The sequence below is a fragment of the Pongo abelii genome, chromosome 6 (assembly GCF_028885655.2).
Source record: "Pongo abelii isolate AG06213 chromosome 6, NHGRI_mPonAbe1-v2.0_pri, whole genome shotgun sequence".
Lineage (NCBI taxonomy): Eukaryota > Metazoa > Chordata > Mammalia > Primates > Hominidae > Pongo > Pongo abelii.
The window spans coordinates 148080112-148152200 of NC_071991.2; the positions used below are offsets into that span (position 1 = coordinate 148080112).

Consider the following 72089-nt stretch of genomic DNA (forward strand, 5'->3'; position numbering starts at 1 on the left):
CACACATGCACACACACACACACACACACACACACTACAGTTTCTTTTTCCACTCTTTGATTAATGGGCATTTGGATTGGTTCCATGATTTTGCTACTGTGAATTGTGCTACTATAAACACGCATGTGCAAGTATCTTTTTTGAATAATTACTTCTTTTCCTCTGGGTAGATATCCAGTAGTGAGATTCCTGGATCAAATGGTAGTTCTACTTTTATTTCTTTAAGGAATCTCCACACTGTTTTCCATGGTGGCTGTATTAAGTTCACATTCCCGCCAGCAGTGTAGGAGTGTTCCCTGTTCACTGCATCCACGCCAACATCTACTGTTTTTTGATTGTTGGATTATGGCCATTCTTGCAGGAGTAAGGTGGTATTGCATAGTGGTTTTGATTTGCATTTCCCTGATCATTACTGATGTTGAGAATTTTTTCATATGTTCATTGGCCATTTGTATATCTTCTTTTGAGAATTGTCTGTTCATGTCCTTAGCCCACTTTTAGATGGGATTTTTTTTTCTTACTGATTTGTTTGAGTTTGTTGTAAATTCTTAATATTAGTCCTTTGTCAGTTGTGTAGATTTTCTCCCACTCTGTGGGTTGTCTATTTACTCTGCTTACTGTTCCTTTTGCCATGTAAAAGCTCTTTAGTTTAATTAGCTCCCAGTTATTTATCTTTGTTTTTATTGCATTTGCTTTTGGTCATGAAATCCTTGCCTAAGCCAATGTCTAGAAGGGCTTTTCCAATGTTATCTTCTAGAATTTTTGTAGTTTCAGATCTTAGGCTTAAGTTCTTACTCCATCTTGAGTTGATTTTTCTATAAGGTGAGAGATGAGGATCCAGTTTCATTCTCCTACACGTGGCTGCCAATTACCCCAGCAACATTTGTTGAAAAAGGTGTCCTTTCCCCCACTTTATGTTTTTGTTTGCTTTGTCAAAGATCAGTTGACTATAAGTATTTGGGTTTATTTCTGGATTCTCTATTCTGTTCCATTGGTCTATGTGCCTATCAAACAGTATCACACTGTTTTATGGTTTGAAATTAGGTAGCGTGATGCATTCAGCTTTGTTCTTTTTGCTTAGTCATGCTTTGGCTATGTGGGCTCCTTTTTGGTTCCTTATGAAGTTTAGAATTGTTTTTTCTAATCCTGTGAAGAATGATGGTGGTATTTTGATGGGGATTGCACTGACTTTGTAGATGGCTTTTGGCAGTATGGTCATTTTCACAACAGTGATTCTACCCATCCATGAGCATGGGATGTGTTTCCATTAGTGTCCTCTATGATTTCTTTCAGAAGTGTTTTGCAGTCTTCCTTGTAGAGGTGTTTCAGCTCCTTAGTTAGGTATTTCCTAAGTATTTTATTTTATTTTATTTTATTTATTTTTTGCAGCTATTGTAAAAAAGATTGAGTTCTTGATTTGATTCTCTGCTTTGTTGCTGTTGGTGTATAGAAGAGCTACTGATTTGTGTACATTAATTTTATATCCAGAATCTTTGCTGAATTCTTTTATCAGTTCTAGGAGATTTCTGGAGGAGTACTTAGGGTATTCAAGGTAAACAATCACATCATCAGCAAACAGTGACAATTTGACTTTCTCTTTACCGATTGGGTGCCCTTTATTTCTTTCTCTTGTCTGATCGCTCTGGCTAGGACTTCTAGTACTATGTTGAAGAGGAGCGGTGAGAGTGGGCATCTTTGTCTGGTTCTAGTTCTCAGGGAGAATGCTTTCAGCTTTTCCCTATTCAGTATTATGTTGGCTATGAGTTTGTCATAGATGGCTTTTATTACATTAAGGTATGGCCTTTTTATGCTGACTTTGCTGAGAGTTTTAATCATAAAAGGATGCTGGATTTTGTCAAATGCTTTTTCCACATCTATTGAGATGATCATGTGATTTTTGTTTTTAATTCTGTTTATGTGGTATAACTCATTTATTGACTTGCATATGTTAAACCATCCCTGCATCCCTGGTATGAAACCTCCTCGATCGTATCTTTTTGATATGTTGGATTCAGTTAGCTAGTATTTTGTTAAGGATTTTAGCATCAATGTTCATCAAGGATATCAGTCTATAGTTTTCTTTTTTGATTATGTCCTTTCCTGGTTTTGGTATTACTGTGATGCTGGCTTCATAAAATGAATTAGGGAGGGTTCCTTCTTCCTCTATCTTGTGGAACAGTGTCAAAAGGATTGGTACCAATTCTTCTTTGAATGTGTGGTAGAATTCTGCTGTAAATCTGTCTGGTCTCGGACTTTTTTTTTATTGTGTGTTTGGGAGAGGAGGGTCTCCCTTTCCCACTTCTGCAGTTGGGGCACTCACAGTATTTGGGGTATCCCCCAGGTCCTGCAGGAGCAGTCTGCTTCCTTTGGAGGGTCCTCTCAGGGTTGCTGGTTTGTTCTTGCAGTTGATCTGCAGCTAAAATTCACAATGTGAGCTTCCACAAGCTGCTCTGTCCAGAACTGCAATCTGGTCCTGCCTCCCACCTGCTATGATGATCTAATTGTCTCCCACTTAGGAAAGTTTTAAAATGATTTTTCTAGGCCAGGCGCATTGGCTCATGCCTGTAATCCCACCACTTTGGGAGGCTGAGGCGAGTGGATCACGAGGTCAGGAGTTTGAGACCAGCCTGGCCAACATAGTGAAACCCCGTCTCTACTAAAAATACAAAAAAATTAGCTGGACACCATGGCAGGTGCCTGTAATCCCAGCTACTTGGGAGGTTGAAGCAGGAGAATCACTTGAACCTGGGAGTGGGAGGTTGCAGTGAGCCGAGATCATGCCACTGCACTCCAGCCCAGGTGCCAATGTGAGACTCCATCTCAAAAAAAAAAAAAAAAGATTTTTTCTGTCTCTCTCTCATCTTTGGCTTTTCAGTATGGGATAGAGGGAAAAGTCCACAGAGAAATGCAGAGCCCTCCCCATGGACTCTCCAATCCAAGGCTCGCTCCCAGCTCACCTTCTGAGAAAAGTGTGGATCATTTCCCTTGCCCTCCCCTGACCTATTTATCACATGATGTCAATGAAAATTTACAATCATGGCTTCAGAGTAACCAAGGACAGGCTGTAGAGTGCATGGTTAAGAGTGAGTGTGGTAGAGTCACACTTCAACTCAAATATTTTTATCATTCTAAAATCAAATCTTCATAACAGTCAATTCAAAGAAGTCCAGCTTCTGTTCTCATTTCTGCTCCCTCATTCCCTCCCTCTGTACACAGGTAACCATTTTTCTTCTTTGTTACTCTTTCTTGCTTTCTTCTTTTATTTCCTCCTTTCTTCCACCTCTCTTTTTCTCTTTTTCTTCTTTCCCTTCCTTCTTTCTTTCCTTGCTTGTTTTCAAAGTATTTATCTTTCTATTGTCATCCTTACATTTATGTATCTATATGAAGATATATAACATATAAATATAATAAATATATATGCAAAAGTGTATCTTGTGCCCCTTACTAGACAAATGATAGTATCCCTTACATTATTTTATTCAACTTGTAATTGAATAAAATACTTAGAAATATATCCTGGAGATGATTTTACAACTCTGTATAGAGATAGTCTTCACTACTTTTTACAACGAAGAAGTACTTCATTGCCTGGATGTATCTAAGTTCATCCTATCAGTCTCTTATTCATGGTAATTTGGATCAGTTTTTGTCTTTGCTTTTTTAAATAGCACTCTTCCAAGAAGACTTTTGCATAGTTCTTTCTATAGTTTTGCCAGTGTATTTTTGGGCACATTCTTAAATTTGATAATGTGTGTCAAAGGGTAAATCCTTCTTTATTTACCCCCATAGGGCTGAACTCTTTTGCTTTCCCTTCAGCAGTGTCTGACAGTTTCTGTCTTCCCTATACTTTTGCCAAGAAAGTAGGCTGTCAAACTTCAGGAGTTTTGCCAAATCTATACATGAGAAACATTCTCTGGAATCTACCCTTTTTCCAAGGACTCTTGGTTCTGGTTATTGGGTAATAAACAAAGATTTGGGCACTTGATGTGCTCATTGCTAGAAGGTGTCACTTTTTCTAAGCTCGCCTTAGCAGACAGAGCTGGGAAAGCTACGCGTGCGTATTTACCTATGCAAATCCACATACTTATGTTGATTTCTGCATCTGTCTATCGACATCCTTTTAAAAAGCAGTAAGTTCTATTCTTATTTGTAACTTGTTTGTGCAACATTATTTGCAATATACATACTACTTTGTTCAATCCTATTGTTACTGACAGAGTTGTCCAGGTTCTTGAAGTGTTGAACAAAGAATTGAACAAAATGCACAAAGTAACAAAAGAATGAAGCAATGAAAGACAAAGCAAGGAAGTAATGAAAGCACAGATTTGTTGAAGACAGTTTACAGGGTGGGAGTGAGCTCCAGCAACCAGCTCAAGAATCTCCTCGTTACAATGCTCCCCAGGTTTTTATATAGCCAAAATAACTTGGTAACACCTCTAGGTGCCATTTATTTATTTATGACTGAGTCTTGCTCTATCGCCAAGGCTGGAGTGCAGTGGTGCAATCTCGGCTCCCTGCAACCTCTGCCTCCCAAGTTCAAGTGATGCTCCTGCCTCAGCCTCCTGAGTAGCTGGGATTACAGGCCGCATACCACAACACCCACCTGGGTGCCCTTTAGAGGTCTCCAAATGGTTACACCTTGTGAAGGATTGGCCTGTGACCAGTCAGAGGATAAAGTAGGAACTTAAATCCTGTTATCACAGGAGCAAGGATGTGGCCTTTATGCTGCCTAATCTTGCCTAGAACTGTCAGCACCTGCTGTTTTTTTGCTTATGCCTTAACCCTTGGTTACCTTAATTCCGTATTCTCCTGTCTCATTTCCTGCTGAGAGACATGATCCCCATAAATCTTTATGGGAGGCAGAGGGGCTGAAGATCAGTTTTCTGTAGCTGCTTCCTGCTGGTCATGGGCACTGTCCCTGCCTATTGAGAATCCTAGCTCTTTATCCCTAGGTAGTTAGGTCGGTGTCCGTGGGTTGCAATGAACCTTGTACTTGGTCGTAAAAGGTGCAGCTAGCTTGATCCAGTTGTGACAGTTGAGTATTTTTGGCTTGATTTTGGATTTTGTTCCAAAACTGACTGAAACCCTTGCACAAGTATCTGTAAGTGAGGGAGCAAAAATCAATTAACATTTTACACCAGGGAAAATTGGTAGGTATTTACTTATCTTTTGGCTTTCTTTTAAACAGGTACTTCAGGTCTTCCACAGGTTCACAGGTATAGTGGCTGCAGGGAGCCTCCAGTTCCAGGTCCAGAGCTTCAGATATTGCAGACTTAACCCTGGAAAGATGTATCCAACAATCTAATCCCAGTGCTTTGACCATGGAAGGCGTGGCCAACACAACTGAAAACAGTCCTTTCTATTTGGCTTGTAATTGTTGAGCAGGTGACCCTTCCTTCCATGTTTTAACAAGTACCTTATCTGCTGGCCTGACCTTGGTTTGCTGGTTAGTTCCTGGTACAGGGAACCTTTGAGTTCCAAACTTTTGTAAAGCCTGCTGAACTTGTCCCAGGCTAACTAAGTATTTTACTAAACTGGCTGCTTCTGGATCAATCATTAGATCATTAGTTTAAAATGGCCTCCCATATAACATTTCATATGGGCTCATATTAATTTTTGCTCTTGGGGAATTACACATTCTTAAGAGGGATACGGGCAGTAAGCTGATCCAAGTTTCTGTTGTTTCCTGATGTAGCTTAGCTAATGCCCATTTTAGAGTTTGATTAGCCTTTTCTACTTTCTTGGAGGATTAAGGCCTCCATGCTGAATGTAAATAGTATTTGATTCCAAGAGCCTTAGTTATATGAGAGTTATTTGGGAGTTATAAATAACCCTTGAGTTATTTGGGAGACAAAAGAAGGCTGTGATCACTTTGGAGGCTTTGGGGTAACCCAAACTGGGGGAATATTTCCTTGAAGAGAAACTTTATAACCTCATTAGCCTTCTCTGTTCTGGTAGGGTAAGCTTCAACACAGCTAGTAAAAGTGTCTATTCATACTAACAAAAACTTGTATCCTTTACAACCTGGCATGTGGGTAAAGTCCAGTTGCCAGTCTTCCCCTGGGTAAGTTCTCCTTCTCTGGACTGGTCCTATTAGAGGAGGCATTTTGTTTCCTAGGTTGTTGAATGCACACAGTGAACAGGTTTGTCAGATCTGCTTAACCACTGAAGCTAAGTTAGGCCCAGTGAAGAATCTGTTTACCAGACCAGAGTGGCATCTCTTCCCATATGGAAAAAGTCATGAAGATTTTTATAATTCTCCATTGGGCTGTTTGAGAGAGATACACTTTTGATCCCATATACTACAGGATCCTTGTTTTTGTCCCCTTTGCTCCTTTATTAACTGTTTTTCCTGTGATGTGTATTCAGGTTCTATTGAGGAATCATAGAAAGGAAGCAGTGCTAGGATTTGTTGAGATTGCACCCTGAACTGCTGCTTTGGCTTCCCTATCTGCCTTTTTGTTTCCTTATGCTATAGGGGTTAAGTCCTTTTGATGCCTCCTACAATGGATTATAACTATGATGCAGGATTTTTGCTCCTTAGCTCAGCTAGGTCTTGGTCCTTGTCTCACATCCAGGAAGAATTAGGCACACAGATACCAGAGAGTGGCTGGAGTAGAATTTATTAAGCAAAAGGAAAACTCCCAACAAAGAGAGTGGTCCTGAAAGCAGGTTGCCACTGCGCCCTTCACAGTTGAATACTCAGGCTTAAGGTGCAAATTCCTGGCAGCTCCATCCCATCCTTCCAGTGCACATGTGGGCCCTTAGACTGAGTCACTCCAAATTGATTTATTTCCCTTACTGCATGTGTATTAATGAATGGGATTTTCCACTGCAGGTGTGTTTAGGCAAGCCCGCTGTGCAAGTTTCCTCAAATGTACAAAACATCTGATGTAAGCACTTGTGGGGCAGGTTGGAGGTTCTCTGGGGACCTTTCCCTTACTGTCTGCCTAAAGCAAGCTGGCTAATTCCTTTCAGCTATGGCCTCCGGCAAGTATATTGCTTCCAGTAGTTGAAGAATTTCAGACCCATGCTTTATGGAGAAATGCTTATCAGTTAGTAGTCCTGTTTCTTTCCAAATTTTGGCATGAGCATGAACCTGAGAACTGCATATTTAGAATCTATATAGATGTTAAGCTTTTTCCCTTTTCCCAATATCAGGTCTCAGGTAAGAGCAATAATTTCAGGTTTTTGTGCTGACGTACCCAGGGCAGAGGCTGAGCCTCAAAAACAGTGTTATAATTTGGATTCTCTTTTAGGGCACTAACTCCCAGGGCAATGTTAGTGTTGGAATTCCAGGCATACTGTGAAAGGAGCCAGGGGTGTTAGAATGAGTGCCTCAGCTTAAAAGGGACACATTTGCATGATAGTAACAACTTGACAAAAGAAAAAGAAAAGTTTATAAAATAAATTAGTTGTTGAGTATGGATATACAATACCTGGTATGTTTCTGAAAATATTAGTCTTGCTTACAATAGGACTATATTTATGGAAAAATTTAAAGGAATTAAATATTTAATGGACACAGTTTGGGATACAGCATGAAAGTATTTCTTCTGATGGGAACAATAGTGCCATTAATTTCCTTGATGCCTGAAATTCTATAAACTTATTCATTATAGACGTTGTGAACTATCCTCGTCTCATTTCAAATGAAACACAAATTTCCTCTACCTCATTTCAAATTTTAGGGAGAAGTTTACGAAGTAGCAAAAGAAATGAAGGTAATTTATCCACATAACTATTTTGGGGAAATAGAGGGTGTGACTAGATTAGAGAAGGCATGGAATGGAGTAGGGTCATTGGTCTATTTACCAACGTCACTGACTTTGACCTCTTAGGAGTTGTAACTGCAGCTTTTTACCTTTAGTCTTCCTTGTTAAAGGTCAGGGAAGAGTGGCCTTCAGGCTTCCTTGGTAAAGGAAAGGGGAGGTGAGAAGGGAGCATCAGTGTGAGATTCCCAGGGTACCGCCTACCTACGCGCCTCCCCACTCCCCCAATATGGATCCCGCTGCCTGGATTCCTCCTACTACTCTCCCTCAGCCCTTGATTCTGTCACATTTATTTTGGGTCCTTAGTTGCAAGACTGCCTTATTTTATCCATTATTTATGACCTGTGCATCGTCTTATCCCTCCAACGACACTGAGCTTGTCTCTTCTCAACAGTGTTCTCAGCACTGTACACATGGAATGGGCACCATGATGAACTGTGCAGCTGAGCTGAAATGAGATCAAATGGGAAGGGCAGTGAGGGAGGGATCGACAGTTTCCTGTTTGTGAGAAAGCAAGGCTGCTGTTGTGCTGACTGCCACAGCAAGCAACATGCTCTGGAGGTCCCTTTTTATGTCGGACTCCATGGCCTCAGTTTCCTTTGTGAGTTTATCCTCATTGACAAAGGCAGGCGGTGTAAGGTAAGAGGTGCTGGACTGGAGCATGGACCCTCCTCCCTGGGCTGCCCCACAGTCTAGCCAAGACCCATTCCTGGACACATGGTCACCTGGGCCAGCTCTGTTACAGCCCAGTGTCCATCCATTTCCCATCACACCCTCTACATCCAGGTTTTCTGACTGAAGCCTCAGACCCTCAGGGCCAGGCTCCCTCCTCCTTCCAGAGCCACCTCATTTATGGAAAAGCTGCCTCAGGTGACTGAGATGACACCAACTCTGCCTCCATCCCCTTTCCCTTTGGGAACCAAGATACCTAAAGAGAGCTTGTGAACTCTGGGCCTTTGGGTGTGGGAGACAAGGCACCAACATCATGAATAAAAGCACAGAAGAGACAATGAAAGTTGAATGGGACATTCTAGACAATTATCTCAGGGGCTGTTTCTGGTTATAGGCTAACAGGTGGGGGTTCTCACGAGAAAGCCCCTGGATGGATTCCACAATGTCCTAATCCTTGAACAGGGGGTCTTCTCTTTTCCCTAAAAATATCTGTATGTGGGCCGGGCGCAGTGGCTCAAGCCTGTAATACCAGCACTTTGGGAGGCCAAGGCGGGCGGATCACGAGGTCAGGAGATGGAGACCATCCTGGCTAACACGGTGAAACCCCGTCTCTACTAAAAATACAAAAAAATTAGCCGGGCGTGGTGGCAGGCGCCTGTAGTCCCAGCTACTCGGGAGGCTGAGGCAGGAGAATGGCATGAACCCAGGAGGCGGAGCTTGCAGTGAGCCGAGATTGCACCACGGCACTCCAGCCTGCGCGACAGAGTGAGACTCCGTCTCAAAAAAAAAAAAAAAGGAAAAGGAAAAGAAAAAAAACTGTATGTTACAATTTTTTTGAATTTAAATTGCTTCTCTGGGGTTTGGAATCCACAAATTGCCATGTTGCAGATGTGACGATAATAATTATCAACAGTGTCATCATCATCTTTATCCTTTTCTGAATTCTCTCTATGAAGCAATTTAGCATCATCAAAGTTCTCTTATCTCTATTGTTTCAGCATGTCCTCTAACATCCCTATGATATCGTCTAAATAGATATTAAAATCTACTTTTAAAATATTCAAAAACTGAGCATCACAGGATGCATTGAAGCCATACGGTTAGTTATGAAGCCAGTACGTTCTTAAAAAATCCATTCTAAATAATATTTGCAATGAGGTATACTAAGGCCAATAACACAAAACAAGATTGACAAGCTAAACCCTTGCACTAAAACCAGCTGGATAATTATTTTGAAAATTCTTAAGTGATAGTTTTCCCAACAATAAATCTTAGAAGAATAGACTGGAGGCATTCTAAATAAGATAATTTCCATGGAAAATAACCTGGAGGTTTTAGTTGAGCCAAAATCAATAAGAACCAATGGCACAAAAAACCTTTCACCAAAAAAAGCCCCTTTAACTCACGCTTTCTTAACAGAAGCCCTGGATCCAACAGGAAATAATATTCCCAACTCTCTGTAAGTTTACCAGAAACATAGATCAATTCCAGGGACTAGACTATAGGAAATATTGGCAATTTGGAGTGTTCAGTGGAGTGTAGCAAAGAATATGAAGGGAGTTTGTAAAATAATTATATATTATTATACATTATATAGAAAATAGTGAATGAACTAAATAAAAGCTTCAGAAAAAAGCTGCTTGGCAGTTATACAGATCTGAAGAAATTTGCTATCAGTTGATATGCAAAGCAGAAAACAGACAAATGGGTACATGTTTCAGAAATTTCTTCACCATGAAGGGAAATCTAAACAAGATATCCGAAGATGAAAGTGGGTAATGACAGCAAGAGAAGACTAGTGTTTGAAAAGGGAACTTAGAAAGCTTGATGACTTTAGCCATAAAGCTTGACGATTTCAACCATGAGTAAAACAGAGGTTAAAGTTCAGGCAGGAGAGTGATGTGAGGAGAGCTAATGTACCTTCCCATTTTACTAGTTTGGAATTCTGACTTTTGGTCTCACAGTAGGTTATCGGCAAGATCGGGACCACATAAAAACTTCCATGTGGTTTTTGAGAGCAAATGTTTTAATCTTCCCCCTTCACCCTCAGAAGTATCTCCTCCAGGAATCTTCTTCAGTTTCAAACTCTTAGGATTTAGGATTTCAAACTCTTAGGATTTAGGGTTTTATTAATTAAGACTCTGTAAAACCTGTGGTTTAGCACACATGAAACTATTTACTAACACCTGAAGCATGGACATGGGAGGTGATATGAGTATGAGGGAGAGAGAAACAGGCTAGAGAAACGGGCTTGAGAAAGTGCATGCACATGAGCAGGTCAGGGTTGAATCTCCAGGCAGCAGAGACAGTACAGCTATCTCTCCCACCCTCTCCCCAAGGAGACCTCACAAAGGCATTATCCCTCCCAGCCAGTCTTGATATATACGGTGGAGGGTTGAGTAGTGAGCTGTCGAATGGGAAAATCGTGCAGTACAGCCTCACCTGACGGTAAGATTTTAAGGATGTGTGTAGGCCTCTGTGAATTCAGTTTTCAGATCTTCCTGTGGCATTTCTCCATTTTTGCTCATGTGTTTAGCATTTGCCCAGTTTTGCACTGTGTCATTTCATGAAGATCAAATGGGATGCGAAAAGGACAATAAAATTATTTAAATGATTAAATAATAGAAAGAATAATGCAAAGACATGCTGAAGAAACAGTTATTTTCCAAACATCCAGTAATCTTTCAGCAACTTGACTGGCAGATTTCACTCCAAATACCTCACATGAGCAGCTGATGGGACACATTTACCAACTGTGCTCACCTTTAGCAACCTTGCCCAAAATCTAAATTCAGTCTGTTCTAGTCCACACCTGAAGCCCATTTTCTCCTCTCCTTTATTTGTGCAATGAATGGTATTAAGGTGTTCCTTGTGCCCCAGCTAAGGATTTATTATTTTCTCTTAGGCTGGTCTCCAGCTCCTTGTGGGCCAGTCCCTGGGTCCCCATGATGGCTCATGAGCTCCAATAAAGAATCACTGGGGACAGGTCTTGTATTAATTCCAAACATTCTTTCCATTAGACTGAGAGTTTGCTTGAGGTCAGAGATTCATGACTATCTTGTGGACATGTGATTTACAGAGCCCAGCAGAGTAAACACAAAAAATTATTAAGTAAGTGAATTCTGTTACATACTCTTTACACAGAAAAATCATTTTCCCTAGCAGAATCACACATGAAAAATTGAGTAAATAGAATTTATTACATATCCTTTACACACACAAAAGTACCCTATCTTTTTCACAGTGTAAATAGGTCTGTGCAGAGGAATTTTTTTTGCTTGTTAAAACTTCATTTCAACATAACTTTGCTTACAGAAATACACTCCTATTGGTTAATAGAATGCAATTTAAGTTTAACTTATCCTACACAATTTGGATCAAAAACTTGGTACATGGTTTAAGATTTTTAAAAAGGATTTGCAATCTGGTTTATTTTTTTCTATTACAAATGTATAAAAGATCCTTAATAAAATGCTGCTAAACAAGGCAGCAAGAACCTTGAGAAATTTACCTTTGGTTTGCTTCAGAAAAATAACACTTATTGCACTGCAAAACTTTATAAAATTGGTGCAACAAAACATTGTTGTATGCCAGAGACATTGTTTCAATGCCAGTTTAGAAAGTTCAATAACTAATGGGTATGGAAGGGACTGGGAGAGAACCTATGTACACATGTGAAACTGTAAAAGCTATCTGATTTAGTTAGTATTGCATGTAGATTGTAAATTCACACAAACCAAAATTCAGATACTTTCTAGAAGCAGAACTTCCATTCAACCCAGAAATCATTACTTAGTACATACCCAGAGGCATATAAATCATTCTACCATAAAGACACAGGCACACATATGTTTATTGCAGCACTATTTACAATAGCAAAGACTTGGAACCAACCCAAATGCCCATCAGTAATAGACTGGATAAAGAAAATGTGGCACATATACACCACGGAATACCATGCAGCCATAACAAGGAACAAGTTCATGTCCTTTGCAGGAACATGGATGGAGCTGGAGGCCATTATCATCATCAAACTAACACAGGAACAGAAAACTAAACACCGCATGTTCTCATTTATAAATGGGAGCTGAACAATGAGAACACATGGACACAAGGAGGAGAACAACACACACTGGGGCCTGTTGGTTGGGCAGGGGGAGAGAGAACACCAGGATAAATAGCTAATGCATGCTGGGCTTAATACCTAGGTGATGGGTTGATAGGTGCAGCAAACCACCATGGCACACATTTACCTATGTGACAAACCTGCATGTCCTGTACATGTATCCTGAAACTTAAAATAAAATAAAAAGAATGTAGGTTATTATTACTTCCAAATAGGCAGTAAATCTAAAACTAAAACTGTCAGCAGTTTAGGTTTTCAGAACTCAGTTGTCAGATTCCTGCATGGCAGGTTAGGCCAGAGGCACCTGCTTCGACTAAGTGGTCATCTTGCCTACTCCTGAGGAAGTCAGAAATGGTCATTGTTGGGTCTGTCTGAATAAGGCCGTGTGTAGGTCTGTAGACTCAGAGAATAACTCTTCTGTCACCCTTGGGTCAGCACCAGCCTGAGGAGGGTCTACAGAGGGGCCTGAGCACAGTTCCGCAAGGTGTCCGTGGAGAGACTCCTCTTCATCCCAGTCTGGCCTTCCAGCCATCCAGAGCACATCCCATGTGTAGGGAGGAGACATGGGCCCCAATTCTAACTCTGTCCTGCGTGGAAACCACACTGTATGTGAAGGCTGAGACAATAGATGGAGGAGGTGAGACAGGAAATGGCTGTTGCAGCCACAGGAAGTAGTGTTGCCGCATACACAGGTAAATTTACAATAAACAGACTTGCTATCATATCTTGAGAAGGTTCTGGGAAATGGGCTCACATCAGTTGTAGACCACGGACTTCCTGGGGACATGCTGAGAGGCACATGAACAAAAACCTATACACTGTGTAATAAAGAGGTACAAACTTCTACAAATGGTGGGTAACACTGGTTTAAGAAAAATGCTACATTGCCAAAGCAAAGGAAGAACTGAAACTAGGAGGAGACATTGTCTAAACCTAAGTGCAAAGTGCTTGGGGTGGAGGTGATCCTGACTCTTGGAGCCTTTTCTTCCTGTCCTGACCCTCCTGGGCACACTTTGCTCCCCCATGATATTGAGGAATAGGTCAGAAACCAGGGGCTTTCAAGGGAACAGTATGGTTTGTGGCAAGGTGAGATAGGGATTGGAACATGAAGAAAGGGGGGCTGAGCGCCCATGTCTTTCAGCACAACCTGCCTCCTTGGTTATTTTGCACCAAGAGGGGGACAAAGCTGACATGCTGGCCCCTCAGTCTCTGCAAGTCAACACTGTGTGGAACCTCAGGGGTTAGACCCCAGAACTTCAGGGCTTTTACGAACACAGCTCCCTGGACAGGGCACTCTATTCCACACCTCCCAGGGTTGGCATTGTCACTCTCTTGGTCTGGTCACCAGGTATGGTCTCCATTAGGGATCACAGGTCCTTAGAACCAGCCCTGTGCAGTTCAGCTCTGTTCCCACAGCTCTCTGAGAACTGAGTCTGTGTTGGTGGGTCATTTGGCCAGCCTGTGCTAATGGGTGAGTAGAGTTTCGTGCTCACTGGGTAAGGTCAGAAATATCAGAGAACTTTGGATGCTGATGTGGGAAGAGAACTTAGCTCATCTCCCACGATTCTCACTTTAATCATAAAACAAGCATCATGCCCCCAACCTTCATCTCCTGACCCCCAGGCTGCTGCTCTTTCCACGAGGTGGTGAACTTGTCAGTGGGAGGCACAGGTGCTAGGGTGCTAATGGCAAAGTCCATGCTGATGGGCTCCAGTGGAAAACCAGGGCTTCCATGCTAGGGAGGAGCCCTACTGATGCAAACACAGTCCTGATGGGTGCTACTGTGCCACTCAGAGAAGGAAAGAATGAATGTGTCAATGCACCGCAGCAGAGACAATGCTGGGGTAGGCAGGGGGAGAAAGTCCCTACGTAATTTAATGCAGTACAACAAGGGCTTTTGGAGTTGATACCCTTCCCTTTGTTAATATCAATACAATTTTCTTAGTAGAAATTCCAGTTTCTGTCACAGTATGAGAATGTCTCATTGTCATGAGTCATGCTCACAGGCAAAGGGGCTTTGCAACCATCTCTGATCGCTCTAGCCTGGCAGTCTGCATATGCCCTGAAATGTTCTCCACCATTCAGAGACAGAAATCATTGCCTATTCTCCAGATTAAATGAACTCCTAAAGCATTTTTTCCCATAGAGATGCTAAACTCAGAAAGGATAAGACCTAAAAGTTGGAGAAGCTGGGAGGGGGCTGGGCCCCAGCATGGTGTGTGCACATGCGCTCTCCGGGTGGAGGCAGAGCAGGCTCTGAGAGCAGACAGGCAGGGTCTGGAGTGGCCTTTTCAGGAAAGCCAGTGTCTCTGCTCTACTTTCTGACCTTCAGGACCCACTGATTCTGGGTTCAGTGTGGGACTGAGGGATGGGTGTCCCATGAGGTTGGATATTCCCTAAGGTAATGGGGCTGGGAGCTGGGATCAGGATTAACAGGACACCATGCAAGAAAGAGAGAGGAAAGAGGGAAGAGCAGTGAGACAGAAAGAGGCACAAACTGACAGTGGGAGAGTGAAGTACAGGGTTTAGGGAGCAAAGGAGAGGCAGGAAAAGGGGAAGAACAGGGAGACTTTCTGTAGCTAGAAGGGACTTCTCTCTTCACTTCTCGAATGAGTCTGCACCCAGCAGATCAAGATTATGTAGCTCAGACCTACCATGTGTGTTGCTCAAGAAGCCATGATCACCTAGGTTACAGTTCACACTTCTTGGCCTGAAATTGACAGCTTTTGTATCAGGCTGCAAACTTTCTTCACAGCCCCCTTGCTTCTATTCTGCTACCTTATGAGACTCACAGCAAGGGGCTTGGGGTAGACAGACTCCATCTCTGATTCTACTTTCATTCTCTGAGTAACACTGGTTGAGTTACTCATCTTTCTGAGCCTTATTTTTACTTCTTTAGACATGGACATGATAATTTCTACTTCCTACTGTTGCTGTAAGCATTAAATGAGAAGATATAAAACCCAGTGCTGAGCCAGAATGAATTAAGTAAGCGGTAGCTGTATCTGCTCTATAAGGGGTACTCATTTACTTTTTCTTACCCAGGCAATGCTTGTTTTTACCTTAAAGCCATTCACACTATTTCCTTCCACCTGTCTATTTGTCTGTCCCCAAAGTTCTCCACATTTCCAAATCCTCCCTTCCTTTAGTGCAAAATTCCTACATGAAAACCTCCACAACTTGAGATTTTTGATCCTCTGCTGTCTGTCAATCAATGCCTCTTGGACTCCATTTCTCCATGTGTGCTGGTTTCATTTCCTCAGCAACATGGGAAGACATCTGTAGAGATGGAGCCAGGTTGGTTTCTTCTTCTCTTTCCCCTTACTCCATCCTCTGCCACATGACAGACACATCAGAGATTTTAAACCTTACTTGGAGTTCATGTAAATGGCCCAGTCATTCTGATGGTCCCCAGGGGTGCTAGTTTATAGCATTAGCTCCTTTTCAGACTTACTGTGTATTAGACCAGTGGTTCTCAAAATATGGGCCATGGATCAGCAGCATCAGTATGAACTGGAAACTTGTTAGGAAGTATGGGCTCCATCCTTAACTCACGGAATCAGAAACTCTGGTGGCGGAGTCCAGCAATCTAAGTTTCAGTAAACCCCCCAAGTGAGTCTGATGCCTGCTAAAGTTTGAGAACCACTGAGCTAAAGCTTTGTCTGTTAAAGGACTCTCGCCTATGATTAAATCAGCTGAAATGGAGATCATAAGAGAGTTTTTAAAAGCACATCTGAAATGTAAAAGTTTTAGGTGAGAAAAGTCAACATAAGACCCTCTCATGTAAGATCATCCTAGAAGAAACAAAATGGAGAGGTGCTGTGGGCCATCAGGAAACAGCCTAAATGTCCCTGAAAGTTGAGATGCCTCAGAAATAAACCTCCAACTTTTATTTGTAGCTGGGCACAGGCCCCAATTCCACTAGTCATGGCAGTGGCCCAACTTCAACAGTGCAAATGATATAGCAATGTCCAAGAGCAGTGGTTCTCAAAGTGAGGTCCCCAGACCAGTGGCATCATGGGAATTGTCAGAAATGCTATTTTCAGGCTCCATTCAAAACCTACTAATTCAGAAATTCCAGGGATGTTGCCTAGCCATTTGTATTTTAATAAACTCTTTAGGTGATTCTGATGCAGGCTAAGGCTTGAAAACCTCTGTGCTAGCCACTGAGAATTCATCCTTTACATGCACTTTTCCATTTAATTCAGACTGGATAGTTTAAATTGTTCCCATCTTAAGATGAAGGAAATTAGGCTCAAGTTTGAGTAAGGACACTTAGCTAGTCAGTGGCCCAGTAGAAACTGGAACTCAGTTCTGTCTAATTCCAGAACCCCAGTGAGAATATGGAGGACGTATTTTGGGTATATGTGATCACTGATGGACTGAGTAGTTAAAAATGTATGTGGGAGAACTGCAAAGCAGGATGAAGAAGGAAAGTTAGAGAAAGGCAAATAGAGCAGTCTCTGCTATTTTAATGGATGATATTCAAGCCCAGGATCTGTAGCAAGTTAAACCTATAGAGGTCATCTCTTTTACAAGATGTGGCCAAGATAACAGGCAACAGACCACATCAAAGAAACTTTCCAGTGGATCCCCAGCATTTAAGGACTTGATTTTTTGTTTGTTTGTTTGTTTTGAGGCAGAGTCTTGCTCTGTCACCCAGGCTGGAGTGCAATGGCGTGGTCTCAGCTCACTGCAACCTCTGCCTCCCAGATTCAAGCAATTCTCTTGCCTCAGCCTCGCAAGTAGCTGGGATTACAGGCACCCACCGCCATGCCCAGCTAATTTTTTGTATTTTTAGTAGAGACAGGGTTTCACCATGTTGGCCAGGCTGGTCTCAAACTCCTGACCTCATGATCCACCCACCTCAGCCTCCCAAAGTGCTAGGATTACAGGTGTGAGCCACAGTGCCCAGCCAAGGGCTTGAATTGTTAACTCTTTACTTGAGCTATTAATATTTGATTTGTATTCAGCTCCTTTGACTTCCTTCTCAGTATCTCCCTATGTATTATTTTCCCCTTACCTAGCCACTGTCCTGATGGAAAACCTTTACCTCTGAGAGAGGAATGACAGCTCCAGACCAATGGGGTGCATGTTTTACAGAGGGGAATTTCAGCCCTTTCAGATCACACAGGGTAAGACAGTTATCTACCCTCTCTGAGGACACAGCTTGCCGCTATAGCAGCCCTGGGTCTTGTGGTTTTCTTTCACACACTGAAGTTATTTTTCACACTTGACAAAACACCTAGAAACCAAATGCCTCTCAACACTCAAGGAGATGAAACTCAGGAAGGACAGCCAGTGAAAATGAAAAGATATTATGGGAGAGTTTTTGGAGAGGAAATGGGGTAGGGACTGACAGGGTTATGAGCAAAGGAAACAGAATGGGCTGGTGACCCCAGTGGGTTCACCTCAAAGTTTACAGCCAGGGTTCCTCTATGCTCTCTTTGACTCACTTGTTCTGTTTCCATGCACTCAGAGGGTGGGGTTGGTGGGAGGCAGAGCAAGTGGAGGAGGACCACAATTAAAGCGACCAAAATTCAGATTATGTAAAGCCTGATGAGGGAGAAGGTTTTGAATTCATAATTCACACAGCCCACAATTACACATATCTGACTGTGACATACCCAGATTCAAGCCTGGAGTGTTTTTCCATTTTCCATAATAAAACATTCAGGATCCAAACTTAATTATGAGTTTCTGTAAAAAATCATCTGCTAAAATCTCCAGCCTCATTTCTACACAATGTGACTTCCCACCTTGAGGATCTAGCCATCCTTGGCTTTCTTTGGTTAACTGAGAGCTCCATGTCTTCACTTACCTTGGAATATGCTTTATCTTCTTCCTGGAAATACTTCTAATCTCTTTCCCTAACTTCTACTCACTATTCAATTTCAGCTCAAACAATGCTGATTTTTCTAAGAAGTCTTTTCCCACTACTCCTACTATTAGTTTAGCAGATCCTCTATACACTCTTAAAACATCCTAGTGTTCTCCTTAATAACATTCATTATCCTACAGTTTTTGTTAACTGTCGTGTTTTCCTGAGAAAGGAGGTAGTGACAGGGAAAAGGTGGTGACAGTAAAAATAGAAGAGGGAGGCTTTTATAGGATGGGCACAGACGAAAATAAAATATTTGATTGGTTACAGTTATACTGTTACCTTATTTGGTCTACCCTGGTGTAAAGTCCATAGTTATGTTTGCTGGCTACTTCTAATTAGTTGAGCTTAAGTTCTGCTTTTATTTAATATTAAACATTTACAAGAAATAGCTCAAGTTAAGTCTTGCTTATCTTTGCAAATCAAGCAAGGTTGAGGTCATTTGTAAGGCCTAACTGCTTTTGTCTGCTCAGGGATTCTCCGGGTCTGGTCTCCATTTTAATTTACTTTAACAAAAAGAGATGAGACCCTGAAACCAGGTCCAGCTAGAACTAGCACAATTGAAGAGAGAACTGCTCTGTCTTAGATATGGATAAGATTACTTAGGAATATCAAGGCAAAAATCCTGAATTAGCTATTAACAAATAGAATCAAGCAATACCTTGTATGATTAAGATTTGTCTAAGTATGCAAAGAATTCAATATTAGGAAATATTTTTATATAATTTAATGTATTACAAAGCTATGGGGCAACATAATCTGATCACCTCCTTAGCTGTTGAAAGGTAATTTGGTAAAATTAAATGTCTAATAATTGGTTCTTTTTCCCCATAATAAAATTTTCCATCTCAACCTCAAAGTCTGCATCTAGTTTAATGGTAAACATTGAGATATTGCCACAAAAGTTAAGAACAAGCTAAGGAAGCCTACTATCATTGTGATTACTTATTTAACATTCTCTTAGATACTAGCCACAATAAATTAACAGTGAAAGAAATTAGAAGTTGTTTTATAAAAAATTCAAAAAAAGAAGGTAAATTATCATTTTTGGCCCCATAAAGAACTTTTACAAATCAATATCAAAATTATTCCCATCAGAATTGAAACATGGGCAATAAATATGTAAGACAGATATCAATAAAAAATATAGTTCTTTCTTTAATAAATAGACATATGACAAATGACTCAATCATATTCCCATTGAGTAACATATATGAAAATCACACTAACATCATCGTTTACCTATCAGTTTGGCAAAGATAAAATTATGAGCAATCAATATAGGAAACTAATAAAATGCTGGTGAAACTAATTTGATTAACATTTTTATTGTAAGCAATTCAGTAATATCTTTCAAAATTACAAATGCATGTACCAATTGTATAGCAATTCTCCTTGTAGGAACCCACTCAGGTGATTTGATTATCTGTTGCTGCATAAGAAACTACTCCAAAACTCAGTGGCCTAAAACAACGTGTTTTTGTGTGTTAAGAATTTGGGCAGAGCACGCTGGGTACAACTTGACTTCACTCCTCGCAGACTGGGCCTCATTTGGAGTGGCTCAAATGGCTCTAGATGGGGTGGGGGACAGATCAATGAGGGCCACATGTGAAGCCTCTGATTGTCAACTGTGTCCCTAGCTTCTTCTCCATGTTGTGCCTGCTGAGCCTAGAATGTCCCAAATGGCTTCCATCCTCCTTCACAAAGGTAACAGACTCTTCTACTGGTGGTTTTACTTTTCCAGGTTCATCATAGAATTGTAAAGTCAGCAGAACTTAAAGGTACTATTGGTCAGCTTTATTCACTGTTTGACTCATAATAGCCAGGAAAACAGATTGTGTGTGAGAAGCAGGCTCTCAGATGCTCAGAGATCTTTATAGAGCCCTGACTCACCCACAACTCTTTGCCTTCATGGCCTGCTGAGTCTTTTACAATGCCACCCCATTACATCTCACAGTAGAGGAATCCCTTGCTCCAAATGTCATACATCCCAAAAAAAGTTACATAGCAAAATTCCACAATAGGGGCTCTATATTTCATCATTTAAAGGGGAAAAGCTGCAATACATTTCTAGCCCATCCAAAAACCCCAACAATTTCCTCCAGATATCACTAAAACACTTTTAAACAATCAAAGCAATATAATAACAATCACCAATGATTTCTGCAAAATGTAAGGCCATTAAGTGCCAATCAGCTAATTGTTTAGCTGATTATTTGCCAGTTATTTAACACTACACTTATGTCTGTCTCCAGTAAGCAATGATATAAATGCAAACATTCTCTTCTACTACACTTCTACAAGCATTCAGAAAAATTGATTAAATATAAAAATGGGTTCATATAGATAACAAATTCAAATTTCACTCACAAATTTAAAAAAGGTTTATTTACTAATTAGAATTGCCTAAATAAGGTTTAGAGGAGAGGAGAGGGAGACCAGAATCCTCACGGTGGCTGTTCAGTGGGGTGAGTGTGTGGGATGAGCTGATAAAGGAGGAGGTGGAATTGTTCACTCCTGGGGTTTGTCCATATCCAGTTCCAAGGGACTGGGAACTGTCTTTACGACACTTGACCCTCCAGAAGGAAATGATTGTGGCCTGTTGCCTGAAATCATAGTCAAAGCAATGTGATGGGAAAAACTCAAAATGGCCATGTCTTTGTGTTTCCTCTGCTTGAAAGCATAGGGACCCCTGGGTAACAATGTAACACTGTGCTTGAGATTGCATCATCTAGTGGAATGCTTCTGGTGATGTCTTTTGTATGATTTTAAAGTTTCTTTTATTATTATTATTATACTTTAAGTTCTGGGATACACGTGCACAGTGTGCAGGGTTGTCACATAGGTATACATGTGCCATGCTGATTTGCTGCACCCATCAACCCGTCATCTACATTAGGTATTTCTCCGAATGCTATCCCTCCCCTAGCCCCCCACCCTCCAACAGGCCCCAGTGTGTGATGTTCCCCTCCCTGTGTCCATGTGTTCTCTTTGTTCAGCTCCCACTTATGAGTGAGAACATGCGGCGTTTGGTTTTCTCTTCCTGTGTCAGTTTGCTGAGAATGATTATTTCCAGCTTCATCCACGTCCCTGTAAAGAGCATGAACTCATCCTTTTTATGGCTATATAGTATTCCATGGTGTATATGTGCCGCATTTTCTTTATCCAGTCTATTATTGATGGGCATTTGTGTTGGTTCCAAGTCTTTGCTATTGTGAACAATGCTGCAATAAACATGTGTGTGCATGTGTCTTTATAGTAGAATGATTTATAATCCTTTGGGTATATACCCAGTAATGGAATTGCTGGGTCAAATGGTATTTCTGATTCTAGATCCTTGAGGAATCGCTACACTGTCTTCCACAATGATTGAACTAATTTACACTTGCACCAACAGTGTAAAAGTATTCCTATTTCTCTACATCCTCTCCAGCATCTGTTGTTTCCTGACTTTTTAATGATCACCATTCTAACTAGCGTGAGATGGTATCTCATTGTGGCTTTGATTTGCATTTCTCTAATGACCAGTGATGATGAGCTTTTTTCATAAGTTTGTTGGCCGCATAAATGTCTTGTTTTTAGAAGTGTCTGTTCATATCCTTCGCCCACTTTTTGATGGGGTTGTTTTTTTCTTGTAAATTTGTTTAAGTTCTTTGTAGATTATGGATATTAGCCCTTTCTCAGATAGATAGATTGCAAAAATTTTTAAATTCAAAAATGTAGTCAATTAATCTTTAAGATTATTCTGCAAGATTGACTCCTTCTTGCAACTCTGAGCATCTGTTTGAATTGAATTCTCTGGCAGTAAGTCCTTTGCCATGTAAGGCTCATAGTTCTTCACATTCTTCACTGTACATGTCACCAATTCAGACCTCTTCAAAAAGATCCAAGAAGGGTTTTTCTGTTGGTGATGTTGGTGTTGGTGTTGTTGTTGTGTTGTTTTGCAGTCATCACTTCATGAAACTTTGGAAATTAGCAATAAATTGTCCCTTTGTCATAGAAGAAACTTTCACTTAATAATGTGGAGAAAATGATTCCAACAATTAAAATACAATTTAGTTTTCCTTGAAGAGGTCCTTCACATCCCTTGTAAGTTGGATTCCTAGGTATTTTATTCTCTTTGAAGCAATTCTGAATGGGAGTTCACTCATGATTTGGCTCTCTGTTTGTCTGTTATTGGTGTATAAGAATGCTTGTGATTTTTGCACATTGATTTTGTATCCTGAGACTTTGTTGAAGTTGCTTATCAGCTTAAGGAGGTTTTGGGCTGAGACGATGGGGTTTTCTAGATATACAATCACGTCATCTGCAAACAGGGACAATTTGACTTCCTCTTTTCCTAATTGAATACCCTCTATTTCCTTCTCCTGCCTAATTGCCCTGGCCAGAACTTCCAACACTATGTTGAATAGGAGTGGTGAGAGAGGGCATCCCTGTCTTGTGCCAGTTTTCAAATGGAATGCTTCCAGTTTTTACCCATTCAGTATGATATTGGCTGTGGGTTTGTCATAGATAGCTCTTATTATTTTGAGATATGTCCCATCAATACCTAATTTATTGAGAGTTTTTAGCATGAAGGTTGTTGAAATTTGTCAAAGACCTTTTCTGCATCTATTGAGATAATCATGTCGTTTTTGTCTTTGGTTCTGTTTATATGCTGGATTACATTTATTGATTTGCATATATTGAACCAGCCTTGCATCCCAGGGATGAAGCCCACTTGATCACGATGGATAAGCTTTTTGATGTGCTGCTGGATTCGGTTTGCCAGTATTTTACTGAGGATTTTTGCATCAATGTTCATCATGGATATTGGTCTAAAATTCTCTTTTTTGGTTGTGTCTCTGCCCGGCTTTGGTATCAGGATGATGCTGGCTACAAACCACTGCTCAATGAAATAAAAGAGTATACAAACAAATGGAAGAACATTCCATGCTCATGGGTAGGAAGAATCAATATCATGAAAATAGCCATACTGCCCAAGGTAATTTATAGATTCAATGCCATCCCCATCAAGCTACCAATGACCTTCTTCACAGAATTGGAAAAAACTACTTTAAAGTTCATATGGAACCAAAAAAGAGCCCGCATTGCCAAGTCAATCCTAAGCCAAAAGAACAAAGCTGGAGGCATCACGCTACCTGACTTCAAACTATACTACAAGGCTACAGTAACCAAAACAGCATGGTACTGGTACCAAAACAGAGATATAGATCAATGGAACAGAACAGAGCCCTCAGAAATAACACTGCATATCTACAACTATCTGATCTTTGACAAACCTGAGAAAAGCAATGGGGAAAGGATTCCCTATTTAATAAATGGTGCTGGGAAAACTGGCTAGCCATATGTAGAAAGCTGAAACTCGATCCCTTCCTGACACCTTATACAAAAATTAATTCAAGATGGATTAAAGACTTAAACGTTAGACCTAAACCCATAAAAACCCTAGAAGAAAACCTAGGCATTACCATTCAGGACATAGGCATGGGCAAGGACTTCATGTCTAAAACACCAAAAGCAATGGCAACAAAAGCCACAATTCACAAATGGGATCTAATTAAACTAAAGAGCTTCTGCACAGCAAAAGAAACCACCATCAGAGTGAACAGGCAACCTAAAAAATGGGAGAAAATTTTCGCAACCTACTCATCTGACAAAGGGCTAATATCCAGAATCTACAATGAACTCAAACAAATTTACAAGAAAAAAACAAACAACCCCATTAAAAAGTGGGTGAAGGATATGAAGAGACACTTCTCAAAAGAAGACATTTATGCGACCAAAAAGCACATGAAAAAATGCTCACCATCACTGGCCATCAGAGAAATGCAGATCAAAACCACAATGAGATACCATCTCACACCAGTTAGAATGGCAATCATTAAAAAGTCAGGAAACAACAGGTGCTGGAGAGGATGTGGAGAAATAGGAACACTTTTACACTGTTGGTGGGACTGTAAACTAGTTCAACCATTGTGGAAGTCAGTGTGGTGACTCCTCAGGGATCTAGAACTAGAAATACCATTTGACCCAGCCATCCCATTACTGGGTATATATTATAAAACATGCTGCTATAAAGACACACACACACATATGTTTATTGCAGCACTATTCACAATAGCAAAGACTTGGAACCAACCCAAATGTCCAACAATGATAGACTGGATTAAGAAAATGTGGCACATATACACCATGGAATACTATGCAGTCATAAAAAATGATGAGTTCATGTCCTTTGTAGGGACATGGAAGAAGCTGGAAACCATCATTCTCAGTAAACTATCACAAGAACAAAAAACCAAACACCGCATGTTCTCATTCATAGGTGAGAATTGAACAATGAGAACACATGGACACAGGAAGGGGAACATCACACTCTGGGGACTGTTGTGGGGTGGGGAGAGGGGGAGGGATAGCTTTAGGAGATATACCTAATGCTAAATGACGAGTTAATGGGTGCAGCACACCAGCATGGCACATGTATACATATGTAACTAACCTGTACATTGTGCACAGGTACCCTAAAACTTAAAATATAATAATAATAATAATAATAAAGAATAAGTAAAAGGCGCTTTTCACATGTCAAAAAAAAAAAACCAATTTAGACAACGTGGGAACAAGACAGGATCTTGTCAGGAAACAACTGAGATATGACTGCAGTTTACTTCGCTTTCACCCTACAGACTCAAGGGCAATATCCATGTTTTATTGGTGTACACAACCAGATTTGCTTCAGTGGAGTTTCAATTCAAATAATGAATTTTGGGTGAAATCAATTGAAAGTTATTTATGGCAAATATTTAAATTTTGGGAGTTTAAATGGTGAGGGAGAGCTTGAAGTTAAACATCTCCTGAATTCTTAATTATTCCAAAATATAATGATGAATTGAAAACTGCCTAGTAAGTCAGGAAGCTAAACAAGCCTAAAAGAAGTCACCGCAATTTTTTTTTTTTTTGAGAAATTTTCCTTGACTAAATTTTCTTTTTTTTTTTTTTAATTATTGTTATTGTACTTTAAGTTTTAGGGTACATGTACACAATGTGCAGGTTTGTTACATATGTATACATATGCCATGTTGGTGTGCTGCACCCATTAACTCATCATTTAGCATTAGGTATCTCACCTAATGCCATCCCTGCCCCTCCCCCAACCCCACATCAGTCTCCAGTGTGTGATGTTCCCCTTCCTGTGTCCATGTGTTCTCATTGTTCAATTCCCACCTATGAATGAGAACATGCGGTGTTTGGTTTTTTGTCCTTGTGATAGTTTGCTGAGAATGATGGTTTCCAGCTTCTTCCATGTCCCTACAAAAGGACATGAACTCATCATTTTTTATGACTGCATAGTATTCCATGGTGTATATGTGCCACATTTTCTTAATCCAGTCTATCATTGTTGGACATTTGGGTTGGTTCCAAGTCTTTGCTATTGTGAATAGTGCTGCAATAAACATATGTGTGTGTGTGTCTTTATAGCAGCATGTTTTATAATATATACCCAGTAATGGGATGGCTGGGTCAAATGGTATTTCTAGTTCTAGATCCCTGAGGAGTCACCACACTGACTTCCACAATGGTTGAACTAGTTTACAGTCCCACCAACAGTGTAAAAGTGTTCCTATTTCTCCACATCCTCTCCAGCACCTGTTGTTTCCTGACTTTTTAATGATTGCCATTCTAACTGGTGTGAGATGGTATCTCATTGTGGTTTTGATCTGCATTTCTCTGATGGCCAGTGATGATGAGCATTTTTTCATGTGTTTTTTGGCTGCATAAATGTTTTCTTTTGAGAAGTGTCTGTTCATTTCCTTTGCCCACTTTTTGATGGGGTTGTTTCTTTTTTTCTTGTAAATTTGTTTGAGTTCATTGTGGATTCTGGATATTAGCCCTTTGTCAGATGAGTAGGTTGCAAAAATTTTCTCCCATTCTGTAGGTTGTCTGTTCACTCTGACGGTAGTTTCTTTTGCTGTGAAGAAGCTCTTTAGTTTAATTAGATCCCATTTGTGAATTGTGGCTTTTGTTGCCATTGCTTTTGGCGTTTTAGACATGAAGTCCTTGCCCATGCCTATGTCCTGAATGGTATTGCCTAGGTTTTCTTCTAGGGTTTTTATGGTTTTAGATCTAACGTTTAAGTCTTTAATCCATCTTGAATTAATTTTTTTTATAAGGTGTAAGGAAGGGATCCAGTTTCAGCTTTCTACATATGGCTAGCCAGTTTTCCCAGCACCATTTATTAAATAGGGAATCCTTTCCCCATTGCCTGTTGGCCACCATAGCTTCAAGTCAACACTGCAAGGTCTACTGGGTATTGGAGCATGTGCTAAACACCTTTGGTCTTTCTTCTATTTGTGTTTTCACTTGGTAATGAGGTTCTCACGGGCACCACTTTTGGTTCCACTGGCTGTTTATCCCTTCCTTCCTGGGTTTCCTATTTTGCAAATGGTGCCATAATCTGTCCAGTTGTTCAAGCCAAAAGCCTTGACTCTTTCTTCCAATAAATAACAAAAGAGTTGTGTATTATAAAGGCTTCATATCTCTCTGGAGCATCCACTTTTTTTTCCCTTATCTCTACTCGAGTTATGGTCACCATCATTTCTGGACTGGATTGTTGCAACTGTTTCTTTGGATTGAACCTGTTTTGAGGCTTGCTTCTCTCAAATTACCTTTCACACTGCAACCATAATGCTATATATTTATAAGACAAATATAACTGTGAGATGATGTCAGTGGGAATAGCAGAATAATGCCCTCCAAAAATCTCCACAAAAATAGAGAACACTGTCAAAAAATAGTCAGAATCAACTTTTTTTTTTTTCAGAACTCTGGGTATCAACCCAATGCTTGAAGCAATATAGAGAGTGTTCATTCAAGAAAAATAGTAAGAATAGTGAGTTCTGTCATGTTTCAACTTGCCCCTTTCTCATTACCCCCAACTCTGTGGTAACCTTGAAAACCAAAAAACTAAAATCACTATGAAAACTAGCAACCTGGAAGCCACTGAAGGGAGCTGAATGGAGTTAGAGCCCCTTAAAAGTCCCATTTCTAGAAAAATGTCATTATTTGACCTGTCTAGTGGTGCCCTGGGAGATCTCACTTGCAGCTAAGGAATGGAAAACCAAATAGTGTATTTTCTCATTTCTCAGTGGGAGCTAAGCTATGAGGACGCAAAGGCATGAGAATGATATAATGGACTGAGGAACTGGGAGGGGGGAAGATTGGGAGGGGGATGAGGGATAAAAGACGACACATTGGGTCTAGTGTATTCTGCTTGGGTGATGGGTGCACTAAAATCTCAGAGATCACCACTAGATAACTAATCCATGTAACCAAAAACCACATGTACCCCAAAAACTATTGAAATAAAAATAAAAATTAAAAAAGGAACAAGGTAATGAAAAAGAATAAATATAGTACTAATTTAAAAGAAAGAAAAATCCTGAAATCCTCCCCACTGTTTCTAAGAATCCTCTTTTTCCTCAGCCTTTTCTCTACCTCCTCAGTCCTACAGAATTATGTACTGTTTCTTTGTTGGTGCAAGACTCCAAAAGCCTAAAATGTGGTGTTTTCACTGTTACTTTAAAAAAAAACAACCACCCTGGTATTCACACACATAATTATTCCTGTTTGACTTTTTCTTTACTGTTGTTTCAGTTTCAGGAACTTTTACTGGAGATTCTGCAGAGAACATGCAGAGTCAGCATGCAGCCTTCCTTCCTGATTTTGATCACTCTTCCTTTTGCTCCTTCCTCTTTTAAAAAAGTGTAAGATGCTTTTATTTGTGTCTTTGAGAGACTGTTCTTTAGTGGAGAATAATATCTCTGTTTTAGTCTGTCAAGCTTTGGTTAAAAAAACTCATTCCTACCCACTTCCACATTATATTGAAAGGTAGAAAAAGTCAATTTAAGAAACATTTTAAAACCCCACATATTCAGAATATTGGATACGTTATAAATGATCCTCAAGTATGGGCATAAGAATGTTTAGAGTACCCCATCAGATTTAACAAAAAGATATATTTATACTGGTTTCTGGCATTCAATTTATGTTCTTTAAATATCTCAAAGACTCATTTCTAAATCTTCTAGCTCCTGGAGAAGGGCTGTCTCTTTTTGAATTTTCTCCAGCTGCTTTTTTTCCTAGCTGTTTGCCGGTTGCTGCTTGTTATTTCAGTTGTTTGATTGTTTTTCAGTTTCTTAGGTTCTCATGTTTTCCCTGCTATCTCAAAATCTCTTCATGTTGGCAGAGAGAAGGTATTTTGGGGGTGTGTTTCCTGTTTTGCAGCGACTGGCCTCATGCTTCCTTTGTTCTTAGGGGATGTTTTGGGAAATGGCTTATTATTTGCCCTTGTAGTTTCATATTCTCTGCGGCCCCTCCTCATGCAGCTTAAGACCAATGACTTGTTCATTTCTTCTAACTGGAGTTCTAAAAGTCATTGCAATATTGGCTCCTCACAGGGTACTTAGAACTGCTTGATAAGTTATTGATTTTATTGGAAATACTATGTCCAGAATTTTTTGCTAAGGATTTCTGCATTTGATGGCATGATATTCTTGTGCAGGACAGAGCTAGTATAATGGAAAATCTCACACCCATTATTAACACATAACCTGGGGGCACATGTAGTAGTTGTTGCAAGACAGGTTCAGTATACAAGTATCAGTCATGTATTACACCATATTAATAGAATGAAGGACAAAAATTACATGATCATCTCACTGGATGCAGAAAAACACTGTACAGCTCTTTATCTGGGCACCAAGCAAAGTATGTAAAATTTGAAGCCATAGGTTTGGAAATAAGTTTGTGGTTTTTAACACCCCACAATTTGTCCCCTTGATTTCCAAACCCATACAGTGGTAATATGTATGAAGGCTACAGCAGACTGTATTACAAGAGCCAGTTCCAAAGTCAAGTTTACAATCACACAGCAAGTAGAGAATTGCTGCTTTGACAAGAGTTTTCCTAGAGGGCCCAACTCATTATAAATGGGATCACTCTTCAGTATTTACATTATAGCATTTTATTTGTTGCAATATAGAAACATGTTTGTTATTGACAGTAGGAAACCATGGTTTTGTCGACATCTGCACTACCTATTACCAACTCACCGGTAGCTTTTAGATTGTATTTTAGTTCTCACTGCTAATGTTACTTTGCCTCAAACCAGGAAACAGGCACCATCTTGGAAGCAAGGAGTAAGCCTTTACCAGGCACAGAATCTATTGTGGGATACTATTTGTAGAATAATATATCCAGTGAAAATATATTTCAAAACGAAGGTAAGATAAAGACATTAAGATTGAAAGAGAAGGAATTGCTGTGAATACAGTCACACTTCAAGATAAGAAAATTTTCCTTCCTTCCTTCTTTCTCTTCTTTCTCTTCTTTCCTCTTTCTTTTTTTCACATTTATTCCCCTTTTATTAACTGATTTAAAAGGCAACTTTACAAAACAATATGTATATTATTGTATTGTAGAATGTATAACATAGAGAAATGTAATGTTTACTAAAAAAAGCACAGAGAAGGTGATGGGAATATAGCTATATTGGAGTAAGAAAATGACAAGAGCGGGGAGGAGCCAATGGCTGAATAGGAACAGCTCCAGTCTACAGCTCCCAGCATGAGCGATGCAGAAGCCGGGTGATTTCTGCATTTCTAACTGAGGTACCAGGTTCATCTCACTGGGGAGTGCTGGACAGTGGGTGCAGGACAGTGGATACAGTGCACCATGCATGAGCCAAAGCAGGGTGAGGCATCACCTCACCAGGCAAGTGCAAGGGGTCAGGGAATTCCCTTTCCTAGTCAAAGAAAGGGGTGACATACGGCACCTGGAAAATTGGGTCACTCCCACCCTAATACTGAGCTTTTCCAATGGGCTTAACAATCGGCACACAAGGAGATTATATCCCGTGCCTGGCTCGGAGAGTCCTACACCCATGGAGCCTCGCTCATTGCTAGCACAGCAGTCTGAGATCAAACTGCAAGGCAGCAGCGAGGCTGGGGGAGGGGCACCTGCCATTGCCGAGGCTTGAGAAGGTAAACAAAGCAGCTGGGAAGCTCAAACTCAGTGGAGCCCACCACAGCTCAAGGAGGCCTGCCTGCCTCTGTAGGCTCCACCTCTGGGGGCAGGGCACAGACAAACAAAAGGCAGCAGTAACCTCTGCAGACTTAAATGTCCCTGTCTCACAGCTTTGAAGAGAGTAGTGGTTCTCCCAGCTCGCAGCTTGAGATCTGAGAATGGGCAGACTGCCTCCTCAAGTGGGTCCCTGACCCCTGAGTAGCCTAACTGGGAGGCACACCCCAGGAGGGGCAGACTGACACCTCACATGGCCAGGTACTCCTCTGAGACAAAACTTCCAGAAGAACGATCAGGAAGCAGCATTTGCAGTTCACCAATATCCACTGTTCTGCAGCCACTGCTGCTGATACCCAGGCAAACAGGGTCTGGAGTAGACCTCCAGTAAAATCCAACAGCCCTGCAGCTGAGGGTCCTGACTGTTAGAAGGAAAACTAATAAACAGAAAGGACAACCACACCAAAAACCCATCTGTATGTCACCATCATCAAAGACCAAAGGTAGATAAAACTAGAAAGATGGGGAAAAAACAGAACAGAAAAACTGGAAACTCTAAAAATCAGAGAGCCTCTCCTCCTCCAAAGGAACGCAGCTCCTCACCAGCAATGGAACAAAGCTGGATGGAGAATGACTTTGACGAGTTGAGAGAAGAAGGCTTCAGATGATGAAACTACTCCAAGCTAAAGGAGGAAGTTCCAACCCATGGCAAAGAAGTTAAAAACCTTGAAAAAAAATTAGATGAATGGCTAACTAGAATAACCAATGCAGAGAAGTCCTTAAAGGAGCTGACAGAGCTGAAAACCAAGGCACAAGAACTACGTGATGAATGCACAAGCCTCAGTAGCCTATTCAATAAACTGGAAGAAAGGGTTTCAGTGGTGGAAGACGAAATGAATGAAATGAAGCAAGAAGAGAAGTTTAGAGAAAAAAGAATAAAAAGAAATGAACAAAACCTCCAAGAAATATGGGACTGTGAAAAGAACAAATCTACATCTGAATGGTGTACCTGAAAGTGACGGGAGAATGGAACCAAGTTGGAAAACACTCTGCAGGATATTATCCAGGAGAACTTCCCCAGTCTAGCAAGGCAGGCCAACATTCAAATTGAGGAAATACAGAGAATGCCACAAAGATACCCCTCGAGAAGAGCAACTCCAAGACACATAATTGTCAGATTCACCAAAGTTGAAATGAAGGAAAAAATGTTAAGGGCAGCCAGAGAGAAAGGTCGGGTTACCCACAAAGGGAAGCCCATGAGACTAACAGCTGATCTCTTGGCAGAAACTCTACAAGCCAGAAGAGAGTGGGGGCCAATATTCAACATTCTTAAAGAAAAGAATTTTCAACCCAGAATTTCATATCCAGCCAAACTAAGCTTCATATGTGAAGGAGAAATAAAATACTTTACAGACAAGCAAATGCTGATAGATTTTGTCACCACCAGGCCTGCCCTAAAAGAGCTCCTGAAGGAAGCACTAAACATGGAAAGGAACAACCAGTACCAGCCACTGCAAAAACATGCCAAATTGTAAAGACCATCAAGGCTAGGAAGAAACTGCATCAACTAATGATCAAAATAACCAGCTAACATCATAATGACAGGATCAAATTCACACATAACAATATTAACCTTAAATGTAAATGGGCTAAATGCTCCAATTAAAAGACACAGACTGGCAAAATGAATAAAGAGTCAAGACCCATCAGTGTGCTGTATTCAGGAAACCCATCTCACGTGCAGAGACACACATAGGCTCCAAATAAAGGGATGGAGGAAGATCTACCAAGCAAATGCAAAACAAAAAAAGGCAGGGGTTGCAATCCTAGTCTCTGATAAAACAGACTTTAAACCAACAAAGATCAAAAGAGACAAAGAAGGTTATTACGTAATGGTAAAGGGATCAATTCAACAAGAAGAGCTAACTATCCTAAATATATATGCACCCAATACAGGAGCACCCAGATTCATAAAGCAAGTCCTTAGTGACCTGAAAAGAGACTTAGACTCCCACATATTAATAATGGGAGACTTTAACACCCCACTGTCAACATTAGACAGATCAACGAGACAGAAAGTTAAAAAGGATACCCAGGAATTGAACTCAGCTCTGCACCAAGTGGACCTAATAGACATCTACAGAACTCTCCACCCCAAATCAACAGAATATACATTCTTTTCAGCACCACACCATACCTATTCCAAAATTGACCACATGGTCGGAAGTAAAGCACTCCTCAGCAAATGTAAAAGAACAGAAATTATAACAAACTGTCTCTCAGACCACAGTGCAATCAAACTAGAACTCAGGATTAAGAAACTCACTCAAAACCGCTCAACTACATGGAAACTGAACAACCTACTCCTGAATGACTACTGGGTACATAATGAAATGAAGGCAGAAATAAAGATGCTCTTTGAAACCAGTGAGAACAAAGACACAACATACCAGAATCTCTGGGACACATTCAAAGCAGTGTGCAGAGGGAAATTTATAGCACTAAATGCCCACAAGAGAAAGCAGGAAAGATCTAAAACTGACACCCTAACATCACAATTAAAAGAACTAGAAAAGCAAGAGCAGACGAATTCAAAAGCTAGCAGAAGGCAAGAAATAACTAAGATCAGAGCAGAACTGAAGGAAATAGAGACACAAAAAATCCTTCAAAAAAATCAATGAATCCAGGAGCTGGTTTTTTGAAAAGATCAACAAAATTGATAGACCGCTAGCAAGACTAATACAGAGGAAAAGAGAGAAGAATCAAATAGATGCAATAAAAAATGATAAAGGGGATATCACCACTGATCCCACAGAAATAAAAACTATCATCAGAGAATACTACAAACACCTCTATGCAAATAAACTAGAAAATCTAGAAGAAATGGATAAATTCCTCAACACATACACCATCCCCAGACTAAACCAGGAAGAAGTTGAATCTCTGAATAGACCAATAACAGGCTCTGAAATTGAGGCAATATTTAATAGCTTACCAACCAAAAAAAGTCCAGGACCAGATGGATTCACAACCGAATTCTACCAGAGGTACAAGGAGGAACTGGTACCATTCCTTCTGAAACTATTCCAATCAATAGAAAAAGAGGGAATCCTCCCTAACTCATCTTTTGAGGCCAGCATCATCCTGATACCAAAGCCGGGCAGAGACACAACAAAAAAAGGGAATTTTAGACCAATATCCTTGATGAACATTGATGCAAAAATCCTCAATAAAATACTGGCAAGCCGAATCCAGCAGCACATCAAAAAGCTTATCCACCATGATCAAGTGGGCTTCATCCCTGGGATGCAAGGCTGGTTCAACATACGCAAATCAATAAACGTAATCCAGCATATAAACAGAACCAAAGACAAAAACCACATGATTATCTCAATAGATGCAGAAAAGGCCTTTGACAAATTTCAACAGCCCTTCATGCTAAAAACTCTCAATAAATTAGGTATTGATGGGATGTATCTCAAAATAATAAAAGCTATCTATGACAAACCCACAGCCAATATCATACTGAATGGACAAAAACTGGAAGCATTCCCTTTGAAAACTGGCACAAGGCAGGGATGCCCTCTCTCACCACTCCTATTCAACATAGTGTTGGAAGTTCTGGCCAGGGCAATTAGGCAGGAGAAGGAAATAAAGGGTATTCAATTAGGAAAAGAGGACACTAAATTGTCCCTGTTTGCAGATGACATGACTGCATATCTAGAAAACCCCATCGTCTGAGCCCAAAATCTCCTTAAGCTGATAAGCAACTTCAGCAAAGTCTCAGGATACAAAATCAATGTGCAAAAATCACAAGCATTCTTATACACCAATAACAGACAAACAGAGAGCCAAATCATGAGTAAACTCCCATTCAGAATTGCTTCAAAGAGAATAAAATACCTAGGAATCCAACTTACAAGGGATGTGAAAGACCTCTTCAAGGAGAACTACAAACCACTGCTCAATGAAATAAAAGAAGATACAAACAAATGGAAGAATATTCCACGCTCATGGGTAGGAAGAATCAATATCATGAAAATGGCCATACTGCCCAAGGTAATTTATAGATTCAATGCCATCCCTATCATGACTTTCTTCACAGAATTGGAAAAAACTACTTTAAAGTTCATGTGGAACCAAAAAAGAGCCCGCATTGCCAAGTCAATCCTAAGCCAAAAGAACAAAGCTGGAGGCATCACGCTACCTGACTTCAAACTATACTACAAGGCTACAGTAACCAAAACAGCATGGTACTGGTACCAAAAGAGAGATATAGACCAGTGGAATAGAACAGAGCCCTCAGAAATAATGCCGCATATCTACAACTATCTGATCTTTGACCAACCTGACAAAAACAGGCAATGGGGAAAGTCACCGTGATTGTTAAATTCACAGTTAACAAGCCTCCCCACCCCATGTTTTGGAATTTTGGGATGTTAAATCCACTTGTTCCTTTTGTTTTGCAATTTCTCATTATATCTTTACCTGTGCATCCCTCTCCTTTGACAAACACAATGTTTTGTATCATTTTATTAAGAATGATATACTCTATAACTGCACTGTTCAAAACGGTAACCACTAACCACATGTGGCCATTTAATTATATGATTTAAAATTAAAATGTAAAATTCAGTTTCTCCATCACATTGGCCACCTTGCAACTGCTCAACAGCCACATGTGCTAGTGGCTGCCATATTGGACAGGGCAGACTGTAAACATTTCCATCACAGAATACTCTGTTGAACAGTACTGCATTATAAATAAACACTTTACAAGAAACCACAGAACAACTGTCAAATACATCTCAATATGACTGCAGGAAATCTGTGGTCTATTCTTTTGGCTTGACCCATTTTCCAAAATTGCCTTGGAACCATGGAAATAAAATGAATTTTAAAATGTCATAGTACTCTAAAACATGCACCTCTACTCAGCCACTGCCCTCTCCTTCCTCACCTCCTCCCAACATCTATCTTACTCCTCATTTAAGGCTGTAGTCACATCACTTACGAGAATCATGGGACGTAGGGGAAATGTTCCATGTATGCTCATGTTCAGAAGGGACAGGAGTGAGAAGGCTTGAACAAGAAATTTCATCAGGGAGATATTTAAAACTGTGCTTGGAAGTCTGTACAGATGATCTAAAAGATGAAGCAGGAGAAGCAATATTTGCATCTCCAAACCTAGAGGAACAGTGCAAAAACAGAAGTACCTATCTCCAGTTGCTGGGAGTGAGGCCAGTTGTTAGCTCTCAGCTGTTGAGCCGTCAGACCTGTCCAGAAATTAGCTTGTGCTGAAGAAAGATGCCCTACGTAAGTCAAGTGTCTTCTCCTGGGGAAGTTTGCATCCGATGGGGATTATAAAGTCCTGCTTACTCTCCTTCATTCTGAAAGTCCAGCCAAACTTTAGAACTCCCTGTAGAGTCTATATTTGTTGTGACTACATCTCAGTCTCACTTCTCCCTGCCTAATCCTGGGTTCTTCCCTTCCCCCTCCAGCACTTTTCCTGAGAAGATTCCCTAATAAACTTCCTTCATCCATTTTATCTTCATCTCAACAGTCTGCATTCCTTGGAACCCAAACTTTTGAACATGTACATGTACATATCACTTATGTTAGGAAACACAGTGATGTAATTTGCAATATTAGTACATCAAAAGGAAAAAGACATGGAATTATATCAGTCAACATTAAAATAAATTTTTCTAAATTTATACCTCAGATAAAAGACTTTAATAAAATAGGACTAAGCAAAGTATAGCCACACTGATTTTAAAATAAACTAATTAATTGCCAATAACCAACATCAATATTAATGATAAGATATTAGGTGCCCTACAGGTAAATAAATAATAAAAACACATTAACTCACTTTTGAAAAGGTAGCAAGCAATTGTAATTATACAAGAGAAAGCAACATAAGATATTTTTGGAAACAAGGAGGGAAAATTATCACTATTTGCAACTGAGTCTATGATAAACCTAGAAACTCCCAGACAATCAAAAGGAAATTTTTTAAATGCTAGGATGTGGAGAAATAGAAACACTTTTACATTGTTGGTGGGACTGTAAACTAGTTCAACCATTGTGGAAGTCAGTGTGGCGATTCCTCAGGGATCTTGAACTAGAAATACCATTTGACCCAGCCATCCCATTACTGGGTATATACCCAAAGGATTATAAATCATGCTGCTATAAAGATACATGCACATGTATGTTCATTGTGGCACTATTCACAATAGCAAAGACTTGGAACCAAGCCAAATGTCCAACAATGATAGACTGGATTAAGAAAATGTGGCACATATACACCATGGAATTCTATGCAGTCATAAAAAATGATGAGTTCATGTCCTTTGTAGGGACATGGATGAAGCCGGAAACCATCATTCTCAGCAAACTATCACAAGGACAAAAAACCAAACACTGCATGTTCTCACTCATAGGTGGGAATTGAACAATGAGAACACATGGACACAGGAGGGGGAACATCACACACTGGAGACTGATGTGGGGTAAGGGGAGTGGGGAGGGATAGCATTAGGTGATATACCTAATGTTAAATGACGAGTTAATGGGTGCAGCACACCAACATGGCACATGTCTACATATGTAACTAACCTGCATGTTGTGCACATATACCCTAAAACTTAAAGTATAATAAAAAAAATTTTAAAAAAGAGAAGTTACTGACCCAGGAGTATGAGACTTTTACACCCATGAATCTTACATACACGGAGTTATATAAGGGTGGGAAAAACCCTGTATCAAATGGTGCATTAAAAATATTTATTCACCTTCAAAAAAAATTAAATGTTTTAAAATATTGAAATAAGTAAATTAGCTGTTTATGAAATTAATTTACTAATTTTATTTTATTTCTCTTATAAAATAAAAGCCCTTTAGATAATAAGGTAAAAGGATAAATTCTGATTTAGAATAGCAACTTAAAAAGTTAAAGTCTCATGAACAAACTGGGTAAAAACCGTTATGTGCTCTCTATGAATAAAGACTTAATACTCCACCAAAGGGCACAAAACCTGCCACATACTTTCCAGAAGTGTTGTAACATTTTACACTCCCATCAACATTGTATGAGAGTTCTGATTGTTCAAAATTCTCACTTGTTGCCTGTCATTTTGAATTTTATTTTAACCATTCTGAGTAATGTGCAATGTTATGTCATTCTGAAATAAACTAGGTATTGAAGAAACATACCTAAAAATAATGAGAGCCATCTATGAGGAACCCACAGCCGACATCATACTGAATGAGCCAAATCTGAAAGCATTCCCCTTGAAAACTGGCCCAAAACAAGAATGCCCTTTCTCACCACTACTATTCAACATAGGATTGGAAGTAATATTGGCTGGAGCAATCAGCCAACAGAAGGAAATAAAGGGCATCCAAATAGGAAGAGAGAAATTTACACTATCCTTGTTTGCAGACAAGGTTTCTATATCTAGAAACCCCCATAGTCTCTGCCCAAAAGCTTCTTCAGCTGATAAACAGCTGCAACAGAATCTCAGAATACAAAAATCAATGTACAAAAATCACTAGCATTCTTATACACGAACAACAGTCAAGCCAAGAGCCAAATCAGAAATACAATCCCATTCACAATTGCCTCAAAGAGAATAAAATACCTAGGAATAGAACTAACTAGGGAAGTGAAGGATCTCTGTAATGAGAACTACAAAAACACTGCTCAAAGAAATTTGAGATGACACAAACAAATAAAAAACATTCCATGCTCATGGATAGGAAGAATAAATATTGTTAAAATGGCCATACTCTGCCTGTATTAGTCAGGGTTCTCTAGAGGGACAGAACTAATGGAATGTACATATATATTTCACACAATAGGCCGTCTGCAGGCTGAGGAGGAAGGAGAGTCAGTCCAAGTTCCAAAGCTGAAGAACTTAGAGTCTGATGTTTCAGGGCAAGAAGCAACCAGCATGGGAGAAAGATGTAGGCTAGGAGGCTAGGCCAGTCTCTCTTCAGATTTTTCTGCCTGGTTATATTTTAACCATGCTGGCAGCTGATTAGATTGTTTCCACCCAGATTAAGGGTGGGTCTGCCTTTCCTGGCCCACTGACTCAAATGTTAATCTTTTTGGGAACACCCTTACAGACATGCCCAGGATCAATACCTTGTATCCTTCAATCCAATCAAGTTGACACTCAGTATTAACCATCACACTGCCCAAAGCAATTTAACGCTTCAATGCTATTCCTATCAAACTACCAATGACATTCTTCACAGAACTAGAAAACAAACTATTTTAAAATTCATATGGAATCAAAACAGAACCTGAATAGCCAAGGCGATCCTAAGCAAAAAGAACAAAGCTGGAAGTACCATGCTACCCAACTTCAAACTATACTACAGAGCTTCAGTAACCAAAACAGCATGGTACTGGTACAAATATAGGCACATAGACCAATGGAACAGAATAGAGAGCCCAGAAATAAGGCCACACACCTACAACTTCTGATCTTCAAAATAGCTGACAAAAACAAGTAATGGGGAAAGGACTCCCTATTCAATAAATGGTGCTGGGATAATTGGCTAGCCATATGCGGAAGATAGAAACTGGACCCCTTCCTCACACCATATACAAAAAATCAACTCATGCTGGATTAAAGACTTATATGTAAAACCCAAAACTATAAAATCCTTGGAAGATAACCTAGGAAATGCCATTCTGGACAGAGGAACTGGCAAAGATTTTATGATGAAGTTGCCAAAAGCAATTGCAACAAAAGTAAATTTGACAAATGGAATCTAATTAAACTAAAAAGTTTCTCATAGCAAAAGAAACTATCAACAGAATAAACAGACAACCTATAGAATAGGAGAAAGTTTTTGCAAACTATTTGTTCTTTATAGATGCTGGATATTAGACCTTTGCATCTGACAAAAGTCTAATATCCAGTATCCGTAAGGAACTTAAACAAACGTACAAGAAAAAACAAAAGACCCCATTAAAAAGTGGGCAAAGGACATGAACAGACACTTTTCAAAAGAAGACATACATGCAGCCAACAAGCATATGGAAAAAAGCTCAACATCACTGATCATTAGAGAAATGCAAATCAAAACCACAATGAGAGACCATCTCACACCAGTCCAAACGACTATTATTAAAAAGTCAAAAAATAACAGATGCTAGTGAGGTTGCAGAGAAAAGGGAACACTTATACACCGTTGGTAGGCGTGTAAATTAATTCAACCATTGTGAAAGCAGCGTGGTATTTCCTCAAAGATCTAAAAACAGAACTACCGATCACGCACCTCCCCTCTGCCTGCCGCCATGTACCGCTACGTGGGCGAAGCGCTGCTGCTGTCCCGGGCCGGGCGGCTGCCCTGGGCTCCGCGGCCACCGACTCGGCTGGGTTGCTGGGCCGGGCCCGGGGACAGCCCGCCGCCGCCCCGGAGCCGGGGCTCGCATTGGCCGCCCGGCGCCACTACAGCGACGCGGTGGCCGACCGCGAGGACGACCCCAACTTCCTCAAGATGGTGGAGGGCTTCTTCTATCGCGGCGCCAGCATCGTGGAGGACAAGCTGGTGGAGGACCTGAGGACCCGGGAGAGCGAGGAGCAGAAGCGGAACCGGGTGCGCGGCATCCTGCGGATCATCAAGCCCTGCAACCATGTGCTGAGTCTCTCCTTCCCCATCCGGCGCGACGACGGCTCCTGGGAGGTCATCTAAGGCTACCGGGCCCAGCACAGCCAGCACCGCACACCCTGCAAGGGAGGTATCCGTTACAGCACTGATGTGAGTGTAGATGAAGTAAAAACTTTGGCTTCTCTGGTGACATACAAGTGTGCAGTGGTTGATGTGCCGTTTGGGGGTGCTAAAGCTGGTGTTAAGATCAATCCCAAGAACTATACCGATAATGAATTGGAAAAGATCACAAGGAGGTTCACCATGGAACTAGCAAAGAAGGGCTTTATTGGTCCTGGCATTGATGTGCCTGCTCCAGACATGAGCACAGGTGAGCGGGAGATGTCCTGGATCGCTGATACCTATGTCAGCACCATAGGGCACTACGATATTAATGCACACGCCTGTGTTACTGGTAAACCCATCAGCCAAGAGGGCGTGCATGGACGCATCTCTGCTACTGGCCGTGGTGTCTTCCATAGGATTGAAAACTTCATCAGTGAAGCTTCTTACATGAGCATTTTAGGAATGACACCAGGGTTTGGAGATAAAACATTTGTTGTTCAGGGATTTGGTAATGTGGGCCTACACTCTATGAGATATTTACATCGTTTTGGTGCTAAGTGTATTGCTGTTGGTGAGTCTGATGGGAGTATATGGAATCCAGATGGTATTGACCTAAAGGAACTGGAAGACTTCAGATTGCAACATGGGTCCATTCTGGGCTTCCCCAAGGCAAAGCCCTATGAAGGAAGCATCTTGGAGGCCGACTGTGACATACTGATCCCGGCTGCCGGTGAGAAGCAGTTGACCAAATCCAGCGCAGCCAGAGTCAAAGCCAAGATCATTGCTGAAGGTGCCAACGGGCCAATCACTCCAGAAGCTGACAAGGTCTTCCTGGAGAGAAACATTATGGTTATTCCAGATCTCTACTTGAATGCTGGAGGAGTGACAGTATCTTACTTTGAGTGGCTGAAGAATCTAAATCATGTCAGCTATGGCCGTTTGACCTTCAAATATGAAAGGGATCCTAACTACCACTTGCTCATGTCTGTTCAAGAGAGTTTAGAAAGAAAATTTGGAAAGCACGGTGGAACTATTCCCATTGTACCCACAGCAGAGTTCCGAGACAGGATATCGGGTGCATCTGAGAAAGACATCATGCACTCTGGCTTGGCGTACACAATGGAGCATTCTTCCAGGCAAATTATGCGCACACACATGAAGTATAACCTGGGATTGGACCTCAGAACAGCTGCCTATGTCAATGCCATTGAGAAAGTCTTCAAAGTGTACAGTGAAGCTGGTGTGAGCTTCACATAGATGGATCATGGCTGACTTCCTCACTATCCTCTTCAAGTGTAACTTCTGCAGACCTATCACAAGTTTACATGTAACCACAGAAATCCCTTTCTCTCCTGACTCATTAATAATGGATACCATTCTCAACAAGTCAATCCAAATCAGCCCATTGAGAAAGAAATTAAGGTTAGGGGATCATGTACAAGCTGAGTGTGAAAGTAGAAATCACCTACACCAGAGAGCCATTTTGGTATTTTGTCTTTAAATAAAAAGCCTCCTCCATCTGGCTGTGCAGCCTTGCTCTGTGGCTTTTCCCAACACAATCAGTGCTAGTGCTGGGGAAGGGATAGTCAAGAGCACTCAGTTGCTTACTTATTTTGCTCTGGGTGAGTCTGGGACACGCTGTAACTTTAACACATTTAAGAAGTAGGTGTGTGGCCTTTTCAGAAGGTGGCATGGTCCTCAAGTGAGTTCTTAGTATTTTATATCAGCAAAATAACTCAATTTTGCAGGTCGCAAACAAATATAAAAGCTGTTTCTGTTTATGAATTTTATTCTTTTAGAATAGAGTAAGTACATGCTGCTGTAATAAAATTGCCTTTAATCACTTAACAAGCCTAACCTTGACTCAAACCGTGAATGCCTATAGAAATAATAAATGAAAAAAACTAGCATTTTTATATCATAAAACAATGTCATTTATAGCTTATCATTCATGTATTGTTGTCCAGCAGACATTAAAAGCCCTGTGGATAATTATCTTCATACCTGCAAAATGGTGGAGGCTATTTTCGTTAAAACTGTCAGAATTTGCTTACTATAATTATGACACAGTCCAAAGAAGGCAGTAATCTTTTTATCATGTTAACTAATTGTTCTCTTTTGAAGATCTATGGTTGACTAATTAAACAATAATTCAAGTAGAGTGTCCCAGAAAAAAACCACTTGGGCTCCCTGTTTGGAGTCTGGCTGGCTCTGAGCATTGCCAATGGCCCCTACTCACCTGACTTTGTATCCTCTCCTTTTAGAGGCTTTGCATTCTGCACCCAGCTTCACTAACAGTGGGCTGAAAACAACCTTGGGTTGAGTGTTTCATTTGGGAGTTATTTGGCCAGGGCCTTTTGAACAGTAGTGTCCCCATGAAGTGCTAGATAATATATGTGTAAGAATCAGCTTTTATTTTTTTTAACTATAACACCCTTCAGAAATTTCTAACTACTTTGTAACTGCATGGCTTAACCTGGTGATAAAAGCAGTTATTAAAAGTCTACGTTTTACCAAAAAAAAAAAAAAACAAAACAGAACTACCATTTGAACCAGCAATACCATTACTGGGTATATACTCAAAGAAATATAAATCATTCTATCATAAAGACACATGCACATGTATGGTCACTGCAGCACTATTCACAATAGCAAAGACATGCAATCATCCTAAATCCCCAACAATGGTAGACTGGATAAAGAAAATGCAGTACATATGCACCATAGAATACTCTGCAGCCATAAAAATGAATGAGATCATATCCTTTGCAGGAACATGGATGGAGCTGGAGGCCATTATCCTTAGCAAACTAACACAAGAACAGAAAGCCAAATACCACATATTCTCACTTATAAGTGGAAGCTAAATGATTAGAACAGATGAACATATAGAAGGGAACAGCAGACACGGGATTACCAGAGGGTGAAGAGTAGGAGGAGGAGAGGATCAGAAAAAAGAATTAATGAGTCCTAGGCTTAATATTTGGGTAACAAAATAATGTGTACAACAAACTTCTATGACACGGGTTTACCTGTGTAACAAACTTGCACATATACCACTGAACTTAAAATAAAACTTAAAAAAAAATGATGCTAAGCAACTTAGTTATTCATATATCTCCTTTTCTGAAGTATCTGTTCAATTTTTGCCCATTTTTATTAGGTTATGTGTCTTTTTTAAATTATTGAGTTATAAAAGCTCTTTATCATGAATAACATATTTTTCTAGAAAGATTTTTCAGAATTTTTTCTCCCAGCCGTGGCAAGGATTCCTTCCTTTCTCTTTCTCTTCCATACTTCCTTTCTATCATTTTTGTATAAACACCTACAGCTCTATACTACCTTTTAAGCACTGATTTAACTACATTCAATTAGTCATGATGTTTTATTTTCATTATCAGTTTTCAAATTTTGCCACGTTTGGGCATTATCTAGACATCATATTGTTATTGATTTCTTTGCATCATTCAATTGTTGTCAGAGAACATACTTTGTATGGTTTCAATAGTTTCAAATTTATTGAGACTATTTTCCATCATATTATGTCTTCATGAAGGTAGATGTGCAATTGAAAAAGAATAGGTATTCTGCAGTTGTAAGGCATAATGTTTTGTAAGCATCAATTATCTCAAGATGGTTAACAGTACTTTTCTGATCTTCTATATCATCATGTATTTTTTATCAAGTTATTCTATCAATTACTAAAAAACGAGTATTAAAATCTCCAACTATCTGTGGATTTGTTTCTCTCTCCCTCTAGTCCTGACAATTTTGAAGCTCTGTTATTATATATATTTATCATTTTTGTTTTTTATTAAAAAGTTTATTTTTTCCTTAAAAAACAGTCACAGAAAAGGAAAATTATAACTTTTCTCTAGACACTGCCATTCCTGAGCATAATTTATGGAACTACAAATCCATCTTTCTACCGAAGTAAGGTAAAGCCAACACAGAAAATGGACAGTTAGAGAGACGAAATGAACATGGGTCATGCAGACGATCCACTGAATTCATCAGTCCTGTAGATGCCTTGCACTCCCACTTACATTATCCAATATTTTTTATTTATAAACCTAAATTATTGGGCCGGGCGCGGTGGCTCACGTCTGTATTCCTAGCACTTTGGGAGGCCAAAGCGGGCGGATCACGAGGTTAGGAGATCGAGACCATCCTGGCTAACACGGTGAAACCCCGTCTCTACTAAAAAATAATAATAATAATACAAAAAATTAGCCGGGCTTGGTGGCGGGCGCCTGTAATCCCAGCTACTCAGGAGGCTGAGGCAGGCGAATCGCTTGAACCCAGGAGGCTGAGGTTGCAGTGAGCCGAGATCGCGCCACTGCACTCCAGCCTGGGCAACAGAGTGAGACTCCATCTCAAAATAAAATAAAATAAGCCTAAAGTATTTTTTTGGTATTCAGAAAAGCATGTATTATAATTCTGGTATTCTAAGTTGACAGTTTTTCTCATATATAGGTGCTTTACAAAATTTATTTATGATTTAGAAAATTGGTAAGCTTTCAGTTTGATGCATATTGCATTATATTTGTTTTACACATAAAACAATAAGAAATAGGCCCCAGTTAGTGTTTTTACATAGAATGTTTTATTTTTCGGACTAAATTATAGACTTTCAGATTATAGATATCAAGCAGTAGTTGCCTGTGTTGTATTGTTTTTCAAGCACGCTTACGAGATTGTACAGTAAAGGATCTGGAAGCAAATGAAACAAAGCAACAGTCACATGTTATAAAGGTGGTAGTGTTCACCCAGGTTCCATAGGGTCCACTGCATTCTCCAGCCTCCCTCATAGGACAGCCATGTGATCAGGAGCCTAGGGCTATGTGATTATTCTTGACCAATGAGTTTGAAAAGAAAGCAATGTGTGTCACTATTAATCTGCGGGTATTTAAAGGCAATACAAATTCCATGTCTTTCTTCCCCTGCTGCGGCAACTGCCCTATGTATAAGAAAAAGAATATTTGGATGATTTCAACTTCAATTATTTGCATTATTCTTCTTGAATATAAACACTTCAGATTATTACTATAGACATTTCCTAGACAATTTCTCCCCACAGGGAGGTTCTCTGAAATTACAGAGCTGGACAGGGAAGAAAGGCCCAGAATCCTAGAAGCCGTGAATGAGTTATGTAAAAATGTTTTGAAGGTTAATGATCCTTACAATCAGACTCAGATAAAAACAGCCCCTCTCAGGTTCCCCTTTCTGTGCCCTTCTTCCCATGGGCAGTGCCTATCAGAGGCTCCTCTTCTCTCCCAGTGGCATCTGCTTTAGAACAATCCCTGCTGCCGGTGTCAATAAGGTTTAAGCCCTTCTTAGGGGGCCATTTGCATCTAGACAAACTTCTAACTGTTGGGACATATCCCAGCTGGGAAGGACTGAAATCCACCAACTTCCTTGGCATTTGTGCCTTTCTTTCCAGTCCAGATGAAATCATTAAAACACTCTTTTTTCACTTTTAAGAAGAAGAGACAGTTGGCCCATATGACAGCAAATAACTACTGATTAACTTTCCATTTAAACTGTTGATTTTGTCTAATGGCATGAAAGAGAATTTCAAACACAGGCACGTGGTGGGATTTGTTAGCAGTCAGGAAGCTCAGTGAAGATTCAAGAGAGGAAGAAGACTGACTGGAGTCTCAGTTTTACTTTCTTTTTCTCTTGGAGCTGAGCTATAAGACAACAGGACTGAACAGGGAGCCAACTGTTTCTTTACACAGTAAATCAGGTAAGCCTAGATTTATGAAAAGGTCTGCAGTGTTGATTTCTAGGTCCCAAGCCATGCACAAACGTTTTCATTTTTCTTAGAACAAATTTGTCCTATTTTAAGAGAAGCAATTTAGAGTGACTGCCTTTTCCTTAAGTGAAGCCAGTTTACAGGAAACCGATGTAATTTACTTTACACATTACTGGCAAAGAAAGAATTTTCATAGTATAAAGCCAATAAAAAGTGCTAACTGGGAAGAATTTGGGCATTAACCTGTGGCTTTCAGTTTTCTGTGCTTGTAGGCTTGGTCTATGCCTGCCAGATTTAAGCAAGAGAAACTAGCTGATGAAAACGTACTGATATTTCTCACTCCATAGTAGTTCCTACATTGCAAGGGCTTCATAACCAGTGGCTGTTGGGGAATGAGAAAAATTCAAGCAATTAATAGATCAAGTGAAGTGTATTTCTGGCTTAAAGGACTGCACGGTTTCCCAGAGTCATAATCTTCATTCACTGAGTCTCTCAGCAAAGACTCAACATGAGGGAGGAGGTTTGGAGAGAGTAGAGGAGGGAAGGAGGCAAGGTGGGAAAAGAAAGAGAGGGAAAGGGAGGACTGAGCCTCAGGTGTAAGGGAAGGCACACCTACAAAGAAAGGTGACAGAAGGGAAGAGTGTGCAGGCAAAACAAAAACAGAAGGGAGCCGGGCTGATCTGTGAGAGGACGGGAGGAAGAAAGCGAGAGAGAGCTGGGCGTGAGGCTTACGAATGAAACCCACTTCTCAGCTCCTCAGCAAGTGATTCCAGTTCTCTGTAAAGTATGAAGTCATTCCTTTCCCACCCACCTTGTCCCTTATGAGTAGACAAATGAAACATGGTTGTTTAGAAATATAAGGATCTTGGCCTAGCGCGGTGGCTCACACTTTTAATTCCAGAACTTTGGGAGGCCGAGGCTGGTGGATCATTTGAGGTCAGGAGTTCGAGACCAGCCTGGCCAACATGGTGAAACCCTGTCTCTACTAAAACTACAAAAATTAGACGGGCATGGTGGTGCACACCCATAATCCCAGCTACTCGGGAGGCTGAGGCAGGAGAATCACTTGAACCCAGGATGTGGAGGTTGCAGTGAGCCAAGATCGCACCACTGCACTCCAGCCTGGGTGACAGAGTGAAACTGTGTTTCAAAAAAAAGAAAAAGAAAAAGAAAAGAAAAGAAATATAAGAATTTTTCATGATTTAGAACTGAAAAATAAGTTTCTTGTCTCTCTGTTTCTCAGGAACAGCAATGGACCAAAATGAACACAGTCACTGGGGTAAGAAAGTGACTTCACGTGTGTGTGTGTGTGTGTGTGTGTGTGTGTGTGTGTGTGTGTTTGGCTCTCCTGATGATGTTGGGGCAAAATAAACAAGGGTGAAGGATCTTATTCTAACTCCCACAACTACCACCACCAGCAGCTGAAAATTGTGGGGTTTTGTTTTGGTTGGTTGGTTGGTTGTTTGTTTTGAGACAGTCTCTCTCTCTGTCACCCAGGCCGGGGTGCAGTGGCGCAATCTCAGCTCACTGCAACCTCCACCTCCCAGGTTCAAGTGATTCTCCTGCCTCAGCCTCCCGAGTAGCTGGGACTAAAGGCACACACCACCACGCCCAGCTAATTTGTTTTTGTATTTTTAGTAGAGACGGGGTTTCACCATGTTGGTCAGGCTGGTCTCAAACTCCTGACCTTGTGATCCACCCACCTCGGCCTCCCAAAGTGCTGGAATTACAGGCATGAACCACAAGTCTGGCTCGAAAATTGTTAAAATACTCACCAGGATCCAAAATATGCATCCAGGCTTTTCCCTTATGCACAAATCTTTCAGATCTCTTTGAAATACTCCTTCTCCTACCATTCAGTCTTCTCTTCCTTCTCTCACATTTCTATAGGTTCTTTGTGTGTGTGTGTGTCTCTCTCTCTGTCTTTCTGTCTGTCTCTATCATTCCCTTCTCTTCCCTTGTCCTTTCTCTCTCTCTCCTCTTCTTGCACCTGTTTCTGCTATCCGTATGGTATGGGCATCTCTCACTCTGTATCTTGACCTCCCCTTTCCCACTCCCTCCCCCTCACTCTCTGCCCCTCACCAGCCCTGTCTTCAGTCTCTTACATCAAGAAGAGCCCAGATCTTCCTCCTTACCAAGTTCCCTTCACACTCAACCCTCACCTGTGAGAAATAGGAGGTCTCTGGCTTCATTGTGTATGGAACTTGTTTATTGATCAAGCTGAACTCTGAGATCCAAATGAGAAACAACTTTTTTTCCTCCCAGCCACTGCCTCTTATTATGCAACCCTGATTTCCTTTTGTTTTGGTTGGGGGGTGGAGGGGATGGAGTCTGGCTCTGTGGCCCAGGCTGGAGTGAATTGGTGCAATCTCAGCTCACTGCAACCTCTGTCTCTCAGGTTCAAGTGATTATCCTGCCTCAGCCTCCTGAGTAGCTGGGATTACAGGCATGTGTCATCATGCCTGGCTAATTTTTATATTTTTAGTAGAGACAGGGTTTCACCATGTTGGCCAGGCTGATCTCAAATTCCTGACCTCAAGTGATCTGCCCACCTCGGCCTCCCAAAGTGCTGGGATTACAGGCGTGAGCCACCGCGCCTGGCCACAATCTTGATTTATTGATGCCATCTCAGGCAGTTGCCTTTCTGATTAATAGAGACTAGAAGAATAGTCTATTAAAGTCACTATGACACATGTATCAGGTGTTGTACTGTTCGGTGCCGTCTAACATCAAACTTACATTCAATTTGAGTTTCTCCTTCCTCTACCTCAGCCTCAGCCTGAACTCTGGGACCTTCCAAAAGTCCTCCTCTCCCTTCCAGCTCTGCCCCCTCAACCCTCATGCTAGTCCCTCCTTCCCCATCAGGCAGGAGGATGGGTGACTGGAGAAAGAAGGTGGAGTGCTTGAGTCCTATTGTCCTTGCAGTCATCTCCTGGCTGGTCCTCACCGCCATCCCATGCCCCATTACAGCAGACACCCTCCACTGTGCCAGAACACTGTGGATTCCCCACAGGGTTAAGTTGCATGCTTCCCGCCAGAGGCTGTGCCCTCTCTGGCTGAATTCTCCAACTAGGCCTCTGCTCCAACCCTCATGGCACCCCTGGCTTCCTCTTACTATTGCACTCCCCTTGCCATACAAGGCAGGCCTTTGGACAGGGCCTCATCAAGGCAGCTGTGCCTAGTTCTTTTCTGTAAGATCCCTTCTGTGCATGGGAAACCCACTAAGCCACTGCTGCTTACTTCTTATGCTGGTCTCTTAGGTGGTTCTAGTCAGCCTTCAAAATTTCGAATTCTCCAGAAAGGAAATAGACACCAATTTCCACGTTTATACGTGTCTCCAAACTTCAGGTTACATCTACCTCCTCCCAAACATTTGCTCAAGAATTCTCTTCACTTTGCTGCACTTGGATAGGCTTACCAGTTTCTGTCATTCAGCAGACACCCATCTGGGAAATGACCTACCTATTTCTCAACTTTGGTGACATGCCCAATATTTATGAGTGGGTGTTTTAGAGACCCTCTCACTTGACTTTGGATGCAGAGAATTCTCTTCCCTATACCCTCCCCATGGGAGAGAATGAGGTAGCACTCCCTAGGAGGCCAGCAACTCAGGACTCCCACCGCTTCTGTTCAATGACTCCCTTGATTTCTGTTTTCATAGGCGAGAGGAAGGTTAAAGGTGCAATTTGGCCGCCTCTAAGCAAGCTCCAGCGTGGTGTATCAGGAGCTGCCTGGCTGCTGTTTTCAGAATATAGAAATGTGTAATGTAATGCCTGCTTCCTTTTAAGTAAAAATGTCCATTGCATGTCTACTGTGAGGCCATAACTTCACTGGCCTACAGAAAATAAGATTAAATGTCCATAAATTTTGGCCAATTTGGCTGGAAGAGAAAATACTTAAATATATGCAACAAGTGTTGGCGTAGCAGCATGGCAAAGCACTAATACTTCAGGCATAGAAGACGGGCAGGTTCAAATGCCAGCTTTTTCATTTACAAAACTGGTTACTTTTAGTAACTCTAAGTTCTTGGGGAAGTTGCAGATTTATGTGTAAAATAAGGTGAATAAAAGGAACCCATGGGTAAAAAGGTTGACAAACCCTTTCCCTTTCTGCCTGAGAATTTAATCTTTGGTTAAATGTTTTAGCTCAGATTCTCTAATAATTTAATAAGAGTAAAATGTCTATAACATTATTAGGAACTTTGCTTATGGTTGAAAACTTCTCTTGATGGGTGAATTATATCTATGCTAGAAGAACTATAAATACATGCTAGGAAGCTATGTTTCGAACTTCCCCGAGCAGGGTGACTCTTGTAACTCTCATGCTCCTTGCAGGGAATCTGGAAGCTAAACCCCGGAGTTGCTACAAGAGACACTGGCTCCTGTGAGTCCAGGTGGCTTCTATAACTGCTCAAGATGCCATCTCCTTGCCCTGGGACCTCCCTAGGTGACAGTTTGCAGTGTTCCATGAATTGCTGCATAGACTTCCACTAGGTGAAAGGCCCAACATTGTCCCTCTGGCAAGTGAAGTTTTCCATTCTTCTGAGTAGACTAGTGTCCCAGTGAGGCCCATGGCAGTCCTGTGAGCCCGAGAGGTCATTTGAACCAACTAAGAACAAGACCCCTGGTGGACATTGCATCACCTAACCCTAAATCATATCATTGCTAGGAGGAGTAAATTAGGTAATGCAGGTAAACCACTTGGAACAGATCCTGGTACATTAAAAGTGCTCAATAAATGGTAGATTTCACTAACTATTTAGGTGACTCTGTCCAAGTTACTTAACCCTTGCATACAAGTTACTTCCTCTATAAGGAGGTTGCTATAAACAATCCTAGCCTAATTTTCACCAAGTGCTTAAGTGCACCAGCACTCTTTTAAGTTCTTTACATATATTAACTTATTTAATCCTTTTTTTTTTTTAGGAAAAATTTTTTTTTTAATTATTATTATTATTATACTTTAGGTTTTATGGTACATGTGCACAATGTGCAGGTAAGTTACATATGTATACATGTGCCATGCTGGTGCGCTGCACCCACTAACTCGTCACCTAGCATTAGGTATATCTCCCAATGCTATCCCTCCCCCCTCCCCCCACCCCACAACAGTCCCCGAAGTGTGATGTTCCCCTTCCTGTGTCCATGTGTTCTCATTGTTCAAAACTTATTTAATCCTTAGAACACCACCACATGGAGTAAACCATCATCTTCTCCAGATGCAGAGAAATTAATCAGTTGTCCAAGATCATATGACTAGCAAAGGAAAGACAATTAAAACTAAGCAATCCAGCTCCAAATTCTTTTTTTCTTCACCACTGCATGCTGCCTCTCAGAAAGCTCATTTTCTTTGTACAGTCTAAGTTCTTTCTAAGCTCTGATATTCTGTAGTCAATGTAGACTTTCTTTCTCCAACTTTCTCTCTGCAACATGAGAGTAAGGAACAGCTAAACCCCAAAAGGCAATGGGCTTAGCAGGAGAGTCTTAGTTTGTTTGGATATTCCCTCCAGAAAGATTCTTCTGTTATCATGGTATTCCATTTCATTCATATAGGTCAAATGTTCCTCCCTTACAGTAAAGGAATCAAGGGGTTAACCCTCAAGAGCCAGAGTCACCCTTGCCTTGCAAGTTAAATTGCTCCTCTCTCCACTACAAAGCTGCATCTTGATTCTTCCATGAACCCACCCTAGACAAGTCATTCCTTTCACTGCCATATGGACCAGCAGAAATGGCACCATGGCTCCTATGCCTTCCCCTTTTATGTGTCTGAAACACATTTTTTCCCTAAAGCCTCAAGCTCGTTCATACCTCTGTCCCCATTCACTCCTCTCCCCAGAACCTTACCCATGTTGAAGGGAAATGGGGAAGAAGAGAGGGAAGTTTACCATATTCTGTGACTATTTTATACAAAAATTATGCCATCCTTTCTAAGCAAAATTATGATATCCTTTATAAGATATCAGTTGTTTCTTCACTAATAAAAATAATTTTACTCTGCTCATTTTAACATTTTGCTGGTCCAGCCACTTCCCTGGTAGTCATGACCCCACTCTGCCCAGCCAAGGTCAAAGTAGCAACGTCTGGCGTTGAAACAGAGCCAGGTCACTTGGCCCACATTGAGATGGAACCCATGGCTTTGCCTACACGTCTCTGATCTCCAGAAAACTTTTTTTCTAGAGATCCAGGACTGAGTGATTCAGGCAACCATTACATGGTGAGAAATGTTTCTAAATCCATCTCATCCCCAAGCATGTTTTCCTAGGCTCCAACATGGCAATACCCTGCATTCCTAGAGAAATCAAGTTAGCTTTCATTTCATACATGAAATAGATGTGCTAGTATCTTTTTACATAACGGGGAATACCGCCTTATCATTAAAAATATTCCACTACTGGCCGGGCCCAGTGGCTCACGCCAGTAATCCCAGCACTTTGGGAGGATCACGACGTCAGGAGATCGAGATCACGGTGAAACCCTGTCTCTACTAAAACTACAAAAAAAAAAAAAAAAAAAAAAAATTAGCCGGGCGCAGTGGTGGGCATCTGTAGTCCTAGCTACTGGGAGGCTGAGGCAGGAGAATGGCGTGAACCTGGGAGGTGGAGCTTGCAGTGAGCCGAGATCACGCCATTGCACTCCAGCCTGGGCGACAGAGCGAGACTCCGTCTCAAAAAAAAAAAAAAAAGAAAAAAAGAAATGAAAAGAAAAAAAAATATTCCACTGCCATGATCAGTGTAGTGATAACGCAGTAAACTTGCTCCTCACAGGACCACATGCAAAGGGCCAATGTGCCAGCAGATCTGAGCTGAGAATCATCCTGGTGGGCAAAACAGGAACCGGCAAAAGTGCTGCAGGGAACAGCATCCTCAGGAAGCAAGCATTTGAATCGAAGCTGGGTTCCCAGACCTTGACTAAGACTTGCAGCAAAACTCAGGGAAGCTGGGGAAATAGAGAGATTGTCCTTATTGACACACCAGATATGTTTTCTTGGAAGGACCACTGTGAAGCTCTGTACAAAGAGGTGCAGAGGTGCTACTTGCTCTCTGCACCAGGACCCCATGTGCTGCTCCTGGTGACTCAGCTGGGCCGCTATACCTCACAGGACCAGGAGGCTGCACAGAGGGTGAAGGAGATCTTTGGAGAGGATGCCATGGGACACACAATTGTCCTCTTTACCCACAAGGAAGACCTCAATGGTGGCTCCCTGATGGATTACATGCGTGACTCAGATAACAAAGCCCTAAGCAAGCTTGTGGCAGCATGTGGTGGGCGAATCTGTGCCTTTAATAACCGTGCTGAAGGGAGCAATCAGGATGACCAAGTGAAGGAACTAATGGACTGTATTGAGGCTCTGTTGATGGAGAAAAATGGTGATCACTATACCAATGGGCTGTACAACCTAATACAGAGGTCTAAATGTGGACCTGTGGCATCAGATGAAAGATTAAAGGAATTCAAAGAGAGCCTTATAAAGTACATGGAGACTCAAAGAAGTTACACAGCCTTGGCTGAAGCAAATTGCCTAAAAAGAGCCTTAATCAAAACACAACTGTGTGTTTTATTTTGTATTCAGTTGTTTCTCAGATTGCTAATTCTGTTGCTTTGCCTACTGCGCAGCATGTGCAATTTGTTTTGTTGCTTACTCTTTAGTATGTGCAATTTATTCTGCAGCTTGCTGCTTATTATACCCAAAAAGTTAATGATATTTTTGAGAACAGTTATTAGACTAGAACGCAGGACTCCTAGGTTATAGTTACAGATCCCAGTTATTATTTACTCACTATCATTTAGTGGGCAAATCACAGTGCTTTCCCTGTAAAATGTGGTACCTGAAGTCATATTTGAGATTCTATGAAATGTTTAAATCTTAACATCACTCCAATTATTAATGAACCAAATCATACGATAAGTTACTGTTTGCATTGAAATATAATATCAAAGCCTTTTGAAATCCGTAAACATAAAATTCCTCTCATTTTCAAATATCTAAAGACAGTTTTATGTTTCTAAAATCTCATTTTCTTCTTTCTAGTACTACTATTTCTACTGAATATAATGAAAATGGCAATAAAATAATATTACATAAACTGTAAAGTTCCTTTGATCATATGTTGTTAATTTTCTTCTATAGTTTTCTCCTTAGAAAATAGTAAGTGGACACATGACTCATTTTAGCCAGATTTTAGCCCTGACGTCCTTCAGATTTATCACTGAAACACAGGTAAAGACAAATGTCAGAAAAGATAGCAAATTGGACTGGATATTCTGAAGCATCATCTTGCTAGATGCAAATAGAGGCTACATTTATTAAAAGAAACAGAATTTTTATAATTGATGAGTTCACCAGAAAAATAAAGAAAATTCCAAAGGTGGAGCAAACAATATTTTTTTTTTAAATGAGGGGCATGAACTGGAGTCGAGGCCCATGAGGAATACACGAACAAGGAAGGCAGAGTTGACCGATAGACAAATGCCGGTACCAATCCTAAGATGAAGAAACCAATCTTGGGCTGTCAGTAAAATTGGAGAGCTGATTTGGAGCGTTCTGTATTAATCTAGGCCCTTCCAGGAGACTAAAGTTATCCAAAATTAGTTGAATTCTTGACATCCAGTAGAAGCAAATACAAATCTTCTCTAGAGGAAAACGTCTCCAATTTACTTGAGTATTCAGATGGAATTAATTCAGTAAAGTGAACCCAAATCATGTCCCTATGAACAAGATCAAAAAGATTAAAAAACCCAACACAAGTAGACACAGAAACTTTAATATCACAGTACTAGTTGCAGTGTACTAAGTAGCTATGAAATATTTCTTAAAATATCATACACACAAAGCCCAAATTAAAAAGGAACAAAAAACTACCAAAGATGATGAGCTGTTTTTGAAAAAACTCATGAAATTTTAATAAATCAAATTATAATTGATTTCTTAAAAGTTAATGATGAATACTCCTATTAATGATGGAGAAGCATATTGATTACATAAATTCCTCCATGGGTAGCAGTTATAAAAATTTTAAATCAATGTAAAGATACTGGAAAACATCTAAAAGTGGACAGATGAAAAAAGAGAGTTTCTCTCAAACATTGCAGGGATTTGTATTAAAATTTGGAGCAACAAAAGATGCAGACTATCACTGCTTTTATTTAGCATTTTACCACAGGTCTTATCTATCTAATAACTTAAAAAAAAGAAATAAAAATAAAAGGTATGAGTACTGATGAGAAAGAAAAATAATAATTTTAGATAGATAATTAAAGGTAATAAAAGAAGAGCAACGAATCTCAATATAATATCAACTTTTTAAAAGCTACAACACTTCCATATCCTGACAACAGACAAAAACTGAATTTAAAAAATAGAGTTCAGACTTCCTTGTCAGATCAAAATAGCACAACAAGGACCAGATACCCCCTTCGTGCCCCATGTGAAACAATCAAAAAATGGACAAATGGTATAAAATGACAGTGTTGAAGACACTGAACATCAGGTAACAAAAGACAGTAATCACTGAGAATTGGAAAACAAGACAAGAGTTTCAATTTTCCCAGCCTCCTGTCTTGAGAGAATTTTCAGATCACAACACAGAGAGGATATAACAGACAGACCCTATGTTGACTTCAAATGACTCCTAGCTCCTGGTGTTCACACCTTTGTAGAACTCCTCCCTTGAGTGTGGGTGGGAGCTGAGACCTATTTCTAACCAATAGAACATGGCATAGGTGACAGAATGTCACTCCAGTGATTCATATAGCTGCACAAAGACTTGCTTTTCCTCTCCTCCTGCCCTTCAAGGAGCAAATTTCCGTTTTGTGAATTGCCTATGAACAGGGGTAACATGGCAGAGAACTGCAGGTGGCCTCTAGCCAACATCCAGGAAAAAGTCAAAATCCTTGGTCACAGCCACAAAGAAACAAATTCTGTCAACATCCTGAGGGTTCAGATCTTTCCCCAGGTCAAGCCTCTGATTAGACTTAAGCTAGCATTACAGGCTGGTGAAACCCTAAAGCAGAGAACATACACTTAAGCTATGTCCACACTCCTTGCCCACACTAATCTTGAGATAATAAATCTATGCTGTTTTAAGTTGCTAAGTTCGTGGTAATTTGTTATGCAGCATTAAAAAACTAACATTTATGGAAACCAGGTGGAGCCTGGCAGACTCCCTGATTTGAGAAGATAGAGTTGAGATTCTGGAGATACGAAGGTGGCTAAGAGTTCACATAACAGAATCTGAGAGAGGAGAGAGCTATACGGAGAGAAATCCAGACACCTGCAGACAGTCCCCCTTGAGTCTTCAATTGAATACTGATCACCATATGCATGTGGTGAAACCCCCTGAGGTGACAAAAAGAACCAGTCAACAAAATTAGAGGAAACAGTGTCCTGCACTCACCACGGACCATAAAAACTGAAAAAGCCTGTGATTTGTGGGGCACTGGGTAGATTTCACAGAAGAGCCTTGCCTCACTAGTGGGAAATAATTGGTTCTAGACTGAAAACTTATCAAGTATGCCTACCAAATATTAAAAGCAAGACCTGAAGGATCAAACTGTTTCCAAGTAACTTAAATGCATCCCAGAAGAAAGCTCAAGAATATTTACAGGAGTATGAAAATATTCAGCACATAAGAAAGTCCAAACCAGATGTCTGGCATCCAATAAAAAAATACCAAACATGAAAATTAGCAAGAAAATATGACCAATGGTGAAGGGATAAATCAATGAATAAATACCAGCCCAGACTGACAAAAGTGTTAGAATTATCAGCCAAAGACATTAACACAGTTATTACAACTGTGTGCTATATGTTAAAACTTATATGCTTAAGTCATAAGATGGAAGACATTAAAAAGATCCAAGTTTAACCTCTAGAGATAAAAACTACCATAAAAGATATAAGAAGTACATTGAATAGGGTTAGCAAAACATTAGGCTGAAAAAGAAAAGATTAGTGAACTTCTGATCATCTAAATAGATGCAGAAAAGGCTTTTGATAAAATTCAAAAATCCCTTCATGTTAAAAACTCTCAATAAACTACATATTGAAGAAACATACCTTCAAAATAATAAGAGCTGTCTATGACATACCCACAGCCAACATTATACTGAATGGACAAAATCTGAAAGTATTCCCCTTGAAAACTGACACAAGACAAGGATGTCCTCTCTCACCACTTCCATTCAACATAGTATTGAAAGTCCTGGCCAGAGCAATCAGACAAGAGAGAGAAATAAAAGAGAGTAACAAAAGAGAGTTTGTTTCTCTCTTCCAAATGGGAAGAGAGAAATTTACACTATCCTTGTTTGCAGACAACATGAGCCTGTATCTAAAAAATCCCATAGTCTCAGCCCAAAAGCTCCTTCAGCTGATAAAGAACTTCAGCAAAGCCTCAGGATACAAAATCAATGTACAAAAGTCACTAGCAGTCCTATATACCAACAACAGTAAAGCCGAAAGCTAAATCATGAATGCAATCCCATTCACAACTGCCTTAAAAAGAATAAATATTTAGGAACACAGCTAACAAGGGAGGCGAAAGATCTCTATAATGCGAACTACAAAACACTGCTTAAAGAAATCAGAGATGACACAAACAAATGAAAAAACATTCTATGCTCATGAATAAGAAGAATCAATATCGTTAAAATGACCATACTGCCCAATGCAATTTATAAATTCAATCCTATTCCTATCAAACTACCAATGACATTTTTCACAGAACTAGAAAAAAACCTATCTTAAAATTCATATGATATCAAAACAGCTTTAATAGCCAAGGTGATCCTAAGCAAAAAGAACAAAGCTGGAGGCATCATGCTACCTAACTTCAAACTATACTACAGAGCTACAGTAAGCAAAATAGCATGGTACTGGTACAAAAACAGACACATAGCTAATGGAAGAGAATAGAGAGGCCAAAAATAAGGCCACACATCTACAACCATCTGCCGAAAATAAACAATGGGGAAAGGACTTCCTATTCAATAAATGGTGCTGGGATAACTGGCTAACCAGGCTAGCCATATGCAGAAGATTGAAGCTGAACCCCCCCTTCCTTATACCATATACAAAAATCAACTCAAGATGAATTAAAGACTTAAATGTAAAACCCAAAAACTATAAAAACCCTGGAAAACAACCTAGGCAATATTATTCTGGACATACGAACTGGCAAAAATTTCACGATGAAGATGCCAAAGGCAATTGCAACAAAGGCAAAAACTGACAAATAGAATCCAATTAAAGAGCTTCTGCACAGCAAAAGAAACTATCAACAGAGTAAATAGACAACCTACAGAATGGGAGAAAATTTTTACAAATTATGCACCTGACAAAAGTTTAATATTCCGCATCTGTAAGAAACTTAAGCAAATTTATAAGAAAAAAAGACAACCCCATTAAAAAGTGGGCAAAGAACATGAATAGCCACTTTTCAAAACAAGACATACATGTGGCCAGCAAGCATATTTTAAAAAAGCTCAGTATCACTGATCATTAGAGAAATACAAAACAAAACTACAATGAGATACCATCGCACACCAGTCCAAATGGCTATTACTAAAAAATCAAAAACTAACAAATGCTGGCAAGGCTGCAGAGAAAAGGGAACACTGATATACTGTTGGTGAGAGTGTAAATTAGTTCAACCAGTGTGGCGATTCCTCAAAGAGCTAAAAACAGAACTACCATTCAATCCAGCAATCCCATTACTGGGTACATACTCAATATATACTCAAAGGAATATAAATTATTCTATCATAAAGACACACATGCATATGTATGTTCATTGCAGCACTGTTCACAATAGCAAAAACATGGAATCAACCTAAATGCCCATCAATGCTGGACTGGATAAAGAAAATGTGGTACATATACACTATGGAATACACACAGCCATAAAAAAGAATGAGATCATGTCCTTTGCAGGAACATGAATGGAACCGGAGGCCATTATCCTTAGCAAACTAATGCAGGAACAGAAAACCAAATAGTACATGTTCTCATGTGGGAGCTAAATGATGAGAACGTATGGACACAAAGAGGAGAACAACGGACACTGGGGCCTATTTGACGGTGCAGGATGGAAGGAGGAAAAGGAACAGAAAAAACAACTATTGGGTACTAGGCTTAGTATCTGAGTGACAAAACAATCTGTACAACAAACCCTTGTGACACAAGTTTACCTATATAACAAACCCGCATATTTACCCCTGAACCTAAAAATTTAGAAAACAGAGAAGATTAATGAACTTGAAGACACAGCAATAGAAATGTCCCAACATAGAAAACACAAAAGAAAAAAAAGAATAATAGTCACTTTCAAAGAACAGAGCTTCAGTGAGCTCTGGGACAACCTCAAGTGGAATGTATATGTAACTGGATTCACTAAAAATAAAAGCGGGTCAGGACAGAAAAAATATTGGAATCAATAATGGCCAAAAATTTTCCAAATTTTATGAAAACTGTAAGCACAAAACCCAAGAAGTTCAATGAACCCCAAGCAAATAAAACATCCACACAAAGAAACATTATAATCAGGTTGATCAAAATGAATGATAAAAGGACAATTCTTAAAGCAGCCAGAGGAAAAAAAAATATGTTATGTCCAGAGAAACAAAGGTAAGGATGACAACAGATTTTTCTGAAGAATTAATGTGACAGAGAAGACAGTGAAACAACATTTACAAAGTACAATCATGTGTCATTTAACAATGGGGATATATTCTGAGAAGTGCACCATTAAGCTACTTCATCATTGTGTGAACATTGTAGAGTGTACTTACACAAACCTAAATGGTACAGCCTAACTACACACCTAGGCAATATGATATGGCCTATTGCTCCTAGACTACAAACCTGTAGAGCATGCTACTGTAGTGAATACTGTAGGCAACTGTAACACACTGGTATTTGTGTATCTAAACATATCTAAACACAGAAAAAAAATGCAGTAAAAATAGGGTGTTATACTCTTATGGGACCAACATCGCATATGTGGTCTGTTGTTGACCAAAACATCATTATGTGACACATGACTGTATTAGAAGAAAAACTGTCAAATTAGAATTATTTTTCAAAATTACCTTTCAAAAATGAAGGCAAAATAAAAGCTTTTCCAGACATTCAGTAGCTCAGTTTGTTGCCAGCAGACCTGAACTACAAAAAAAAAAAAAAAAGTTAAAAAAGGAGAATGATATCAGAGAAAAATACTGATCTATTCAAAGGAATTAAGACATCAAAAATGGTAACCACATGAGTAAATATATAGGGTATTTTTCTTATTAATTAAATACCTTTAAAATATAATTCACTGCTTAAACAAAAATAATAACAATATAAATTGAGGTTTGCAATATATGCAAAAGTAAAACATGTGAGAACAATAGGACAAAAAATCAGGAGAGGAAAAATGAAAAGATACTATTATAAAATGTTTATGCTCTATGTAAAGTGATATGATATCACTTCAAGGTGAACTAAGTGAAAGCTCTATACTATAAACTCTAAGTCAACCAATAAAATAACAAAACGAAGAGTTATAGATAATAAGCCAACAGAGAGAGGAAAAATGGAATTTTTAAAAAGTTCAATTAATATAAATGAAGGCAGTAAAAAGGGAAACAAAGAACAAATGAGACAAATTTTAAAAATAGTAAGATGATAGATTTAAATCTAAAGAAGTCAATAATCTAAATATTAGAGTACATGGTCTGAATATCCTCAGTTAAAAGGCAGTGATTGTCAGAGTGGATTTAAAAAGCAAAGCTTATCTATATTTTGCCTACATGAATCTTGCACTAAATATAAAGACAGCTGGCTTAAGCAGAAAAGGATGAAAAAAGATATTCTATAATGACACTAATCAAAATATACTTGGAATGACAATATTAATATCAGACGAAGTAGACTTCGAAGGAAACAATATTATCAGGAATGAAGAAGGACATTCTACAATGATAAAGCCATCAATTCATCAAGAGGACATAACAATCTAAAACTTTTATGTGTGTAATAACAGAATTCCAAAACACATGAAGCAAAAATTGACAGAATTGCAATAATAAAAAGAAAAACTCACAAATATGACCAGAGATTTTAATGCCCCTCTCAATAATTAATAGTATAGAAGATAGGTATGGAAAAATAATAATAATAGTACAAGTAGACAAAAAAATTAGTAAAGATAGAGAAGATTTGAACACCATTGTATTAGTTTCCTATGGCTGCTGCAAGAAATTCCTACAAGCTTCGTGTCTTAATACAACCCATTTATTCTCTCACAGTTCTGGAAATCGAAAGTCCAAAATCAGTTTCATGGGGCTGAAATCAAGGTGATGGTAGTGCCCTACTTCTCCAAAATCTCTAAGGGAAATATTTTTTTGCTTTTTGCAGCTTTTAGAGCTGCTCATTGCCCCTCCCTTCATCTTCAAAGCCAGCAGCACAGCATCTTGCTTCAGTCCCCACATTGCCCTCTTTTTCTGTGGCTTCCCTCTGCTTCTCTCTTAAAATTTATATTTAGAGTCCATCTGGACAATCAAAAATAATCTCTTTATCTCAAGATCCTTAACTCAATTACATTTTCAATGTCCCTTTTTGACATATAAAGTAACATCCACAGGTATGTCCTGGGCAATAAGACATGGATATCTTTGGGGGCATTATTCAGTGTGCCAACATTGTCAACCAATTTGACCTAATTGACATTTATAGAACATTCCACTTAATAACAGCAGAATACACATTTTCAAGTCCAATATGCTAAGTTTCCTGTTGCTGCTGTTACCATAAATTTAGTAGCTTAAAACAACAAAAATTTATTATCTTACAGTTTTGGAACTTAGAGGTTCAAAATGAGTCTCAAGTTGTTGGTGAGGATGAGTTCTTTTCTGGAGGCTGTACTGGAGAGTCAATTTCCTTGCCTTTTGCAGCTTCTAGAGATCACCTGCATTCCTTGCCTTATGGCCCACTTCCATCTTCAAAGCCAATGACAATGGATCGAGTCCTTCTCACATCAAATCACTATGAACTTCTTTTCCGCATCTCTCTCACTTTTAAGGGCCATTGTGATTACACTGGGGTACCCAGACAATCCAAAATAATCATTTTAAATGCAGCTAATGAGCAACCTTTTCCCCCAGATTACTCCAGCAGTAAAACCAAGCCTCTAGCTTCTGCCTGGAAGGGGCTTGTCTGCACATTGAGCACCCCAACTTGTACAGCTCCCACTTGAGAGACTAGCTCCTAAATCACTTATCTCTGGGAACTGACATGACTTGGCATTTACAAGTCCCCCCAGACCACAGAGAACGAAGAATTGATTTGATTTTAAATGGGAATAGGAGCACTTGTAGTGGCTATTTCCCCTGGCTCGGCACAGAGCAAGAAGGCAAAACACCCAGTTTCCAGTTTCTCCCTGGAAGGGGTTCAACTGCACACCTAACATCTCAACTTTCACAGCTGCTTCCCAGGGTCAGGCCTTTAATTAGCCTGCATCTGGGAGCTGACGGGGCAGGCAATAAGTACTTCTCTGGGAGCCTGAGTGGAACTATAGTCACTTCCCACAAATCCTCTTCTCGGCTTGCTCTAGAGATAGTACCAAGCCTCCATCTGACTCACCTGTCTCTGACAGCCAATGGGAATCAATATTCATTAGGCCCCTGAGGGAAACAAAGAGCAGACCAAAGGGTTGAAAGAGTGTACAGTCTGAATGAGATTACAGGAATCTGACACAGATAGTCTCCATGCCTTATTCCAGAACAAGGGCAAATACACTTCAGTTCCAAGCTTCTCCCTGAAGAGAGAAAAAAAAACTGGACCACACATCTAGCACCACAAATTTTCCAGCTTCTTCTCAAAGTATTGACTTCTTTTTGAATTGTCTCAGGGCACTAATGGGATCTGGAACATATTAATCTTCTGGGGCCCATGAAGAACATAGGCAATGGTTTGGACAAGCACAAAGGTTTGGGAGGCATCCAGAATCACTGGCCAGCCTGATTTGTGTGGTTTATTCTACACAAGAATGGAGAGGTAGCTGTTTTATCTAATGCACAGAAACCAACACAGAATCAAGGAAAATGAAGAAACAGGAAAATACGTTTCAAACGACAACGACAACAAAACAAAAAACAAAACAAAACAAAAAAAGATAAAACTCCAGAATTCAACTTAATAAAATAGTGACAAGTCATTTACCCAGCAGGGAATTCAAAATAATGGTCTTAAAAATATTCACTGAGGTCAGGAAAGAAAGGCACGAACAAAGTGAGACTTTCAACACACAGATAGAAAATATTTAAACGTACCAAACAGAAGTGATACAGCTGAAGAATACAATGCCTGAACTGAAAAATTCAACAGAGAAGTTCAGCAGCAGACTAAACCAAGCAGAAGAAAGCATCAGTGAACTTGAAGACAGGCCAATGGAAATCATCCAATCAGAGGAGCAAAAAGAAATAAGAATGAAAGAGTGAAGATACCTTAAGGGACTTATGGGACACCATAAAACGTACCAATGTATACATTATTAGAGACCCAAAAGAAGAGAAAAAAGGAAGTGAAAGAAAATATTAAGTTGGTGCAAGAGTAATTGCAGTTTTTGCAATACATCTGCAAAAAAATGCAATTACTTTTGCACCAACCTAATATATTCCAAGAGATAATAGCTAAAAACATCCCAAGCCTGGGGGAGTAAATAGAAATCCAGATCCAGGAAGCCCAAAGGATGCCAAATAAAGTGAATCCTAAAAGACCCATTATAATTAAATTGTCAGAAGTTAAAGACAGAGAATTTTGAAATCAGAAAGAGAAAAGCAACCTACTACATACAAGGGAATCTTCATAAGACTATTAGTAGATTTTTCAGCAGTAACCTTGCAGGCCAGAAGTACATGGTATGATATATTCAGAGTGCTGGGAGTGGAAAACTGCCAATCAAGAATACTGTATCAAGCAAATCTAACCTTAAAAAATGCAAAAGAGATTAAGACTTTCTCAGAAAAACAAAAGCTCGGGGAGTTTATTACTGCTAGACCTACCTTACAAGAAATGCTAAAGAGAGCTCTTCAAGTTTAATTAAAAGAGTACTAAACAGCAACACACGTGCATAAGAAAGAATGAAGTTCACTGGTAAAGGTAAATATAGACAAAAATAGAATATTGTATTACTATAATGGAGGTAGTAAATCACTTTTAATTCTACTATAAAAGCTAAAAGACAAAAATATTAAAAATGTCTATAACTAAATGATATTAATAGACACATAATACAAATAGATGTACATTGTTACATCAACAGAATATAATGTGGAGGGAAGAGGGATCAAAGCAGTTATTGTATGCAAATGAAGTTATTATCAGCTCAAAATAGACTGTTACAACTATAAGACATTTTATGTAAGCTCCTTGGTAGCCACAAAGAAAATACCTATAGAAGTTACACAAAAGAAAAACATAAAGAAATCAAAACCAATTAATTAAAAATGAAACAGAGCAAGAGATAAAAATAGGGACAAAAGGGTTGTAAGACAAAGAGAAAACAGTTAATCAAATGGTAATAATAAATCCCTCCTTATCAATAATTATTTTAAATGTAAATGAACTAAACTTCCAAATAAAATGATATAGAGTCACTAAATGGATTAAAAAAATCAAGATCAAACTATCTGCTTTCAACAAGAAACTCACTTTAGATTTAAGGACACACAGAGGCTGAAAGGAAAGGGATGAGAAAGGATATTTCATATAAACAGTAACCAAAGGACAGCAGGAATGGCTCTGCTTACATAAGATAAACCAGATTTTTGGTAAAAAAAAAAAACACTGTTTTTAGATACAAAAAAGATCATTACATAATGGTAAAAGAGTCAATTTAACAGAAACATATAACAATACTAAATATAAATGTGTCCAACATCAGAGCATCTAAGTATATAAAGCAAATATTGACAGATTGGAAAGGAGAGGTTGACAGCAATACAATAATAGTAGAAGACTTCAATATCCTAATTTCAATAGTGAATAGGACATCCAGACATAAAATCAACAAACAGACAATGGAACTAAACTATAGGCCAAATGGACCTAATAGACTTATACAGAACTTTTTAACCAACATCAGAAGAATATATATTCTTCTCATTCATACATGGAACATTCTCCAGAACAGATCACATTTCAGGTCACAAAGCAAATCTTAACAAATTTAAGAAGATTGAAATCATTCCAGATATACTATCCAATCACAATAGAATGAAGCTAGAAATCAATAACAGCAAGAAAAATGGGAAATTTCACAAATACATGAAAACTAACACACTCTTGAATAATCACTGGGTAAAAGAAGAAATCAAATTTTAAAACTATCTTGAGAAAAGTAAAAATGAAAATATAATTTATCAAAAGTTACAGGATACAGCAAAAGGAGTTCCAAGAAGGAAATTTATAGCAACGTGGATGCATCTGAAGACCATTATCTTAAGCAAACTAACACAGGAACAGAAAACCAAATACCATATGTTCTCACTTATAATGGGAGCTAAACATTGAATACACATGGGCACAAAAATGGGAACAATAGACACTGGGGATTACTTGAGTGGGGAGGGTGGGAAGGAGGAGAGGTTGGAAGGCTACCATTGGGTACTGCGCTCACTACCTTGATGATGAGATCATTCATATACCAAGCCTCAGTGACACACACTGTACTCATGTAACAAACCTGTTACATACACTCCCTTAACCCAAAATAAAACTAGAAAAAAAAGAAGAGCAATCTCAAATAAGCAACCTAACTTTACACATCAAATTACTATAAAGACAACAAATAGATATGGATAGCATTGAATCTATAAATTACTTTGGGCAGTATGGCCATTTTCACACTAAGCAAAAAGAACAAAACTGGAGGCATCATGCTACCTGACTTCAAACTATACTACAATGCTACAGTAACCAAAACAGCATGGTACTCATACCAAAACAGATAAATAGACCAGCAGAACAGAACAGAGGCCTCAGAATAACACCACACATCTACAACTATCTGATCTTTGACAACCCTGACAAAAACAAGAAATGGGGAAAGGATTCCCTGTTTAATAAATGGTGATGGGAAAACTGACTAGCCATATGCAGAAAACTGAAATTGGACCACTTCCTTACACCTTATACAAAAATTAACTCAAGATGGATTAAGGACTTAAACCTAAAACCTAAAACCATAAAAACCCTAGAAGAAAACCTAGGCAATATCATTCAGGACATAGGCATGGGCAAAGACTTCATGACTAAAACACAAAAAGCAATGGCCACAAAAGCTAAAATTGACAAATGGGATCTAATTAAACTAAACAGTGTCTGCACAGCAAAAGAAACTATTATCAGAGTGAACAGACAACCTACAGAATGGGAGAAACATTTTGCAATCTATCCATCTGACAAAGGGCTAATATCCAGAATCTACAAAGAACTTAAATAAATTTACAAGAAAAAAACAAACAACCCCATCAAAAAGTGGGCAAAGGATATGAACAGACACTTTTCAAAAAAAGACATTTATGCAGCCAACAAACATATGAAAAAAAGCTCATCATCACTGATCATTAGAGAAATGCAAATCAAAACCACAATGAGATACCATCTCACACCAATTAGAATGGCAAACATTAAAAAGTCAGGAAACAACAGACGCTGGAGAGGATGTGGAGAAATAGGAACGCTTTTACACTGTTAGTGGAAGTGTAAAATAGTTCAACCATTGTGGAAGACAGTGTGGAGATTTCTCAAGGATCTAGAACCAGAAATACCATTTGACCCAGCAATCCCATTACTGGGTATACCCAAAGGATTATAAATTATTCTGCTATAAAGACACATGCACACCTATGTTTATTGCAGCACTATTCAAAATAGCAAAGACTTGGAACCAACCCAAATGCCCATCAATGATAGACTGAATAAAGAAAGTGTGGCACATATACACCACGGAATACTATGCAGCCATAAAAAGGGATGAGTTCATGTCCTTTGTAGGGATGTGTATGAAGCTGGAAACCATCATTCTCAGCAAACTAACACAAGAACAGAAAAGCAAACACCACACGTTCTCACTCATAAGTGGGAGCTGAACAATGAGAACACATGGACACAGGGAGGAGAACATCACACACCAGGGCCTTTCGAGGGGTGGGAGGCTAGGGGAGGGATAGCATTAGGAGAAATATCTAATGTAGATGACAGGTTGATGGGTGCAGCAAACCACCATGGCACATGTATACCTATGTAACAAACCTGCACATTCTGCACATGTATCCCAGAACTTAAAGCATAATAAGAAAAAATTTTAAAAAGAAAAAAAAGAACAAATAAAACCCAAAGGTAGCAGAAGGAAGAAAATAATAAAGATCAGAATGGAAATAAATCAAAGAGAAAATAGGCAAACTATAGGAAAAACAACCCAAAATTAAGAGTTGGTTTTTCAAAAAATAAATAAAGTCAACAAACCTCTAGTTAGACTGAAAAAAAGAGAAGACTTATATAAATAATATCAGAAATGAAACAGAAGACATTACAACGGATGCCTCAGAAATTAAAAGAATCATAAAGGACTATTTGAAAAATTATATGTCAACAAACTGGGAACCTAGAAGTGTATAAATTCCTAGAAATATACAACCTACAAAGATTGAATCAAGAAGAAATAGAAATCCTAAACAGATCAATAACAAATAAAATTGAAGCAGTAATAAAAATCCTCCCAACAAAGAAAAATCCAGGACCAGACAACTTCAAGGCTAAATTTTACTAAACATTCCAAAAATAATTAATACCAATGATTTTTAAACTCTTCCAAAAACAGAATTAGAGATTAGACTTCCAAACTCATTTTATGAGACCAGCATAATCCTGATGCCAAAGCCATGCAAAATTACAAGAAAAGAAAACTACAGGCTAATATCTCTGGTGAACACAGATGCAAAAACTCTCAATAAAATATTAGCATACCAAATTCAACAACACATCAAAAAGATTATACACCATTACCAAGTGGGATTTATCCCTGGAATGCAAGGTTTGTTTAACGTATGCAAATCAATGTGTTACACCACATTAACAAAATGAAAGATGAAGACCACATGATCACCTCAATAGACACAGAAAAAAGAACATTTGACAAAGTTAAACATCCTTTTGTGATAAAAACTCTCAACAAAATAGTCATAGAATAAAATTTCCCCTGACACAATAAAGGCCACTTATTTAAAGCTCACAGCTAACATTATAATCAATGGGGAAAAACTGAAAGCTTTTCCTCTAAGATCAGGTACAAGTCAAGGTTGCTCACTCTCACCACTTCTATTCAACCTAGCACAGGAAATACTAACAAGAGCAATCATACAAGAAAAAGAAATAAAAGGCAATCCAGTCAGAAAGGAAAAAGTAAAATGATCCCTGTTTGCAGATGACATGATCTTATGTGTAGAAAACTCTATAAACATGCCACAAAAAAACCCTGTTAGAAATGACAAGTGAATTCAGTAAAGTGGCAGGATACAAAATCAACCCATAAAAATCAGTTGCATTTCCTTACCACAATAACAATCTATCCAGAATGGAAATAGTGAAATAATCCCATTTTGATAATACCAAAAAGAATAAACAATGAATAAATTTAACCAAGGAGGTGATAGATCTGTACACTGAAAACTGTAAAACATTGACAAAAGTAACTGAAGAATATATAAATAAATGTAAAGATAGCCATGTATATGGTTTGGAAGAATTAAGATTTCTAAAATGTCCATACTAACCAAAGTAATATATAGATTCAATATAATCCATATCAAAATTCCGATGGCCTTTTCCAGAAATAAAACAATTGGATGTATCTATAATCCTTTGTATGTATGTAACTACAAAAGACTGAATAGCCAAAGCACTCTTTAGGAAGAAGAGCAAAGTTGGAGGTATCACATTATATTACAAGACTATAGTAATCAAAACAGTATGATACTAACATAAAACAGATACATACACCAGTAGAACAGAATAGAGAGCCCAAAAAGAAATCCACTCGTGTATCATCAACTAAATTTTTACCTGGGTGCCAAGAAGACACAATGGGAAAAGAATAGTCTCTTCGATAAATAATGTTGGGAAAGCTGGGTGTCCACATGCAGAAGAATGAAATTAGGCCCTTATCCTACATGATACATAAAAATCAAGCCATAATGGATTAAAAACTTTAACATAAGGCCTGAAACCATAAAACTCTTACAAAAAAAACCAGAGAAAAAGCTCCTTGATATTGGCCTTGGCAATGATTTTTTGAATATGACACCAAAAGCTTAGGCAACAAAAGCAAAACTAAACAAATGGGACTATATCAAACTAAAAAGAACTTTTGCACAGCAAAGGAATCAATCAACAAAACAAAAAGGCAACCTAAAGACTGGGAGAAAACATTTGCAAACCATGTATCTGATAAGGCGTTAATATCCAAAGTACATAAGCAACTCACACAATTCAATAACAAGAAAACAAATAATCTGATTTTTTAAATGGACAAATGACCTGAATAGATACTTATCCAAAGAAGGCATATAAAAGGCCAATAGGTATATAAAAAGGTACCCGATATCACTAACCATCAGGAAAGTGCAAATCAAAACCATAATGAGATACCACCTCACACCTGTTAAGATGTCCACTGTCAAAAAGACAATAGATAACAAGTGTTGTGGAGGGTGTGGAGAAAAAGGAAGTTTTGTACACTGTTGATGGGAATGCAAATTGGTACAGCGATTATGGAAAACAGAATGAAAGTTCCTCAAAAGAATTAAAAATAGAACTACCATATGGTTCAGAAATTCCTCTTCTGAGTATATATCCAAAGGAAAACTAACCATGTTAATTGCAACATTATTCACAATAGCCAAGATTTGGAAACAACCTAAATGTATGTCAATGGACAAGCTGATAACCATGTCTTTATCTGCTCATCCACTCATGTCCTCTTAGAATATTATTCAGACTTCAAAAAGGGAGGTTCTGCCATTTGCAACAACATGGATGAAACTGGAAGACATATGCTAAATGAAATAACCCAGATATCCAGATACAGAAAGAAAAATAGTGCATGATGTCACGTATATGTGGAATCTAAAAAAGTTGAATACATGAAGCAGAGAGTAGAACAGTGATTACCAAGGGCAGTTATTATATTTAATAATAGTGTATTGTATCCTGGAAATTGCTAAGAGAGTAGATCTCAGGTGTTCCTACCATAAAAAAAGTAACTATCTGAAGAGAGATACATTACATGCTGCTCTATAAAAACTGCTGTAGAAAATTGAGAAGGAAGGAAAACCTCCCAACTGCTCACCTGAGGTCAGCATAGGCCTCCTCTGCTAGACAATGTGAAGAAGCGGTTTTCACTAACGAAATACCAACATGTAGCATGCTTTAAATGATAATGAATGAACCACTAGGGAATAAATAGTGAAAAATGACATAAAAAGACCTGAGTGTTCATCTTTTCTCTGCCACTAAATCTATGGGCCAACTGGCACAGGTCGTTTAACTATCAGCCGTAATGTAATCATCTCTAATATTAATCTGTTAAATTATATGAGTGATATTCAAATATTAGAAGAGTATAGAGGAGAAATGTATACTCATTTCAAAGTTTCCATGGTTTGATAATGTCTACTCAACCTTATGATTTTCTGTTTCAAAGATACCCACCACTTTTTTTTGCCGTTCAAAAGAAAACAGTAAGACCTAATTTTTTTAATGCCCTGATGAAAATTCACAGAAGATAGAGCCTCCTTTGAAAGGCAAAGCACAATCCCTGAGACTGTAAAACTTTGTATATCAGAGGCATGAATTTATTTTTTTAAAAACTAAGTTTGTGAAAAACCGACTAGATGTTTCCCTAAGCAGTTTTCAGTCCTCCCACTCTTTCCTAATGGTCCCCAGCACCTCGGCCTCTTGCCTCTTCTCAGATGTCCCGTCCCTACAGAGGTCAGAAGGGAGGTTGAGGTAGCTGAGGCTGTGGGTTTCCTGAAGAGACCACAGGACTTATGACACAGGTTGGCTTCCTATCGGATGGTTCCTGAAACATTTCCAACGCTTCTGTACAGAAAACCTTCATGGGATATCTTCCTTCTGTGGCTGGTTTAATTTTAGTTCTCACCATGCCAGCTGATTCAACATCTGCTGTCTTCCTCCAGACCAAATGGGAAATGAAGTGAGTACAGGGGAGAATCTACACCTATCTTACAACACAAAATAGTTGGGGCACAGATACATTTGTAATTTTTCAACACAAGGTTATTAAGCCTTGTATTAAGCCTATCAAGGTTATGATGCCTCTACTGAGTTGGAAAGCTCCCCTCCTCCTCTATTTTATAAGAGCTGTGTAAAACTGGTGTAATTTCTCCCTAAGTATCGGACCGAATTCATCAGTAAAGCTATCTGAATCTAGAGTTTTCTTTGTGAGAAAACCTTTAATTACATATTCAATTTTTAAACTAAATATATAAAGCTGTTCTTATTTTTTATTTCCTCTTGTGCTTATTTTGGTAAGTTATCCTTGTAAAGGAATTTGTTGATCATATTAAAATTATTGAATTTCTTTGGACAAACTCATAAAATCTTCTTATTATCCCTTAAATACACATAGGAACTATAGTAATTTTCCTCTTTGAAGTCTGGTATTAAAAATTCAGACTTAATCTCTTTTCTTCTTGATCAACCTAACTAGAGGTTTATCTATTATTTTAAACTTTATAAAAATCTAGCTTTGTTTTAATCTATTGTATTTTCTGTGTTCTATTTCATTATGTTCTTAAAAGTGTCTCTTGCAGAGCAGAAGTTTTTTATTTCATTGAAGTCCCACTTACCAATTTTTTTCTTTCACGAATTGGGCTTTTAGTATTGTGTATAAAATGTTATCTCTAAACTCAAGGTCACCTAGATTGTCCCCAGTGTTATCTTCTAGGAATTCTATAGTTCCGCACATTTTACATTTACATCTATGATCTATTTTGAGTTAGT

The 72089-nt window shown here is 39.4% G+C and overlaps 2 protein-coding genes across 2 annotated transcripts; both read left to right on the forward strand.

Moving 5' to 3' along the window:
- Positions 1-39851: 39851 nt before the first annotated feature.
- On the forward strand, positions 39852-42782 carry LOC129047354 (glutamate dehydrogenase 1, mitochondrial-like). Its single transcript, XM_054559969.1, is given in 2 exon segments — positions 39852-39894; positions 39897-42782. Coding segments are annotated over 2 exon segments (1674 nt in total). The 3' UTR covers positions 41528-42782.
- Positions 42783-45938: 3156 nt separating this feature from the next.
- On the forward strand, positions 45939-54111 carry GIMAP2 (GTPase, IMAP family member 2). Its single transcript, XM_002818665.4, has 3 exons — positions 45939-46019; positions 47272-47307; positions 52792-54111. The coding sequence occupies exons 2-3, from the start codon at positions 47280-47282 to the stop codon at positions 53775-53777; spliced, it is 1014 nt and encodes a 337-aa protein (XP_002818711.4). The 5' UTR covers positions 45939-46019; positions 47272-47279; the 3' UTR covers positions 53778-54111.
- The last annotated feature ends 17978 nt before the right edge of the window (positions 54112-72089 follow it).

What these genes read in the sequence shown, in the direction of transcription:
- GIMAP2 (XM_002818665.4), top strand. Translation starts at nt 47,280, where the DNA reads ATGGACCAAAATGAACACAGTCACTGGG. An exon ending in AAATGAACACAGTCACTGGG is followed by an intron (nt 47,308 to 52,791) that starts GTAAGAAAGTGA and finishes TGCTCCTCACAG; the next exon opens with GACCACATGCAAAGGGCCAA.